Consider the following 72,089-nt stretch of genomic DNA (forward strand, 5'->3'; position numbering starts at 1 on the left):
TAATATTAGAGTGAAAATAAAATGTTCTTTTGAACCAGTAAATTCTTTAGCTATTATTGTATATTCTTCAAGTTTCTGAGGTTTATTGCAACATGTTCCCACATACTCCTGTTCTCTGCCATTCGTCCTAAACAAGTCGACTTGCCGAATTAAAACAACTCGTCAGCTCATCCCCTCGTCCTAATTAACTCGGGTTACAGGATTAAAACAAGTCGTCATCTTATTTGTGTACGAAACAAGTCGACTTGCCGAGTTCAAACTACTGGTCTTCTCGTCCTTCACCTTGTCTCCTCATCTTAGTCCTCTTATTTCGTAATCTCGTCGGCACTTTTAAGCTACCTTAGATATAATCAAATCCGTATGAACTAAAATCTGTTTGTATTGCAGCTTCGTCAACTCCATCACCGGTTAGGAGCATGTCGTGGATTATCCCTGTAACGTCTGCTCTTGTTGTCTTCTTCGTTGTCATTCTGGTTGTTCTAATTGTGCTGTATTGCTATCGGCGAAGGTATGATCACGTATAAATAGATATACTGATGGTTATTGTCACAGAAGGTCATAGCACCTTGCATGTAATATAAATCGTAAATTTCAATTAGTTTGAGGCGTATTTTTGAGTTTTGGACATTTGGTTGAGAATATACAAACGCAATGTAAACATTTTTAATCGAAAAATAATCGAACATGTAAATATTATCTTAAAATTTAAATTCGAAAATAATGGACGAGACAATATTTATATGCACCTCTAACTGTGAAGCAACAAAAAACCCTTTAAATTGTTTGAAGAAACTTTTAAGATGGTATCTGAATTACATGCTTGAATTCATAAGCAGTACTTAAATATAGTTAGCCGAATCGTAATAGTGACGACAATAGTAATGAGAAGGATAAAGATTGTTCTTATACCGATGCGGATAACATGATGTAATAAAAACATATTTCTTATTTATATTTCATCTTCCATTTTTGCCTGTTGTTTTTCAATTCAGGAACCAAGCAACCAAACCAGAAGAGAAGGTGGTCCCACGAAAAGGAGCTTCGAAATCTCTTGCAGGCGATTCTGAAGTTCAATATTCATACCCGAAGCTACCTGCAGACTCGGAGTGCTACTCTGAAATTAGTAACGGCCAACAGCCCCTAAAGGTTGTTACCATAGGTGGTAATGGAAAAACCAAAAGGAACGTTGGTCTACACGACAATCAAGGCCCTAATTTGTCGGCGGCTGCTGGTTTCAAGGTAAATAACTCGAACAGTGCCGTGTGTTCTAATCTTGTCAAGAACTCAGTATACGAAGGCCGCGATCTGATTCCTACACGAGGCACAGGTGATGCCATCGATTCTGTCATCAGCAGTCCTCTGTATGAGGAAGCTCTCGACAATCAATCACAGTCGGCGCCACCAGATGATCTGATAGACAATCCTTTATATGGAGGCAAGATGGACGAACCCGATGGACAGGTGCACAATGGGCTCCCAGGACCACCACCTACAGGTGACCTTATAGATAATCCTTTGTATGGAGGACAGAATGAAAGACCTACTGGGCAGGGATTTAGCACTCGATCAGAAGCTGATACACCAGATGATCTTGTAGACAATCCTTTGTATGGAGATCAGAGCGGCAATCTTGGTGATGACGGATTTAGTACTCAACAGGGATCAGCAGCCACAGACGAGCTCATAGACAATCCGTTGTATGGAGGCCAAAGTGGCAAACCCGATGGACAGGAGTCCAGTGAGCTACCCGGATTCCCGCCTAATGATGACCTTATAGATAATCCCCTGTACGGAGATGGATGTGACGGACCCGTGGGGCAGGCACTCAACAATCAAACAGAATCGGTGCCAACGGATGAACTTATAGACAATCCTTTGTATGGAGACCAGAGTGGCAAGCTTGGTGATGACGGATTTAGTACTCAACAAGGATCAGCAGCCACAGATGAGCTCATAGACAATCCGTTGTATGAAGGCCAAAGTGGTAAACCCGATGGACAGGCGTCCAGTGAGCTACCCGGATTCCCACCTTCTAATAATGACCTCATAGATAATCCTCTGTACGGAGATGGATGTGACAGACCTGTGGGGCAGGGACTCAACAATCAAACAGAATCGGTGCCAACGGATGAACTTATAGACAATCCCTTGTATGGAGGCCAAAGTGGGAAATTCCATGGATATTGATTCAACCGACATCTATGATGGGTGTCAACAGGTCTCGTACAAAATCCGCTCCTGGCGTCTCCTTGATTCTACTGGGATCGGTCCGAAAGAGTTCAATGGGGACTAGGATTCAAGGGAGCACCGAGTTCGGTGCCATCACCTAACCTCAAACCTTAGGCAACCAACTGCATATACGGACTGATACCCCACTTTGTAAGGATTGAGACGGAACCACATCCATTGCTCTAATAAAAAGGTGGAGCATATAAGGACGTCAATTATCATATTTAGACAGTAGACAGCATTAATCAAAGTCAAGCATGGACAACAGCAAAATGTTTTAAATATTTTGCATTTTGCTAAGATCTTTCTTTCTTGTTCCTTTTTGTTTTGTTTTGTTACACTATTACTTTGAGACTCTTCGGCTTTTACCGTCTATACTATTCATTATTTGTGATCATAACTTTCTAGCGTGTTTTTTGTCAATGTTGTACATGTCTATATATATATATTTTGCACAATGATTTAGAACGCTATTGATAATTTGTTATACGGATGTTAAACTTTAATCTGTGCGTCCGTTGTACATATTTAGATTAGGTCATTTAAGAAATATATGTATATACACATACAGATTCCCTGTGGATAATTAATAGTTTTGAAAGAGACAAAGTACATTGTAAGTAATTGCAACAACAAAAACAAAATCTATTTTTATCCTGGTCTCTACTTCTCCTGGGATTGTACATAAGCTTACAATTATATATATATGTGTGTATGTTTTGTTTAACTTAGTATGTATATCATGTTAATCGTTAATGTATGTTTCTTTGTAAAAATTTTGATTGCCTTTTATACGCACGGCCATGCTGAAGAACAGCCATTGGCTGAAGTATGCCACCGTGCTAAAATAAAATAAACAAACAAACAAACAAACAAACTATGCACTCATACATTCATGCGCAATTATGTCTATGTACATACTTCTTTCATTGCATATCGTAACTGATAGCGATTATTTATGATTATGCGCATTGATTCATGAAATATGCTAATTGTAGGCGGTAAATAAAATACAGTTAAAGGGAAACAGTAATTCATATTCTTCCTACGTTTGATGTCTTTTTTTAAGTATGGGGAAAATTGATTTGTCCGGATTTATGTTTCCTGAGAAAGTCACATATTAAAGCTTGCATCTAAAAGTATTCAACGAAAATTATAATCAAACCAGTCCACCTTTCATTCTTGACTTACCAAAAAGACAAACACATCAAATTTACAACGCTTATGAATAGTTTAGTAGTTGGCTTTATATGAATATATGAATTTCTGTTTTTGTTATTGACGTTAAAACGTATTAACAAAGACCAGCAGTACATACTGATATAGGGCTAATATTCTTCAGCGTCTTGCATTGTACACTGTTGGTCATAATGGTGGAATAATTATTTTTACCCCAATTTATTGATGAATTTGACAATGATTTATTTCTAATAGATCTAGATAATAGAATAGATAATAACATGCAATAAATTATTGAAAAATGATTGCATTTTCTTTGTTTCTTTTTTGGTTTTTGTGGGTGCGTCGACGTACCCTAGCGCCCGCTGCGTACAGTCATGATTCGTTGGCTAAGCAATGGCCTCGTTACTGTGAGCCCCCAGGATCAAAACCGTGTCGATGTGCTATATTAGTGCCCTTTTATGAGGCATCAATCCCCATTACTGTCAGTTATGACTTAAGGACGTAGGTCCCCTAGTTGATTAGAATAGTAGCACACACATGCTTTAGCAGTCACGCAAAACAAACACTCCCCAGTTGTCATTCAATAAAATCTGAGAATGTATACTATTATCTAGATCTATTAGGAATAAATCATTGTCAAAATCATTCAATAAATTGGGGTAAAAAATAATTATTCCACCATTATGACCAACAGTGTATTTGCATAGGTCACAGCAACAGCTTACTTATTCCATGATTATAAATGTATTTTGAGAAGCATACTTATTTTTAATTACCTATCATTGTAGTTTCCGCATTATATTTCCTTGTCAGAAACCGAAACAAAGTTTCAAGAAATTAAAGCACAAAAATGAATATCTTATATTTATATCGTCATTTCCGGTTTCAAAATGTCTTCCCTAGAACGTCCACACACGCATTCTCCGTAATGCATTGTGTTATTATTAAAACTAGTATATATCAGCAGCTGAAAACAAACAGGATCAGAGAGAAATATGGAGTTGAGCGGAGTGTGGAGATAAGGAGGGCAGCAAATAAATATATAAATATATATATATATAGAGAGAGAGAGACAGAGAGACAGAGATATAGAAAGAGAGAGAAAGAAAGTGAGAGAGAGAGAGAGAGGAAGAGAATAAATGAATGAATGGATATTTAATGTTATATAATATATTTTAAAAACTATGATAACGATACAAACAGCAGAAGTAAGAGTACAATAGTAAGCCCAGTTGTAACAATGACGATAATAGTAATGAAAAGGAAAAACATTGTTCTCATACCAATGGGGATAATAATTCGTTTTTATTCTAAACAAAACAAATATTGAAAGTTTGGTTAGACCAAGGCTTGTCCTTCATGGTATTGGGCAAAAGATTTGAAAGCGTCATGTAGTTCAAATGACATTGAGAAAGACACAGTTCCAAGGTGAGTCGCCCATGATGCAGACATTGGGGGTGAAGAAAGAGAAATAGATAGAGAGAGAGAGAGAGAAAGATAGAGCAAGTGAGAGAGAGAGAGAGAGAGAGAGAGAGAGAAAGAGAGAGAGAGAGAGAGAGTGAGAGAGAGAATTCACAATAATAATAATAATAAATTGTTTCTTTTATAGCGCTATATCCAGTTTACAACTGATCAAAGCGCTTTACAAAACAAATACATCAATGAATTAAAACTCAACAAAAATATGCTAGAAAATATAATGCAGTTAATTACAATGTAAATAGGTGTGTTTTTAGATGTTTCTTAAATACTTCAATTGACATAATACATCGTAATTCACAAGGTAACCTATTAAATGTAACCGGACCACTGCAGTGAAAACTTCGCTCACCTATCTTCGATTTTAATCTAGGCACATGGAGAGCCGTTGTGTCTGTAGTTGAGCGAAGATTATATGAGGAGTGACGAGAAGATTGTAACAAGGAAGACAAATATTCAAGTGCAACATTATGTGTTCATTTGTAAACAAACAGTGCGGTTTTGTATATTATTCTTTTTTCGACCGGTAGCCAATGAAGTTGTCTAAGGAGGGGTGATGCATGATCCTGTCTCCTAGCTCGAAGAACAACACGAGCAGCACGGTTTTGAATACGCTGAAGTCTTTGAACTTCAGTTACTGGGGCACTAATGAGAAGGGAATTGGAATAATTCAGCCGACTAAGGACTAGCGAACGGACAGCGTGATGACACACTTCTTCTGTCAAAAATCTCCTCACTCTTGAAATGTTGTAAAGGTGAAAATTCAGAGATTGGCTCAAAGCAGTAACTTGTTTGCTAGTGGACAACGAAGAATCAAATATCACCCCTAAGTTACGAACATGATCGGATGTCTCAACTTGAGAATTACATACAGATAGAGAAATATTATCTGAAAGATGATGTCTGAGTTTAGGAGATACAAGAACCATCATCTCTGTCTTATTTTCATTAACTTTTAATCTATTGTGAGACATCCATCAACTTAGTTAAGCAATACAATCATGAAGAACACCCATGACTACTAGGTCTTTTTGGATCGAAACTACAATACAACGCACAAACAACAACAGCAACAAAAAAATCAAAACAATTTTTACTTTTACTTGTATTACTTTGCTCGTACGGACACCGAAGCCAATTTCGTGTTTTTTTGTTTTTTTTAAATATTTTTTTAGTAATGCCCCTCACATCATCAATATCCACGCCGTCATATAGGATTTCTCGGCGAATTTGCGATCGAGTTTGTTATTCAAATTCCATTACCTTGCATTTATGTTAGCGCAGATCGGCTTTGCCATGCCAATTATCATTCGATTTTCCCGTTTTTGTGTTTAATTTAGGATTTTGGTCGAAGGGTTTCATAGATATGTCATTTAATTTAGAAACTGCTCAACTCGCATTCAAATTAATCGTCACTTGTCGAGGCCTCATTTTCATTATTTAAACTAACACCTGTCATTCGTATTCGAATTGTGTTTTTTCAAGTTAGGAATTTTAGTGGAAAGAAATGCAAGACACGTTTACAGTTTTAAAATAAAGTAATTAAATGCATGATTTGCCATTGGGATCTTTGCTGTTATTCCATTTTATTCCAAATGCATATGGGGGTAGTCAGAAATTAGGTAAAGAGGGGGCGAAATCAAGGAATGTGGGATTTCTGTACGGGCATGTTTATATATCCCGGAAAGGTGGGATACAAAAATATATATTCCAGTCATTATATTGTACCCTTCCTCCATAATTGTGATACATGTATGATGAAACACAAGACAAACACATTCCTTACATTAAAAATTATAAACATATTGAGCCCATCAAGGCCGTAGGTACAAGTCGTTATTTTCTCCTCAACAATCCGCCCGGCTGTTTTGCGGTAGCTCTCGGTTTAATGGATTTTTGTATTTTGTACTATGCCATTTACAATGTTTCATCAATGAGATATATATTTAATCACATCAGACTGAATGATGTTATCGAATAGCTTTACAAAATAGTTTCGTATTTTCCTAAATACAGAAAGAAAACCTTGGTCTAAGGATACACAATAGAAGATTAACAAACATGGTGACTCGCCGGGTGGAAGCGGCACTCGGTTTAATTGTGTAGGTTTTTTTAAAAGACTATATAGCCTTTACAAGTGTTTCATTGATGAGAAATATTTTTAATCAAATCAGCCTGATTGATGTAATCGAATAACATAACAATATTAGCTTTGCATTTTCCTAAATAAACCAAGGAAACATCGGTCTATAGATACACAGAATGATATTACTTAGCATATGGTGCCCGGCTGGATTGGAGTAGGCACATTGATCTTCTAGGTGTACATGTGTTCTTTGTTATTTTTATATCCACAAATCCTTTTTTGTAAAGTTTCTTAACGAAGCCGCGAAAAAATAAAGCATTCGTGCAAAATCAAATCATATTTGAAGAAACATGGATGTAACCTTTACTGTACTGCTTTTTTTTTCAATTCTCTGTTTGTACTTGGCTTCATTGAGTACTTCGTCTCTATATTATTTCTCTTCATTCCGGAGCAACGCACGTACGAGCTTATGAGTAAATAATATACGAGTATAATACACCCGCACGTACGTCTGTAGAGTTGCCAACATATGCTACCGTGATGGAAGCATGATCTATTGGTGCAAAATTGTATGAGCGTCATACATCTTTCTCATTCTGTTTTTCGTATCATATAACTTTACTCGGTGTATCAACAGGCCTCTACATTTCTTAATTTGTTATAACCGGTTAATACCGTAAGGCGATTTAAGCTGGGAACTATTTTGTTCAAATAGCCATGGAAAATGTCAGCCTCCCATCAGCTAGCAAACCATTACCCGATGAAAACAGCTATGACCATCGCTACTCAACATTTCAATTGGCAATGCTATCGCTCATCTTCTCAGTCATCATAACTGTGACTGTCATCGGGAACATCTTGGTGATCGTTGCCTACATTCGAGATTCACGCATACGAGCGACCGTGTCGAATCTGTTCATCCTGAACCTCTCCATCACCGATGTCCTCGTGGGTGTGTTCAGTCTGACCTTTAACCTCTCAAGGTTCATCAAAGGCTTCTGGCCGCACGGTGAGATCATATGTAAGCTGTGGTCAGTCTTGGACTATTCGGTGGTCAATATCTCATGGCTCTCTATTATCCTTATCAGCCGGGACCGCTATCTTCTGGTGAGCATGGGTCTGAAGTACCAGAACTATCAGACTAAGAAGCGAGTTGGACTGACCCTAGTTGTCATTTGGACCATCGTGGTTACTTTCTGGGTTTTGGTAGCGTTTGCCTGGAGTCCTATAACTGGGTCATACAGCGTGAATTACAAAACTACCTGCTTCATGGAATATCTAACCAATCCTATAGCGCCGATTTTCATAAACCTGGTCTATTTCTGTATTAGTTTCGTCCTCGTTTTTGTCATTAACATTGCTGTCTACTTGAAAGTTCGTCAAAGGTCTAAAGGAACTGTAGGACAGGGTCCGCCAACAAACCAATCAGCAGAATCTATGTCTCGCAGGAACAGTGCCTGTCGAGCAGTACTAGTTGGAGAAAGTCACCTTGGCGATCCCGGGACAGCTAATCCAGGACAAAGTGGCCCAGGTAGTTCAGCCGATATCACTATACATACCACTGCCGGACCTACCACATCCCATTTGGAGCGAGCCGTCCCCGGTAACAGTGAAAGGGCCCAGAAGGTGAGGAATGATCGGAAGGCACTTGTCAAGCATCAGAAGGCTGCCGTAGTCTTGGGCATTCTTACAGGATGTTTTCTACTCTGTTGGTTGCCCTACATAGCAACAAGCGTTATGTTCTCATTCTGCGGAGACGCATGCATACCTACTATTTTGTGGGAGATAACCGAGGTTATAGCGTGGTGTAACTCCACGATCAATCCATTCATATATGCCGCCACCAATGTACACTTTCGTAAAAACTTTAAACGCTTTTTGTTCCTTGATCGATGGACCTGTAATGGGATTGGGCAGAGAGATAATTGATATTTAGATCAAAGGCAGTTGTTCGGCAGTTATAAGGTCTATGGATCGAGGATGTTATGGCGTAGGTTTAGAAATATAATCCAATTTGCAGCATGTAAGTCGCATTGAGGTTTATCATGCCCTATTACGCAGGTGACGATATTCATGATAATAGCTCCTCTTGAATCCACGTACATTCTTTAAAGTAACACCAAACAAATTTAAGAGCTGGAGTCTCAACTGGGATTTGTTTTTTTCAAGCAGCTGCCGATTTCTAAGGATGCACAATAGAAGCTACATTTGTGTTGTTACCTTTGATGTCCGAGGTTCGATGCCGCCAAAATCATGATTGGAATGCTTGAGTAGTATTTTTTTTCTCACAAAGAATTATATTTCACTTTGTATTTTAACTACCAAGGGAAAAATCGAACAGATGATGAAATATGAACATAAAAGCCTAATTGTGTCAGGAAATTTGGTTATATTGTATAATAGCAGTATTAATTTATGAAAAAAAGTAAACTGTTACAATCCTAAAAGCTGCAAATCGACACTTTTCCGATTACTTCCGGAACACGAAAACAAAATAAAATGAATTTGTTCAAGTACAGTTCTTTATTATGTTATATGTCAGATTAGTGCCCACACATGCCCAGTCGAGCCATTTTGATTAATATTTCAGGAAATTTGGCTCAATTTCCTTTTGCTTGCCTCCTGTACAGTTAAACAGGATTATTATCAGATAGGTGAAGTTACATATCAACAAAATCCTCCTTTTTGCACCGAAAACTCAAGCTTTGCTATTTAATATTTTGTTAAATGAGGGGAACCACACGTTTTATGGTATTTTTCATTTTAGAAGGTCTGACAGGCAAACGAAAAATATGAATGAGTATGCATACAAGTAAAGTTGCCTCTGCTCTAAGTTGATGTTCATGCACAAAATAGATTTGGGAAAATGTTAGCAATTAACTGGAAAAGTTTAAGTTTTATGGTATTCGGCCAATTGTATTTTTGCAAACATTTTCGAAAGAGAGCCATTTTCGATTTATTGTCTTTTACCATGTTTAGATAGCGTTACCAATGGCAAATAATATCTGTTGAACTGTTTTGTGTGATCTGCTTATATATTTTGTCGCGCCTTGATCGGAAGTTTCGGACACGTGCGCATTATAAATTCATATTATTATTATTATTATTATAGCCTGATTTTATCCCGTTTAGGGGTATCGTTGTTATAAGTAGGAACGACGAGCTTAGGAGCTGAATTAAAACTGTGGTATAAAAACACTAATTAATAATATTTTGAACTTTTTAAACAGCGCTTTTTACAAAATACCTTATTTATAAATGCTTTAAGCATGTTGTTATTATTATACTATTTCTATTAAATATTAGTATTATTATAGGTATTATTATTATCATTTTTTCTTACGATTGTGATTATGAGTAAGATTATTAATATTATCATTATTATTATTATTATTATTATTATTATTATTATTATTATTATAAACAAAAATAAAATGTGCAATGTTTTTCAGCAAATGATTAAAATGTCAGCAGTTAATCTTGGATGTAAAGTATTTTGATTCATATCTGAAACTGGATCCACCTGCTATTCATATCAACAGTTGACTGATAGGGAATCAGACAATACCAAAAAAAATGTGTTTTCTTCTAGATCAAAACCCTGTTTCCATTTGGTAAGGCTTTTACATTCGTTCACATTATGTTTCAACAACGACTGGTAAATATGAAAACATCCTTTTTTTTCATTTTCAATATTAGAAGTAATTCTTCAGATATAATACATATAGAGGGTTCCATCAATTTGTGTATAACATTATGTTTAAAACCCGCCCGAATAGCATTGCTTAAAGGACATACAAAGTGTTGGTATGGGGGTTATCAATTTAGTTCAAATGAACATGTTGGATGCATAAGCGATCCTACAATATTCAGTGATCGTTGTCGTGGTTGAAATCGGGTCTAAAGTTATGGATTTGTAAATAATTAACTCTTTGTGTTGTATAGCTCCCTCTCAAAGTCAAAATATCAATTAAGCTATAAAACAATGTTTCTTGACTAAAATCGACCTATTAGCTATTCCCGTTTAGAAATTATATATCACAACTACATAGCCTAAGATTTTCATGTGTGCAGCTACCTTTAACCCATTGTAATGATTACAATTTATTTGTATATCGAATTTATGTCGACATTCAAATTACGACAGAAACGAACCATCCGATTTCAAAATGTCATTCAGCGTGTTTCTATTAGTTATGCTGAATTTGATCCGGTATATATATATTTATATGTTTTCCAGAAAATAGTGAATAATGCAAGGGAAGGGCAATTTTTATCTACGCGTATTATCCGGGAAAATACACTGCTCCGATTTGGGGTTTTGTAGTGCTACATGATCTTGAAATTTTCTACATGACATTTTGAAAGCAAGCCCTTTCTGTGAGCAAAAACAACTGCAAATTGTATGGTACTTGGTGAATTGGGGAGGCTTAAACTTGAGAAATATATCGTAAGTAGAATGGTCAACTTCTGGTGTAGGATTATATAGTGGGCATTATATAGTGGACAATATACATTTTCTGGTAAGGTGTATATATTATCTTAAAATTACTCTTTGAGCAGAATATCTTTCAGGCACCTTGGTTAAAACAAAATCAAGCTGACTCTGGATAATATGGGGATGTCTATTTTATGGGAAATTAGTGAAAATACTAGCTGTGAGTGGGTCAAACAAACTTTGGAACGTCGATTGAAAGATTATCATGCTCAGTATTGGTATGCTTGTGTGTACGACAATTTACATTGTAATAAATATCGAATTTTCAAACATTCTTTATGTTTAGAAAGAAACTTAATCGATGTCATTAAAAAAGATCGGACAATATTAAGTTGTTTTCGCTGTGGAAATCATTACCTGCCGATTGTAGCTGGTAGATATTCAAATACTTCCAGGGAAATGAGGCTTTGCACGCTCTGCACTTTGCGATCGCTTAGGGATGAGTTTCATTACTTGTTTACATGCCCTGTCTTTCGTTCAGACAGAAAATTGTTCATCGATAAATATTTTATTGAAAAACCAAATACACTGAAAATGGATCAGCTTTTTAACTCCAATAATGTATAAACACGTTTAAAGACAAGAAACAGTTATGGTCATGCGATTGCATTGTGAAAGAAACGTTGTGGAATCTATCAGAAAAGGTCGATCATCTAGCTTATAAGTAATGGTGCACTGTTCTGGAATCATCGTAATGATAAGAAATTTGGACCAGTTTTGATAAAGTTACAAGCACTGTACACAGAAATATGTATATGGGACTACGTGACACGTGCGCGATATCTATCAGGTCCAAATAGATATAGCAATTTACCAAATATATCAATAAGTAGGCGGCTTCTCGGCAAAGTTTTGTACCATCATGTATCAGTAAAAACATATTCTTTCACCTGATTGGTAATAAGAGCTTTCATTTCATTTTTTTTTTGAGAAGGAGGTGTTTCCAAAACTGGTATTTACCTTTAAACATATTAAAATTCTGTCGAAAAAAATGCTTCGTTTTCATTTATTGAAGTATGTGCACAAAATTCAATATTAACTTCATGTTTCTCTTTTTTGTCTTATATGAAATTATTAAATTGATCGGCCTATCAAGAATAAGTTCAGTATTTCATTAATTCAAACATCAATTTACGGGTGCCAGGAATTGTAGTTATTATCATCGTTTTTATTTTTAATAATTATAACTATTATTATTAATATTGTTATTATCATTACAATTATTATTATCGTCATAATTTTTCTCATTATTGTCGATAGTGAGGCTTTGTATTGATTAATATTGATTCGATTTTAATTGCTTATTTTACAGTGTTAAATTGACATACTCAAACTGATTGTAAACTTCTCCAATACGCCCAATGTGGGTGGTATGAAAATAAATTGTCATTCTCACTGTCATTGTCATTGTCATTGCAGGTTAAAAGGCCAGGAATACAAGTTCATCGAACTTAAAGGTCACCGCAAAGTATTGTGGGACTGCTAGGTCAACATGGGATTTTAGTGTCGGATAAAATATTCTGATCACGTGATCACTCCGATTTCCGGTCAATCGGAACGACGTGAGTTTCTAGTTACGTTATCCGATTAGCTTCCCCTGCATTATCATTCTAAAAAGAAGGATAATTTTGCCCGTGAACGCATCACAGCTCTTACGGCCATTATCCGGATAATGGCGGAGAAAGTCAGATTCTATTAGGCAAAATGTATCCCTTAATGGCCATTAACCGGATATAATGGCTTCTAATAGAAACACGCTGAATGTCAAACTATCTGAAAGAAGTGCTTTTTGCCTTTTATGATCAGGTTGGAATAACTGTAGATAACTACTGCATGTCAACCTCTTTGGAGTTCTCTTAAGATGAAAATGAAAAGATTATACAATATATTTCACAATTTCGTATGAAGGGAGTTCTCTTTACCAATCAGTGTGTTTATATTAGAAGGCATTATCCAGTTAATGGTAGCCTATAATCTAGGCGGAGTGCCGAGCTTTTTTCTTTGCTGCTAGACTAACCTTAAGCAGAACGTCTGATACGGCGAGACTACGAACCGTGAGCCGCGAAGCGGCTCACCTCCTATAATCACTGGTCTAGCTTTAGTCGTTTTTTTTTTATTTTTTATTATCGACCATGAATCCGTGGCAGTTTTTCGTACGAAAAAACCTCATGAATACGAAATGAACTCAACCAATCAGAAACACGTATGGAGAAGAGTCTATGCATATGCATATTATAAATCACGTGACATTACGTCATTTTCTTCATCCAAGATGGCGGGTAGTTCATGCGACGACGATCTTCTGCGAGAAAGTTTATCATATGCGGCCAACAAACTAGGCATTCCTAATGGAAAATTCAGAGAACTGCAGGAATCCGCTATTCGTAGCGTTATTGAAGCCGGCAGGGATATTTTTGGTTTTTGATTTTTGATTTTTTTTTGGTCGAACGTAACATAGGTGTACCTTATTTGGTAGGGCTGTTGAATGATTGATAGATCCGCCATTTTGAATATATATGAATATTGATTAGCTAGACCAGTGATTATAGGCGGTGAGCCGCTTCGCGACTCACGGTTCGTAGTCTCGCCGTATCAGACGTTCTGCTTAGGGTTAGTCTAGCAGCAAAGAAAAAAGCTCGGCACTCCGCCTAGATTATAGGCTAAGTTAATGGCCGTTAGGGATAATGTTTTCCTAATAGAAACTGACTTTCTCCGCCATTATCCGGTTAATGGCCGTGAGAGCTGTGACGCGTTCACGGGCAAAATTACCCTTCTTTTAGAAGGATAATGCAGGGGGGGGGGGGGGCTAACCGGATAACGTAAGTAGAAACTTACCCGTTCCGATTGAGTGAACATAACGGAGATAAACCGGAAATCGGAGTGATCACGTGATCAGAATATTTTACCCCACAACTAAACTCCCAGGTTGACCTAGCAGGCCCACAATACTTTGCAGTGACCTTAACCAAAGGCCGATGAATTTTTATTCACGGCCTTTAAACCCGCTTAATTGGAGCAGTGTAGTTATCCGGAAAATACGCGTAGATATAAACTGCCCTTCCCTGGCATTATACACAATTTTCTGGAAAACATATTAACCGGATCAAATTCAGGATCCGACAGAGGCAAACACGGTGGAAGGAAAAATATGACAAGTAAGGTTTGCATCTAATTAGTCATTAATAAATCTTCTGATCCATGATATCTTAAGAGATTTCATACGTATGAAAATATCTGTCATTTTTACTTCACCATCCTTACACAAATAACACATTTTTGCAGGTTTATCACCTATATAAACGAGTAAAAACATAGATTTATCTCTCTAATAATTTGTGAGTTTAGTACTGGAAGTGATAAAAACACTTAGTTTTATTTCGGTATAAATAACGGATTAACAATGGTTACTCGTCCCAAGGGAGTCAATGAGTTTTTTCGACCATGTGTCATGTGACTCTTATTTCCTTTGATCTTTTGATAAGTGTGTTAACCATCTGTATATAGGTACCTAAAATAAACTTCAGATATCCAGTTCAATTTGTGTTTGTGTAAATTTCTGTTTTAAGAGACCTATGCTTCCCGATCCATATACCTTGCGCTTTTGCTATGTTGATTTTGAAACTGGACATATTTTCCAAGTCAACAAGTATTTTAAGGGCACATTAAGCGGGTGTCATCTGCATATTGCGACAGTTTGAGTATTTTCTCATCATTGAAACTAACTTGAAACTAACCCTAAGGTAAAATTCAAAGAAAATCACAAATATGTCAACTAATGAATCACTAGATACTGGTAAGCTAACAGATGGCCATCGTACAAGTTTTAGGTCAACTACATATCGGGTGATTTATACAAATACAAATACAACCACCTCCATAGCAGCTGGGATATACGAGAGATTCGCCAGAAAAATAACGATGTTTCAATGACGTCACAATTTGGACCAATACTGCCCAAGCAGACGACATCCCATAAAGAATGTACATAATTTCAAAGCTATTAATTGTCAAATTATAATGAGTTTAGTGTATATAAATCTAATAGTATTTCAAACCATTCAAAAGGGAAAATGACACGATTCTGATAACTAAAATACTTTGCTTGTAAATACACAGGATAGCAGTTAATTAACAATATAAAAAACAAGACTTTCAAATTGAACCCCCCCCCCGGAATGATATTAAGGACAAAAACAAAAACATGCACGGGGTTTAGACTGAGGCAATAGCTTATACATTTAGCCTGACGGTAGTGAAGTAAGAGAAGGAACTCAAGAGAAAATGAAAACACAGCGACTAAAAATGTGTGCGATGTAAAGGGACATCGTCTGCTTGTGCAAATCCTGTCCATACTGTGATCTCACACATCTCAGCAGCGTTCGGAGAGCTCTTCAGGTGCTATGTCGGGGCTGTATTTAAGCGTTTTGTAATTTACAATAATCATTACTTCGAATGTTTCCAAGCATTGAATGTTGTTAACCTTGTCGAATCAAAGTTTCAACTTTGCAATAATGACAATAAAGTTAGTTTTTTAAAATCAATGAATATCTACTTTAAGAATCGAATGACGCATCAGGATTCCAAGTATTTCACTCAAAAAAAATGGTACGAAGGCAATTGATCTCCCTGACGACGCCCTCGCCCAAACAAATATCTATCTATACAGTCTCCGATAAGTAGGACATACTTCAAAGAAGCATTTTCATCAAACAATTTAATCCTTTTCTGAAATGTTGAGCCAAATTTAAAGAAATCCAAACCTTTATAGAGGAATTTATGAGACACACAGTCGAATGCCTATGAAATCCGAGAGAAGGAGTGGAATGGAGAGGCCCAGAGATATAAAAATGAAGAAAATAGTATCAGTAAACTAAATGATGTATACAATTGTATGAAAACATTCCATTTTTGATGGAAATTTCCTTTTCCTCTCTCAATAGTTCCTATAATTGTCATACAGGCAATTGGCACTTAGCAGGAAAAAGATAGTGATAAAGAAATGCTAATAAAATCGATTCAGAACAGTGCTTGTAAAGAATTCAAGCATACGGCTGCATTTTCAGTCATTCCCATTTCTATAGGCAATCATTTAAAAGAAGAAATGTGTGACAATTACCTTGGAAGATCTTCGTCTCGAATATAAACACAGTTTTTTTTTCTTCATCTACCATATCCATCTATACATTTTCGAAATCTTTCTCCAATTAACATGTACACAAATGTAGGAAAGAAAATAGCCATAATGTTAAGTCTCATAAACAAGGATACAGTTTCAGTCAAATGTACTGTGTACACCCTCGCCAATGATGGTTCCAATTTATTCTCACTCTTGCTCTCTTCGTATAGAACAGATGATTTCAAGCACCATTGTAAAAGTTACTGTTTCTATTTGTGTAGAATTTTGTTCTCTAGTGTCTGTCCTTTTCAATGAAATCATTATAAAAAATGAATGTTGATCTATCCTTCTACATGTATCTCCTTAGCATCATGGTTATTGAGACTATGCAGTATAAACATATGTTTTTTTTAAACTGACATATCATCTGTATGAACACCGAATAATACTTGTTAGTGCATAATATTGAAGTGTCTCATAATAAATAAATGCATCCTGACATTCAATTTCTTACAACAGTCATTAGATTCAGTGCTGTCTCATATGACTGGTAATTAGGTCCCAAGATTATTCTCAGAGTTCTTTTTTGCACCGTTTCTAGTCGATCTACTTGTTTTTTAGTTAGGCCTCCATTCCACACCGGCGAGGCATACTCTACGAGGGGTAAAGGAAACCAGTGTAGATGGTACAGAGATCTTCGATCGGCAGTCCGTGACCTTTCAAGATCCTACTGAGGTGTATTCTTCCATTTGCACGTTTTATCATGAAATCAACATGATCACTCCATTTTAAATCACAGCGGATATGGACTCCTAACAATTTGACAGACGTGGATTGCTTTAGAGGTTGTTGATCAATTTCCAGTGACAGTGGTGTCGGAGGACTTTTTCCTAAAACACACCTGCATACTTTCACTGCATACTTTCATTGTTTGGGTTGTTCTAGTTACACACACTTCACAATTGTTTCTCCCAATCAAAAATGAAAAATGAGAAGAAAAAAAGGGGTTTCCTCCTAGTATATTAGTTTGCTTTCTCTCTGATTACTTTGAGAAAACCTTTCAGGGTTTATTCATTTTTGCTTCACATAAAGGTCAAGAGTAAACTGCTTTCAAGAAGTACTTGCCAATCTCACTGTCATGATCTTAAAGGTAAAAACCAGTTATGGTCATGCGATTGCATTGTGAAAGAAACGTTGTGGAATCGATCAGAAAAGGTTGATCATCTAGCATCTAGCATCTGCAAGGTTCTGGAATCATCAAAATGATAAGAAATTTGGCCCATTCTTCGTAAAGTTACAAGCACTATACACAGAAAGATGTATATGGGACTACCCTATATCTCTCACAGACCATGAGAGAAACAAATTTACCAAATATATGAATTAGTAGGCGGTTTCCCGGCAAATTTTTTTATCATCATGTATTAGTCAAAATATTTTCTTTCACATGATTGGTAATGAGAGCTTCCATTTCATTTTTTGAAATTAGGGCGTTTCCAATACTGGTCTTTACCTTTAATTTTGTATATTTGTGAATATACATGTATATAAATTAAAACCACATTATGTCCACAATTTCGATCATACAGTATAAGGCATTTGTTCACAAGTAACTTCTCTTTCATTACACAAAATTCAAAATAATCTCTTCTCATCTGATATCTGACATGGGATGACAGTATTAATATCACCCTTCTTTGTCATATTACACTGTGATTGCTATCTTCTTGGCAACAATGTACTGTGCTTTGTTACTCATTCCACAATTACTTAAGAAACGTAATGCTGCAATACTATATGAATTGGCATGACAACGCGGTATTTTTCAAATTTTAAGGCTTGTCGTGTCGCCTTTCGGCTTAGGCCAAATAAAATCATTGTTGCGCGAATATTGGCATTTTGATCAGGTATTTTACTTATATTTCGACTTATATCATATTTCCTACTCATTTGATAAAATAGTACGAATGATTCATGTTTCGAAAGTCGTGCATCATTGCACTGTTGAGTTCTGGTCATGCGATTGCATTGTGGAAAAACTGTGTGGAATAGATCAGAACAGGTTAATCATCTAGCATAATTATAAGTACTGGTGTGTACTGCAAGGTTCTGGAATCATCAACATGATAAGAAGTTTGGCCCAGTCTTAGTAAAGTTACATGTATATGGGACTACACGAACATGTAGCATACAAATCTGTCCCGATTTGTATGATGTTACGTGCCATATATTGAATATTAAGGCATTTGAAGAGCCATGCTTTTCAGGGAACATTTGTTATCTGATGTTCTTCCACACTGGCATAATAACAATGATAACGCTCACAAATGATTTTCCACGTCGTCCCAGAACTCAACCTTCTCTTTAAGTCACGATTATCCGGAAAATGAGCCCGACAAGACAGTCTCGTTCATTTTCTGGTTGTGACCGAAGGTGCGTGCTAGGCAGATTCTCCAATGCACTCGCAAATATGAATTATTTGTATACTATTCGTTTTCATCTTACTTAAACTTTGTTGACATAATATGCATTACGGTTATCATTACATTTCTAATCAATCTCAGCCGTTTTTTTCTTAGATGACATGATTTTATTGCACTAGCATTACCTTCTTTTTTTTCTCCATTCATTTGACTGATTACTCTCTCAAATTTGATTTCTCTGTTTGAAGTTCATCGTATGTAACTAATATATGTTCAACAAAATTACTCCTCAAGTAGGTGAACCCGAACGATACAAATGTAATTGCTGATTAAACATCACGGCCGATATTTCCTGTCCTAATTATGATTACACAAGCCATTGGTGGTTTAGACTAACCTAACAATGCCGCTTTCTATACCAATATTTTGACGAACGGTGACATACGAATGCTAACAAAAGCTCTTCAATATAACATGAAGCGACTACGTTTCCAACCAATCTTCATGTCTAATCTTCGATAATTGAGCCTTTTTTTGTAATGCTCTTTTAGAGCCGCTTGACACGCGGTTGCTCGATCTCTTCGCTTCTCCGTGAGGTTTCTTCGTTTGCCTCACGTTTGCACACGCACTTAATGACGGAAGGATTGCTTTGTGCTTCACAATAGCTTTGAAAATTCTCGTCTTGATTAAATCCTTAATAATCCTTTTAAAGGGATAGATGAGTTTTGGTAAAGAGGGCGCTTCGCAAAAAAGATGTTGTGAGATAAAGAAAACAAAAGTGCGTATTATATTAAACCAAAACGAAAAGCCAACAAAAAACCAACATTGGCATTGGCTGGAATAACACGTATCAGGCGCTATCTCGTTTTTTCAAAGACTGGTTCAAATTTATTGAATATTTGTGGGGCCCTATAAATATTAACCCATCGCTTACTGGAACCTGGTGGTCCATGTGTAAAGCCTATGGGAATTAGATAATTCAGTAGTCAACGGGTTAAAAATGGTTATATTTACATTACCCCCTCTCTGAGCCGATTTTGATCAAACAAAGATAATTTTGTCATTAAAATTGTATGTTCTCTCAAATTTGACACTCAGTTTTTCATTATCTCACAACAAAATTATTGTGTGTAGCGCCCTCTGAAACTAAACTCAACTATCATGTAAATGTTTGGACAGTTACCCCTTATAGTAGGACAAAATACAAAATCTACTTATGATAAAATATAGGCAACCTTGCTTACTTTGCGGTCCACACTCAAGCTATGTTGGGGATTTAGATTCTAATCGGCCAATGATGATGATTACAATGAATCATTTACATGATGTATTTATGTATTTCTTTCATTTTCGAAATCATGACGTTTCGTGTTATTACTTCATTTAAAATGTGAACTAATATCTAACGAAGAGTTTGGCCAACCCGGTTCGAGTTGGACACAATATGGCGACTACTGCTTTGTTGGGCAAGCACAGAACAAAAGAATATACGCCATGTTATGATCCAGTGAAACCAAGTTGGCCAAACTCTGTGTGTATTTTTTTTGTAATGATATTTTTTTCCTTCCTCATAAATTCACTTATAACAAGAAATTCACATATGAACAAATTATCACAATAAGTAATATAAAACAAGATTTTTGATACAAGACACTTCGTGAATTACATCAATCAATCAATGAACAACATAGAACAAATATCAGATTATACATGATTCTACATTTGTTCTTGCATATAACAATTTATAATCAAAATAACAATAGAGGAAAGCTCCGGGCGACTAGGTGATACATGTATTGAGCGCCCTCTACAATATACACAAGGGTGATCTTTTCGATTATTACCACAAATCTCCTAAGTCAACAAGCGATAGAACGAAAAGGGGGTGGGGTGTTTCGGGAGCGCCAGGAGGGTCAAATCTGACTGACATGAGGGCTATACAAGAACCCATTATTTTTATTATTATTATTTTGTCTGCTTTGAGAATCCACTTTTTTCGAGTTGTATTCCTGATACACGCTGGAATTTTAGCAACGTACCATTGGTTACCTACATACTTAAATGAGAGAGAGAGGTAGAGAGAGGAAGGAACGAGAGAGAAAGAAAGAAAGAAAGAAAGAAACGGGAAGGGGACGATAGATAGAGAGCGCATGGGAAGGGGGGATAGAGCACATACAAAAACGTTAAAAACACATAACTAGATGTTACGGGGGTAGAAAAGAAAGAAAAGAGGGAAGAGAGAGAAAGAGAGAGAGAGAGAGAGAAAGAGAAAGAGAGACACAGAGAGAGAGAGAGAGAGAGAGAGAGAGAGAGAGAGAGAGAGAGAGAAAATGGGATCGCGATAGAAAGGGAAATGAATATGACCTGAAAATGGAATGTGGATTGTAATTATTTTGAGGTATGAGAAAAAGAGAGGTTTAGGGTGAGGAATTAGGGATAGTGCGAGAGACGTGGGTAAGAGAAGAAGAGTGGTTGACAAAGAAGAGGAAAGAGAAAGAGAGAAAGAGAGATAGATAGAGAGGGAGAGAGAGAGAAAGAGAGATAGATAGAGAGGGAGAGAGAGAGAAAGAGATAGAGAGTGAAATATAAGGGGTTAAGTCAGGAGTGATAAGTGATGAGGCATGGAAGGGGGGGGGTGGCGGAACCACTTTTATTGAAATGCTAACATTTCGAAGGTAGACCTGAAGCATCCTGCCAATATCCTCTTCAAATTAACATTCTATCTCTTCTTAAGGGAGCAGACTTCCTGACTCGAATGACGTGTCCTGTAAGTTACGTACCGACTAGGGCTAGGTGCCGACAACTACCTAGTAGTACCCGGTACATTACAAACATTGCATATCGTGGTCTGCCGATTTCGGCAAAAAATAAAAAATAAACAAATATTTCGAAGAATATGTAGTGACGAGTAAATCCGCCAAAGTTTAACACAAAGGAAAATATAATACAATTTAGGACGGGATTATATTATTATTATTACTGAGGAGGCAACTATTGGTTAAAAGGCATATCAAGAATGGAGTGGTAATGTTGATGATAATAATAATGATGATGATGATGATAATAATAACGTTTAACTAGAGAGAATTCAATACCACAATAATGTAATATTACAATGATAATAATAATTATATTAATAATAATAACAACAAATACTATTAATGATGTTAATATTCCGGATTGATATAGCGTCTAACATATTTGTACGAGTAATTCTTTGTCTTATTATAACTATCGGCAATAATCAAAAATCATAGAAAGCAAGAACCACGTTGACCGAGAATTTGTGTGCTTGTACATGAAGACTGAAACCATTCCGAGCGCCTTGCAGCAAGGCTGATGTTGAATGGGCGTATAATTATCTGTCCTAACTACAAGGGGAGCTTTCCTAGGCAAGTCTTACTGTCGAGCACCCGGATGTAATTATTCCTTCTCTCCTTAACATTGTGAGGACAAGGAGTTACTCTTCAGTTAGGCTAGCGGCAGTGCTGGAGTAGGCTCTCAAACAGGTCAACTCTCTCTTTCATTTTCTTTAGAAAGGTAAGAATATTTGAAATCATTCATACACATGTTCATTTGATTAAATGTTCTAATTGATGTGGCGGTGAAAGTATGAGAACTGTTTGGCAAAGTATGTTAGGTCAACAGCGCAATCCATGCGCAATACTCATTATTATGTTATTATGTCTGTGTAATTATTGTATTCATTTGGACGCCTGAATCAACAAGCTAAAACAAGCTTTCTAAAGGTGCTCCATTTTCCTGCTTCTCATTTTCACAGTTTGGTTAAATTAAATTAACATAATGCTCATGATTTGTATATTTTGAACTGTTTGTACTATTACACATGTATATATTTTTTAGTTTTTAATGGACATAAAGTCTTTTGAATTGGAATTAAATAGCGATTCGGTGTGGAACTGGGAAACATTTCGAAATCATTTCTTCTTAACCTAGGGCCTTCCTTTATACAATTTGTTGATGGAAAATTGTTAAGTGGCAATCACGGAGTGGTGTCAGAAATGTTTGCAAGAAGGACATAAGACTTTAACATTATTCATGGCAGTAGCGGTCTTCTTACAGACAGCTGATGATAGGTCAATTATTGTCATATCCGCAAATCAAGAAAACGGAGTGCAATAAACGGAAAATAGTAAAGTAACATTTCTCGGTGTCCCTTACTACGTTCGCCTAATGTCGAATCACCCTAATTGAGCTACCAATTACTAATGTAGCAGCTTGGAAACTGATACAAAATGTTCACCAAATACATAATATTCTTTGGTAGGGTTCAAACCCTTTTTAAGATTAAACTATAAACAAACGGCATCAAAGCAAACTCTTAATACACAAAAGTCAGCCATCCTCCTCCGGTAATAAACCACTTTCCGGTTTGGAAAAAACAGGTTTCCTTCTCCTCTCTATATCCGTCCTGTTTTTTCAAATGAGGAATTAATCATTTCTTATTATTTCCGTTAATGTATTGAGGATTATATTTTGGTGTATCTACATGAAGACTTTAATACAGGGACTGCCAAAGATAATTATCTGTGTGTTACACTGTTTAGTGTGTTTAACAATAAAGTGATACCTTCCCTCACTCAGTGAGTGGTGGTGTGATAATGAAATCTTGCTGATTACATTGATGGTTAATCTTGGAATGAGACAGTTTATAGATAAATAGATCTGCTATGCTTTCCCTCATTAAACTGGGGCACAACAAATTTAACATGATAATTAAACGTTTTAAAGACGATGGGCTTCTGGTGATTTCTGTCACGGAATCATTCATTGACTACCACGATGATTATGTGTTACCACTAAAACTTGCATTTTCTTCTATGAATAAAGAATATATATTTAAGAGCATGGTACGTTTACTTAAAATGTTATATGCATGGACTACTAAACTTATTGTGTCAACGTGAGAACTCGTTTGCCATTTGAAACATTTCAATTTGTCTCACTTTTACCAGAGCGTTGCATAATATCTCACAATATATTTGGTCAAACAATAGAGCCCTTCAACAAAAAGGTTCAGAAAGTCTTATCACCTCTCATATAATCATAATTGACCTATTCATTTTAACTTATTAATATTGGGCTGCATTCAGTTCTGATAATTGGTAAATTTTGTAGGTCATGCAAAATCACGAATTTTGATATTAATCAGACTAGTCGGTTCCTATACCCTTTTCTAACTGCACCGATTTTCATCGGATGCATCCGGACGCATCCGATGAAAGTGCCAGTTAGAAAGCAACAGAGGAGAAAAAGGCGATTAAATAGCCGATGAAAAGAAGAGAAATAGGCGATTAAATTCTCCTGCTCTAGAGCAGGAGAAATTTTCATTCTATCGGTGTGACACCGATGAAACTTGCAGTTAGAAAACGTTCGGGAGAAAAGGGCGATTAAAAAAGCGATTAAAATGGTCAAAGGTCGCAGTATACGCGCGCTTTACCGTAACCAGCTGTGTTTGTTGACTTATGGTTAAACAAGCTGCATGCTAGCTAGATGGAGCGCGGGCTTAATAATTACGTAATAATTCTTCACTTCCGGCGAGGGCTCGCCACAGCGAGTGAATTTCACCAGCAGTTAGAAACCGACAGGGGGAAAACTGCGGTTTCAACTTTGTTTACATAAGGAAAATTCAATCGGTATTTTCATCGGTGTGACTCCGATAGAGTGCAGTTAGACGTGTACGCAGGAGTAGTTCTTTTGGAATATCTCCTATTTTGAGGGGGTCTGTTTTTCGCGGGCTAAGCGGCTCTTTCATACGGCTTTCATCGAAAGGGTGCGGTGCGGTGCGGCGCGGTGTGGTGTGCTCAACGCACCCATTCGATAAAAGGCCCCCCGCTTTTCTCGAAAGGGTGCGTTGAGAGCGGAGCACCGTTTTAACACACCCTTTCGATAAAAGCGGGGGTCTTTTCTCGAAAGGGTGCGTCGACTAGTCTTTCGCATCAGTCGTTTAAAATGAGGATCTGGGACAGAAGGTAATAGTTGCCAATTTAAGTATATCGAAAATGTATTAAATAAAATGGTATGGTCTTGATTACAGAGCATGGTCTCTTTCGTTATTACTATGTTGATGGGGGAGACAGAGAGAAGGAAAAAGGGGAAAGGAAAAGGGAAGATAAAAGGAAAGAAAGAAGAATAAGAAGAAAAGAGGGAAACGGGGGGGGGGCGCGCAGGGCTCTTGCCTTCTCCTCACCCCCCTCCCCCGCTAAAAAATAAATAAGAGAGAGAGAGAAGGGAAAGGGAAAGAAAATATAAAAGGAAAGAAAGAAGAGGAAGAAGGAAAGAGGGAAACGGGGGAAAAGCGAAAGGCTCTTACCTCCCCCCCCCCCCCCGCCAATAAAATAAATAGGAGAGAGAGAGAGAGAGAGAAGGGAAAGGGAAAGAAAATATAAAAGGAAAGAAAGAAAAGAAGAAGGAAAGAGGGAAACGGAGGAAGGGCGAAAGGCTCTTACCTACCCCCCCCCCCCGCCCCCTCCCGCCAAAAAAAATAAATAAGAGAGAGAAGGGAGAGGGAAAGAAAATCTAAAAGGAAAGAAAAGAAGAGGAAAAAGAATAAGAAGAAAAGAGGGAAACGGGGGCGAAGGGCTCTTGCCCTCCCCCCTCCCGCCAAAAAAAATAAATAAGAGAGAGAAGGGAAAGGGAAAGAAAGAAGAGGATTAAGAAGGAAAGAGGGAAACGGGGGAAGGACGAAGGGCTCTTGCCTCCTCCCTCCCCACCCCCGCCAAAAATAAATAAGAGAGAGAGAAGGGAAAGAGAAAGGGAAAGAAAATATAAAAGGAAAGAAAGAAGAGGAAGAAGGAAAGAGGGAAACGTGGAAAGGGCGAAAGGCTCTTACCACCCCCCCCCCGCCAAAAAAAATAAATAAGAGAGAGAGAAGGGAAAGGGAAAGAAAGAAGAGGAATAAGAAGGAAAGAGGGAAACGGGGGAAGGGTGAAGGGCTCTTGCCTTTCCCCTCCCCCCCCCCCACCCCCGCCAAAAATAAATAATAGAGAGAGAGAGAGAGAAGGGAAAGGGAAAGAAAATATAAAAGAAAAGAAAGAAGAGGAATAAGAAGGAAAGAGGGAAACGTTGGAAGGGCGAAGGGCTCTTACCCCCCCCCCCCCCCCCGCCAAAAAAATAAATAAGAGAGAGAGAGAGAGAGAAGGGAAAGGGAAAGAAAATATAAAAGGAAAGAAAGAAGAGGAATAAGAAGGAAAGAGGGAAACGTGGGAAGGGCGAAAGGCTCTTGCCTCCTCCCTCCCCACCCGCGCCAAAAATAAATAAGAGAGAGAGAAGGGAAAGAGAAAGGGAAAGAAAATATAAAAGGAAAGAAAGAAGAGGAAGAAGGAAAGAGGGAAACGTGGAAAGGGCGAAAGGCTCTTACCACCCCCCCCCCGCCAAAAAAATAAATAAGAGAGAGAGAAGGGAAAGGGAAAGAAAGAAGAGGAATAAGAAGGAAAGAGGGAAACGGGGGAAGGGCGAAGGGCTCTTGCCTTTCCCCTCCCCCCCCCCCCCCAACCCCCGCCAAAAATAAATAATAGAGAGAGAGAGAGAGAGAAGGGAAAGGGAAAGAAAATATAAAAGAAAAGAAAGAAGAGGAATAAGAAGGAAAGAGGGAAACGTTGGAAGGGCGAAGGGCTCTTACCCCCCCCCCCCCGCCAAAAAAATAAATAAGAGAGAGAGAGAGAGAAGGGAAAGGGAAAGAAAATATAAAAGGAAAGAAAGAAGAGGAATAAGAAGGAAAGAGGGAAACGTGGGAAGGGCGAAAGGCTCTTGCCTCCTCCCTCCCCACCGCCCGCCAAAAAATAAATAAGAGATAGAGAGAGAAGGGAAAGGGAAAGAGAAGATAAAAGGAAAGAAAGAAGAGGAAGAAGAATAAGAAGAAAAGAGGGAAACGGGGGCGAAGGGCTCTTGCCTCCCCCGCCTTGCCAAAAAATAAATAAGAGAGAGAGAGAGAAGGAAAGGGAAAGAGAAGATAAAAGGAAAGAAAGAAGAGGAAGAAGAAGAAACGAAGGAAACGGGGGCAAAGGGCTCTTGCCTCCTTTCTTTTCTTTTTTTCCTTTCTTTCCTATTCTCCCTCTTTTTCGTTTTTCTCTTTCTTTCTTTTCTTTTTCTTTTTTTTCTTTTCTTTCCCTTTCCCTCTCTTTTTTCCTCTCCCCCTTTTCTTTTTTTTCCCGACGGCAGCGCAATTTTACCGACAATATCCTGACAGGTGGGGGGGGGGGGTGTCGCACCTGTTTTTAGTGTGTCTGGTGTCAGTCGTGTAGGTGTGAATGGGGCAAAATAATTCCGCAATGGGGAAGCTCCGGTCAATCCGCCATACCGTCACCGATCCGACCTTAAAATTACCGGTTATGTGCCTCTCTTAGTTATTGAATTGCTTGATTTAGTTTTTTTGTCGGTCTGGTGTCGGTATCATTGGTGTTACTATGAATACAAGGCATTGTCGAAGCTTCGTTATTAATGAGTCATACATCAGTTACAACGGCAAACATTTCACCCTGTATAACTTACTATTCAAGACAATTAATTTCGACGTCTTTACAAAGAACTGATTATATAATGTGATACTTTTAGTATATTTCATAGTATGTTCTAATTTTGTCAATTATGTGAATTCTTTTTTTGCGAAATGTGAAACAAAATAAACATGAAACTTGAACTTGAATAAGGGCAAACCGACTATAAACCGATTCTTGGCCATGAAATGTAGTATTTTGTTCGGTCTGTCATCGGTCGTTTGTTAGGTTTGTTCGGTTTTGTTGTCGGTCTCGTTTGTCTGACCGGGGTATTAGTTCCTGATGTGCAGGTGAAGAGGATGTGTGTGGGCGATGTGTATGATGAGAGGACAACGGTCCATGGAGCTGAGGATGTTTTCGCAAATTGCCATCCTGGTTACCTATATCTTTAAAAACAAGCATTCAGTTTCCTGGAAAAGGTGTTTTCTCAAAGTCCATAAGAATTAAATTGAAATTGAAATAACCTAGGGCCTTCCTTTATACAAGTTGTTAAAGGAAAATTGTTAAGTGGCAATTACGAAGTGTTGTCAGAAATATTTGCAAGAAGGACATAAGACCTTGTTCATGGCAGTAGCCGTCTTCTTACAGGCCACCGATCCGATGATTGGTCAATTATTGTCATATCCGCAAAACAGGAAAACGGAGTGGAATAAACGTAAAATCCTACTCCGGTAATAAACCACTTTTCGGGTATGGGAAAAAACAGGTTTCCTTCTCCTGACTAAATCCGTCCTGTTTTTCTAATAAGGAATATATTATTACTTTAGTTAATTTATTGAGGATTACATTTTGTTGTATCTACATGAAGACTTTAATACAGGGACTGCCAAATATAATATTCTGTGTGTTACACTGTTTAGTGTGTTTAACAATGAAGTGATGCCTTCCCTCACTCAGTGAGTGGTGGTGTGATAATGACATCTTGCTGATTACATTGGTGGTTAATCTTGGAATGAGACAGTTTATAGATAGATATATCTGCTATGCTTTCCCTCATTATAAACTGGGGCACAACAAATATAAAATGGTAAGTAAACGTTTTAAAGACGATGGGCTTCTGGTGATGTCTGTCACGGAATCATTCATTAACTACCACGATGATTATGTGTTACCACTAAAAATTGCATTTTCTTCTATGAATAAAGAATATATATTTAAGAGCATGGTACGTTTACTTAAAATGTTATATGCATGGACTACTAAACTTATTGTGTCAACGTGAGAACTCGTTTGCCATTCGAAACATTTCAATATGTCTCCTTTTCTTAATGGGTACCGGTAGGAAGGAATTCCTTAAAATGCTGTGAGCGTCGAAATCGGCAGCCTAGCATAGCCGGGTAATGTTGGAGCGCCTTGAGGACCTTGCAAGGTCGATATCTGCGCTCGAAGCCAATATTATTATTATTATTATTAAAGCGTTGCATCGAATCGTCTCACCTTGCATTTGGTCAAACAATAGAGCCTGGAACAAAAAGGTTCAGAAAGTCTCATAATCTCTCACTATCAATAATATAATTGACCTATTTATTCCCAACTTGCTAATTTGGGCTGCATCCAGTTCTGATCATTTGTCAATGGTGGCGATAGTCTCATATCCTGTGGGTACGTGCTGATACAAGGTAGACTTAAACATTTGGAAACGTTTGCTTGTATTTGTCTCATAAAAGAATTTGATCACGAACTGACTCCCACACGGTGTTGAGTGCTCAGGGGTCATAGGCCACTGGCTTCATCGGGCAGGTAGTTCCATTATGTGAATATGTAAATTAACTATTACAAAATGAGGGGACACATTACATTGTACAATAGGGATACACATTGTTTTTATTGTGCAGAACATACTCTTTTATTGACTTACTTATTGCATGGAACTATAAAACCAAAATGCATTTTGTATTCTAACAATTGGAGTACAAAGAATAATAACAGGTGAATGAAATGCATAAACACCACAAACACCTGGGGAGGAAGCATTCATAAATTTGAATACGATGAAACTATAAAACCAAAATGAAATTTGCGTTCTAGCAATTGGAGTACAAAGCATGATAGTAGGTGAATGAAATGCTTCAACAGCAACACAAACACCTGGGAAGCTAGGAAGCATCCATAAATTTGAATAATTTAGTTGATAAACGACTCCGCATGTGGACGTTTGTTGGAGCAGAAAGCAGTGGATTCTTAACAACACGAACCCATTTAACAGAATGTATGTAAAACCAAAATGAAATTTGCGTTCTAGCAATTGGAGTACAAAGCATGATAGTAGGTGAATGAAATGCTTCAACAGCAACACAAACACCTGGGAAGCTAGGAAGCATCCATACATTTGAATAATTTAGTTGATAAACGACTCCGCATGTGGACGTTTGTTGGAGCAGAAAGCAGTGGATTCTTAACAACACGAACCCATTTAACAGAATGTCGGAACGTTAATTAAATTTGGCGCGGTTGGAAAATGCATCTTTCTACCCTGCGACTTTAATGGTACGATCCAGTAAATTAAAACAGTAAAATGGGTCTTATTTCAAAATTACTCATTAAACAAAACCCAAAACTTCAGTGATATCAGAACAAATATGTTATATCTTACTAATAATTAAAAAAAGATGTATAAACATTGTGAAAGTGTCGCATTTTACGATAAAAGACACCGATTTAGCGAAGATGCCGTCATTAGTGCGCTTGCATCAGGGAATTCAAGGTCAAAAGGTCAATTCAGACGCTGATAAGTTATTGGTCGAGCCTTTTTGTTTCCTTTATTCCGACAAAATTATACAATCAATCAAAATAAGTTTGATACCAGAAGAAAGCTAACGATTAGTATTTTTATTAACCGCTTGCCCCAAAGTCTCTTGACCACAGTGAAACGAGTGAGAGCTTGCGAGAGCGGCCAAAGTGTGATTGAAACTCGCTATTTGCTCTTCTCCAACGCAAAAAGAGACGACATTGTGCTGGATAAATGTATTTTTTCCGACAAAAGTACAGCAAATTTGCATATGGTCTTTTTATATTATACTTTATGAAATGTTACCCGAGTGACATCCGGGCGTCCTAATGCTGGAAAGAAACGCACATTTTAGAAAACTTCACTTTTTCATGGAAAAATGCTTATTTGCTCTATGCACGCAAGTCAGATTGAGCGGATGATAAAACGTTTCCATTTGCAAAGTTCTTAGTATTGAAAACCTCAATTCCGGTAGAAAGGATTCAAATTCAAGTCGCTACCTGCATTTCTCTCAATGTTTCGCAATCCAATTAAAAAAACCTATTTGTTCAATTGAGAGATCTTTTTCTTTTGTAGAATTTAGTAAAAAAAATAGCTCTTAACCAGCAGAGCTGAATATATTTTGTATAAAAGCTGCGCCATATAAATTTATTATTAGTATTATTATTATTATTAAGATGTTCTATTTGCTCCATTAATCTATTTTTTTAAAAGATGATACATAGTTCAATCGGATATTAAAGTCGTCTTACTTTACAATGGGCCTAAATTAAGGCTTTATAAACATGCAAATAACAAATCAAGCGATTATTTTTTATTGTGGTGGGGGGGGGGGGCATGGATGGACAAGAACTTTAAACAAAATCTCCTTGCTAGAAAACTAACTGATTGACATAAATATTACCCATGGTTTATGTTTGCTCAACCTTAATTCTTATGGACTTTGAGAAAAAACCTTTTCCAAGAAACTGAATGCTTATGTTTAAAGATATAGGTAACCAGGATGTCATTAACAATCATGGACATTTGCGAAAACATCCTCAGCACCATAGACCGTTGTCCTCTCATCATACACAAGGCCCGCACTATAATAATTATCATACCCCCCCCCCGCCCCCCCCCCCCCGGTCTAAAGGTCAATGTGTCCTATTACTGATTGGCACATCCTTTTCAGCCGCACATCAGGATCTTAATGATGAAGATTGTACACTAATTCCCCGGTCAGAAAAACGAGACCGACGACCAAACCGAACAAACCTAACAAAAAACCGATGACAGACCGAACAAAATACTACATTTCATGGCCAAGAATCGGTTTGTAGTCGGTTTGCCCTTGTTCAAGTTCTAGTTTCAAGTTTATTTTGTTTCACATTTCACAAAAAATAATTCACATATTTCACAAAATTAGAACATATTATTATATATACTAAAAATATCACATAATTATAATCAATTCTTTGTAAAGACGTCGAAATTAATTGTATTGAATATTAGGTTAACCAGGGTGAAATTTTTGCCGTTGAATTTTATATGAGTCATTCATAACGAGCTTCGACAGTGCCTTGTATTCATAGTCACACCAATGACTCCGACACTAGACCGAAAAAAGACTAAATCAAGCAATAAAATAACCAGGAGGGGCAGATAATGTTAAGGTCGGATCGGAGTCGGTATGGCAGACTGACCGGAGCTTCCCCACTGCGAAATTATTGTGCTCCAGTCACACTTACAAGACTGACACCAGACACACTCAAAACAGAGCGATGTCAATAATTACATAACCCTGAATGACAAGAACCAGTCGGTTCGAGAGTCAGTCGGTGCTGGGGAGTTGGTTGTTGTGTATGACTGAGGCGTTAAGAACAATTATAATAATCCAATTACAGAAGCACTCCGAGTAGATCCCTGTTGTTGCATCACCCCTGATTTAAACTCTTTATCGAAAGTTAAAGTTGGACTTTATCTGTGATGTCGTATTTTAGTACATGTCCTCGGTCAATATCTATCCCAACGATCACAAGTCAAACTTGTATTTATGTTTTGTTTCTATTCTGCTTTATGTCGCTTTTATGTTAATATTGTAGTGTAAGGACCCAAAGGAAGAACAGTAGTGTTCTATAAACATTGCTGAATTAGGCTTTCCACCGGATTTTGTCTATGTACATGGATTAATATTACATTTTGTATATTCTACTATGTATAACATTTTTGTATGATTTCGGAAAATAAAAACAACAACAAAACAATAACAACAATTCCTCTCATTGTTCTTTCTTTTTAAATGTTGACCAAGGGGCATTGTAAAGACTCACAATGCTAAACGATCTATATGCAAGCCTACTGAAAATCTATATGCACTATCACATATAGGAGGATGCAGAAGTGAGAGGATCGTATTGCAGATCCGTCTCCTGAAGTCAAGAGCAGCGATAACTTTTATGAGATCTTATCTGACGATGTAACATAATGCTTCTTTATTATCACGTTCTAATCTACTTACTACCAGCGTTAATGACGAGTTAAACACTTCATAAGAGTATCAGATTTTGGTCTTGAAATCTTGACTATATACCTATAAAAGCTTGTGTAGATATGGCGCGTTAAACCGCCACAAAAAAGTTGCCACGTTGTTGTTTTTGTTTTGGTGTAAATTAATGGCAATTGCGAGCAACAAAGGACTTGCGTGTATTTTCTGAGCTCTGTTTTACAATGGTGCATACATGCGAAGCGTGTTACACTTTACGTCATCATAAAACATATGCCATTATATACTACCATGCTTTATTTGTTAAATTCAATGCGAAAGCAAAACTTCTTAACAGTCTCCTTTGTCACTAGGGTATTAATCATTTTCTTATGTGGAAGTCAGTGGCGGATCCATAGTGCTCGCTACCCCCCCCCCCCCCCCAGTGGCGTACCTGGGGTACTCCGTCAGGGGGGGGGGGGCAAGCGACCGAAACAAACAAAAAAGGCGATGCTAATTTTAACTTCTGGCGAGCGAGCGAGCAAAAAAAAATCTTTAAGTAACGTTTGGTATATAAACTGGTATTGTTGCAAGTTGGGGGTGGAAACATTCACTTGTTAGCGACGTTAATTTTATTTTTTTGAGTGTAGCGAGCAAGAAAAAAAATCACTTCTTTTTTAATAATTGCCACTCAAACTTGGTTCAATTGTCCCATGCAGGGCGCGGGAAAAATATTGTGTTTAGGGTGATTTTATACCCATTTTAGCTAGCGAGCGAAAATACATCTTTCTCTCAATGAATTGCTATATAAAATTTGTTTCATTGTTGCAGGTAGGGGGCGGGCACAATCGTGTTTAAGGCAATGTCAATCCCATTTTGGCGGGCAGGCAACCCCCTACATTTCTCTTTTTAATGATATTGTAGCAGGTTAGTGGTGGGCACATAATTCCACGAGCTAGCGAGCGTAGCGAGCGAAAAAAAAAATCACTTCTCTTTTATAGGGAAAATATGGTACATAAAACTTAGGTTCATTGTTCCATGTCATGGACGTGATTATTAAAAGCGGTGTTATTTCTATTTTGGCGAGCGAGCAAAAAAAAATTACTTTTCTTTTATAGGGAAAATATGGTATATAAGGGTTCATTGTTCCATGTCAGGGACGTGATTATTAAAAGCGATGTTATTTCTATTTTGGCGAGCGAGCGTAGCGAGCGAGCAAAATTTTTGTAATGATAATTGGTTCATAAATTTCAGATTTTTTTGTTGCAGGGCAGGGCTTACACAATCATGTCTTAGGTGATGTAAATTCCTTTTTGGCGAGCACGAGCACACCAAAACTTCTTTGAATAACGTTTGGTACATAATTATTAACTGGTTGTTGCAGGTTGGGGCGGGCATGTTAGCGGTGTCAATTCCATTTTGGCGAGCGAGCATAGCGAGCAAGCAAAAAAAATAAATTCTCTTTTAATAGAAATTAATAAATAAACTTGTTTTTATTGGTGCAGGTCAGGATGGACGCAATCGCGTTTAACGCGATTCAATTCCTTTTTGGCGAGAGGGCGAAAAAACTCTTCCATTTGTAATGATATTGTTGCAGGTCAAGGGTGGGCACAATAATGTTTCCAAAGCAATGTCTATTCATTTTATTCGCGAGCGAGTGTAGCGAGCGAGAAAAATGAATTAGTCTCTTTTAGTAACATTTGGTACATAAATTGTGTGTTATTGTTGCCATGGTTGCAGGTCGGGGCCCGTCGGGCAGGCACAATTGTATTCTAGGCAATACTAATCCTTTTCTTTTTTTCAGGGGGACGAGCAAGTGAAAACATTTAATACAAAATAGGTTAGCAAGCAGTTCGCGCCAGCGAAGAGTTTCGAATTTGTTATATCACTTATATTTTCCTATTTTCATTTGTTTTAATTTTTCAGGGCCGTATGCGGAATATTTTTCTGGTGGGGGAGGGGGAAAGATGCGTTAAAAGATTTCGAAGAATCTCAAAAGCAAAAGGAGTGAAGGGAGTTCGAGCGACCGAACTGGTCATTAGGGTACTTTTGCATTTTCAAAAGTAGAATTGAAGGATTTGGTATAGGCCTACACTACATTTTCAGGAAAAAAACTGTACGTTTTCAAAATATCTGGGGTCAACTGCCCCCCCCCCCTGGTGCGTACGGCCATGGTCTGTTTTTTTTTTAATTTCCCCATTTTTATTCCTTTCCTTTTCTTTTCCCTTTTTCTTCCTTTTCTCTTCTTCTTCCCTTTTCCTTTTTTCTTTTTCTTTCCTTTCCTTTCTTTTCTTTTCTTTCCCCTTTTTCTTTTTTTCCCTGGAGCCCGTCAGGGGGGCACTCTGCCCCCCCCCTGCCCCCCCATAGGTACGCCAGTGCCCCCCCCCCCCCCCACTGAGCGACTTTTCGGCCGGCGCGATTTTTAAACTTTCGGGAGCAAAAAAAAAAAAAAAAGTTGGGCCCCCTTCCCTAAGAAATCCTGGATCCGCGCCGGGTGCAAGTTCCCTATAAGAAAGAACCTATATTAATCAATCTGTGTAATGTAGGAAATTGGGTCCGGAATTTCTGATCAAATAAAGAGCGGGAACATGGCGAGAGAGGGAAAGACAGAAAAATAAGTTCTTAATAACAGGATGAACATTCGCAGTATTTGAATGAATATTCTATATAAACTGAGTAATGATTTTTAGTTGCTGCACACGTTCATTGTCAGCTCTAATTAGCACTGATGCCCATAACATTGAAATCAACTTTTGTTTAATACCTTGTTTACACGAATTCACAGGTCAGTTCCTGTGAATATTATTTTAGATTTACAATTCAAATTCTGAGAACATAAAATATAAACTTTGTCTATCAAGAATAAATCACAATCATTTCATGGAAATAAATGTCCAACTTGATGGGCAACAGTGGAGTATATTTAGGTTCTCTCCATTTTCATATACTGCTAGTAGTTTTCGAGTCTCATTATTGTATTCTTTGATATGGGTGATATCCTGAAATGAGCAGCGTGGTTTTTCTTTGCTTTTGTTTTGTACAAGACTTTATTTTGCTTTTCACACAAATTGTATGTATGAATGTTCTGTTAAAGTTTTCAGTTGTAATATCCGATTTTATTTTTGTTAACTAACTATATTTTTTATTTTTCTGAATACAGGGGTAAACTAGTTCATCATGGCGCCACGTGTTGTGTGCATCATCGCAACGTTGGCTCTGATTGGCTGCATGTTTCAAGGAGCATGCGCAGTAGACCGTGTCTATTACATCGCAGCGGTGGAGGAGGAGTGGGACTATGCGCCCAGTGGGATGAATAACATAACAGGAGCTGCATTCCAGCCAAATACGTAAGTAAACCCCCCAAAATGGTGGTAAATGGTTTTGCGTTCAGTTATTAAAGAGAAATTAATATCAAACGTAAAGCATACATTTTCAACCAATACTGCTTATAAAAGTTTCTTTAATTTTCCAAACTATTTAGATAATTTATATAAAACCTGTACCTTATTTGAATACTAAACAACGATAGACCGTCGCATAGAAAATCTAGCTTTTAGCCACGCCTTGACACAGTGTCTCAAATTCAAATGAGATTTCTCAGTGATGATTGTGATTCTAGGCATGTTTATTTTGATATTCATATAGGTCAACACGGCACTTCTTCTGTGTAATCAAAAATACATTCGATAATCCTTTTTTTTCTGGAATGATCAGTTTCATTATCCGATTGTCTTTTACCATGGATATATCGTTAGTATATCCAGGCTTTCATTGCTTTCACGTATACTTCCAAAATCAAAACTTAGAATGATAGTTTTTTTAAAGCCTTCTGCTAATTGGGCATGTTGTTTAGGACTAAATTAACTGTTAACTTTGCATAATTATATTAATTCATGGAAAATATAACGAGGTATTTTTTAATTTGATTATCGAAACTCTAGACATTAAAAGTAGTCCTGGGCAAGAAAATACAAAACTAAAGATACGTCATTATCTGTCCCCAAGTAACTGCAAACTTTCTATATACAAACAAATGAAAATCCGTTCTTTACTTTGAGATCGTCAAAACTGTGCTAGACCTTTAAAGGAGTCCCGGTCAAAAAGAAGGAAAATAAAACCACAGGGGCGATTATATTGTCAGATGAATCATGCTTCCTCGAAGCAGGCTGATCGCAGCTTTCAGATGTTAACAGGTGTATGTGAATCATAAGAGATGAGAGATAATGAAGGTCTAATCTTCAGAGCTTGCCCTGTCATTTACACGATGGATTAGATGCAGCACATGCGATTAAAGGATTAGGTCAACTATATAATGTATCCTAGCCGTAGCATGTGGCAGGAGAGTTGTGAGGCCTTGCTTTACCAAAGTGAAATGGAACTTAGATGATAAACGTGTAATATCAATTAAAGTACGAATGCTAATGAATATCATGAGACCAACATAACGCTTTAAGCCCCATTCAATTAGTATGCAGATATAACAAATATATGTCTACATTGAGTCGTTTTCTTTTTGGGATAATTGGTGTAAATTGTTTGACGATGTAAAGTGTTATTTATTTTTGAACAAAAAGAACTGTAAACACGTCAATGTCTTCAATATGAGGGTAGATCCATATACATATTTTTTCTTCCTAAGATGAGAATAAATATATGTTACAAGATTTTCCTACCCAAAGTAGATTAATGTATTATGTTGTGGGGTTCACGACAACACACGACGCATACAATTCTAGACAAATTATTTATATCATACAGGGCTAAGTACCTTTCGGCCATTTTCACAATTTCAAGTAAAATGCAAACTAGCTTATCCTCTTATAATTATGTGCGATCTTAAAAACTATATTACTAAAGCATTTTAATGCCATAACATAATTATGAGGTCATACTATTGGGGTGTTGGCCAGTGTCATATATTTTCTTAGTTCTAAAACTTATGGACTCATCCCTCTCTTGAAAATTTGATATAGACGTGGAACTTTCGCTAAAAACAAACAAACAAACAATCAAGCAAACAACAGAGTTGTTGTGAAAATGTGTTCATCTTGTGACCTCTTTAAAACCCATGTACAGTTGTGATAGCAATACAAAAAGAAATCGGAAAACAAATGTTACTTGTCTCATGTTGTAATCCTTGAATCAACACATAAATGTACGAATAGATGTAATAGTCTATCCATGATTTCCGGTGAATTGCAGTTTAAATACACTGTTGGTCATTATGGAGTGATTTTGACAATGATTTATTCCTAATAGATCTAGATCATAGTATACATTCTCAATTTTTGTTGAATAATAATTGTGAGTGTTTGTTTTGCGTGACTTATAAAGCATGTCTATGCTACTTTGCTAATCAAGTAGAGGACCTACGTCCTTAATTCATAACTAACCGTGATGAGGATTAATGCCTCATAAACTTGAACTCATATAGCACATCGACACGGTTTTGATTATGTGGGCTCACATTAATGAGGCCATTGCTTAGCCACTGTACGCCACCACCCCCACAAATACAAAAAAACAAAGAAAAAGCAATGAAATATTGATAATTTATTGCATTTTTTAATTTTGTTGGGTGTATTTGTGGAGGCGGTGACGTACCCTAGCCCCTGTTGCGTACAGTCATGATTCAGTGGCTAAGCAATGGCCTCGTTACTGTGAGGCCCCCAAATTAAAACCGTGTCGATTAGCTATATTAGTGCCCTTTTGTGAGGCATTAACCCATTGCTTACGGGAACCTGGTGGTCCCTGTGTTAAGCCTATGGGAATAAGATAATTCAGTAGTCAAAGGGTTAATCCTCATTACTGTCAGTTATTACTTAAGGACGTAGGTCTCCTAGTTGATTTAAATAGCATAGTAGCACACACATGTTTAAGCAGTCACGCAAAACAAACACTCGCAAATTATTATTCAATAAAATCTACTATCATTTAGATCTATTAGAAATAAATCATTGTCAAAATCATTTCATAGATTGGGGTAAAATAATTATTCCTCCTTTATGACCAACAGTGAATTTGCAAAGAGTCCAAGGATAGTGTTTAGATTAGTTTCTACCTCTCATTTCATTACTATTTCACTTGAGAAGGAAAAAACTTCAAACCGTCTTCGTATCTCTAGTTTTTGCCCATGTTTTATCTACACTGAAATAAATTTGAGGGCTTAACACAAATGTAGATGACCTGTAAGCCCGATAGCCCCTCGGATAGGACTCAGATTATAGAAATGTATTTTCTTTCCTTCTCTTATAGTGAAGAAACGGACAAGATGGTCCGTAGCGCAACACGCATCGGTCGCGTTTACAAGAAGGCTCTGTTTCGTGAATACACCGATGCTACCTTTACCGAGCGGTCACCTCGACCGGTCTGGCTAGGCATGATGGGACCGGTCATTAAGGCAGAGGTTGGAGACAAGGTCATCGTTCACTTCCGGAATATGGCTTCTCGTCCATACTCTATTAATCCCGGAGGTCTGGGGTATACTAAATCTGCAGAAGGTATGTAATTTATTTTGTACTTTGCTCGGGTATTACTACCCCTTCACCTCCCTCCTCCCTCTCAAAAAGGGGGGGGGAATATAAAAAATAGTAATCATAAAGAGTTGATAAGAAATAATTAATCTGAATGTATGTAGCATTAATGTGAAATGTTTTTTCTTGGCGCATTATCGGTATTATTGTTATTATCCCTGTCATCAGCTAATCTCGTAATGAATGTGTGCACCATATACACTCCCTGTCAAGTTTTCTCTACCAAGACCCGGTCGTATGCAGCTCTCACCGTGACCATTGACTCTCACGGTGAACATATAGTCACGGCAAGACCAAATGGTCACCATGAGAGCAAACGACAGAGCCATCACCAGAACATTTTTTGTTGTCCCATTCCATTTGGTGAATACGCTTCGTTTACGCAAGAGATACTACTACGCTTCGGCGAGTGGGGGGGGGGGGACAACTTGGATTGCATGAAGCTGTGTAGACCCAGCCGTCTTTATTACAGTATGTCTCTCCAACTAAGCGATCTTTCCCTACCTGCTGCCATCTTCGGCCGTTATTGGAGAGATAGTTAAAAATCCTACTTTAAATTGAAAAAACTATAGTACATGTAGAATTGTATTGTTACAAGGCTTATTTCTTTTAATAAGCCTTCTTCGACAAATGACTTTTTTAAAGGAAAATCTGATTGATTTGTTGGTGTTGTTTTTTTGTTTTGCTTTTTTTTAATGATTATATTCAAATTGAAAATTGACCAAAGCATTCATCATGGTACTGACCCTTATCCCAAACAGGTGCACTGTACAATGATGGTACCTCTGGGAACCAGAAAGCAGATGACACCGTGCAGCCGAATACCACATTCATCTATCGCTGGAACACCGGGAAAGCAGGGCCTAAGCAGCAGCAAACTGAGAATTGTATTGGATGGCAATACACCTCACATCGCTTCCCATCTCAAGACCAGAACGCTGGGCTGGTTGGTGTCACGATCATTTGCAAACAAGGTGTGGATTTGTTTCATATTCGTCAGGGTAGTTAATTTCAACTCTTCAGGACAATTAACAAAACTTTCGAAAATCAAAATATACAATTTGTCCTCTTTTTGTTCCTCCTAAATGCCTTAACTTGAGCCTAGACTTAAATTAAAACCATGCTAACTAATGCTCATCGAGACCTGGCATAAATATTACAATGTTAGTTAATTGATTGTAGTATATAACTTCACAACATATTAGTTCATACTCTGACGGCAGCCTGTCTCTCTTAATTTCGTTTGACATGCAGACATGACTGACAGACATGAGCGCTACAAAGGAACTCATTAATAGTATCATTAACTTCATTATACGAGGGAAACTTCTTTTTTCAGGGATACTCATATAGGAGTGTATATTTGAGCGCTATACAAGAATCCAATATCATTATCATTATTATTAGTAGTAGAATATCTTTTGCAAGTTACTCATCCTGCTCAAATTATGTGTTGTTTTTGTTCCTTTTATTTTTTAAGGATTCTTGGCTAGTACTGACAAAGATATAGTTCTGAACTACGGTCATATCGATGAAAACCAGAGCTGGTATATTGATGAGAACATCAGGACATATGCATCAGGAGTTACACCAGCTATGAAAGGTATCATATCAGGGGTGTTTCACAAAGATCCTAAGTTGAATTTATCTTTAAGTTGGACTTAAAAATTATGGAAAGCTGTAAGCATCTTTGAAAAAATTATTTTAAAAGGCATAATTGTGAATCCAAATCATTCATATTTGTTTATTATAAAGGAGATTTCATGTTCTTCATTTGGAATTCATGAAAAATCTAAAATACTTGAAATGTTGCTTTTGTTTATATTTTATTTTAAGGCTACAAAATAATGGCTCTCCATAATGTTTTAGTCCAACTTAGAGTTAAATTCGACTTAGGATCTTTTTGAAACACCCCCCATATCTCTTCTAGTGACTTCCCATAAAGATATGAAGATGACAGAATGAGACATGAGGTGTGAATAAGTTCAACGCATGTTGACATGATCAAAGCAACGATGATCTTCCATTATCCATACTCATTAATAAAACACAACAGTTTCTTCTTTGCATCATTTCAAAATGATCAGTTATAATAGTAGTTTATTCTGTTCAGACCCAGAATGACGTTAACTTCGTGTTTGTATTTGAATAACGCCCTTTTGGCTCATAACACATGTTTCACGAAGTTGGTAGTCGTTAGAAATGTTACATGTAGGTTAACTTTTGTATACCGAGAATATCTGAGTATTATGTCGCTCCAATTGTCACACATTTTGTGTGGTGACGCAGAGGGCTATTGCCCTATGCTGATTTTTTTTAAAATTAAGTCTTTGTGTTCTTGTTGATGATTCTTTTATCTTCCATTTCTTTGTTTTAGACTCCAAAGAATTCATAGGAAGCAATTTGATGTACGCCGTCAACGGATATGCGTACGGTAACCTGCCTGGTCTGGAGGTGTGCCAAGGCGATCAGATCAGATGGTTCATATTCAACTTCGGAGGAGAGACGGGTATCCATAGCGTGTTCTTCAATGGGAATCCGCTGGTATGTAAGATAGTAGTACTTTATGATATTTAATTTGTTAGTATAATATTTTCTTTACTATTGTTGGATTTATCACCAGTAAGTCAACACAATAACATTGATGATGAATGATGATAATTAATGGGTTGATACTACATCAGTACTATTATGACATTCTTTTTTGAAAGTCTTTCTGATCGTAATCTTGAGTGACTCCAAGCGTTGATTATAATTCCATGATTGGTCAATATATTTGCTCGTTTAGGAACTTGATGGAAAGAGAGCAGACAACATCCCCATCATCCCTGGCCCAGTGAATGTGGTAACCATGGAAGCCATGAACCCTGGGGTGTGGCTTCTATCATCTCTTTCTACAACTGATGCTTTAAGTGAGTATATCGATACCATATGAGGAGAGAAAGAGGGTGAAAGAGAGACGGGAGAGAGAGAGACGGATGAGAGTTAGGCGGGAGAGAGTGGAGAGGGGCGGTAGAGACAGACAAGATGGATGGGAGAAAGTGAGACGGGAGAGGGAGGGAGAGACAGAAAAGATGGAGGACGGAAGAAAGAATGATGGGAACAGGGAGTGATACAGGGGGAAGAGCGAGAGATAGAGAGAGAGGGGGGCGGGGCGGAGGGGGATTGTGGCACTTTACCGACCGAGAAGGTTTAAATTCACAACCTAACATCCTTAGACGAAGATTCTGTATTGAAATATGTAAAAATAGAAATCAGGAAAGGGGTAAAGAACGGAAAGCAAACGCCAAACAAAACGAAAAGATAACTTAACAAAGAAACTGTTGAGGTTCATTAGAACATTTTACTGAATTCTATCGATTTGTAAGTTTTGAATTTGAAATAAATCGACGAATTAGGCCAAAAAAGGAATCATCGCGCAAAGGTTAAAAACTTGATATTTAGTGACTTGTGATGCACGTTTTCAATTTTATTTCAGCACTTGTGGAATATAACAAAACAGGATAGAACCCAAATATAATATAGGTATGCCACTGATCGTCGCAGACTCGAAGCTGTGTTTATCATTGATCTTTACCTAGAGACGACTGGTGTGCGTTAATTTTCACGTAATCTTAATAAAACTATCTAAGTTATATAATTTCAAGTTGACCATTTATTATTCCAATGTTCTCTAATTACTCCTGTCCAACCTTGTCAACCCTGTGTATTATTCAGATGGTGGCAGTGCCTTGTACAATGTTCGATCAGACTGTGGTACGACTGGAGGATCCGGTGGTGGTACGACCGGAGGATCCGGTGGTGGTACGACCGGAGGATCCGGCGGTGGTACTGCCTCTGGGAAGGTGGTAGAGCACTTCATCGCCATTCAAGAAGTGGACTGGAACTACGCCCCCTTTGCCAGGTAACACAGGCTCTTACCTTATATGATAACACAATGTTCGAGATGAGAATAACAATCAGGAATATGACCCTTTGACCTACGGATAATATGATGATGTTGAAGCCAAGAACATAAAAAGGTTGGCCATTGTCATGATTGTTTAAAATTCTGGTTAGAGAACTTCACCATGTCTCTATCACCTAGCTGTATGAATTATTCAATAGAGCATATAAATTGATGAAATCCCTTTTTCTTTCACCTCCCTTTAATACAAAAACCATTGGTCAGTTATTCCTTCGTTTTCTAGGATTTTGGGCGGAACGACAATGCAGATTTTACATTTGTTTATCAATGTCATTTCCTAAGCACTATGATTGCCCCACCAATATCATTGAGGAATAAATTGGGTTGGTGGCTCACGTTTGTGTTCTGACTCATAACGAGGCAACTGCCTCTTCCCGTTTGTTCACCTTTATAAATGTGTTATGATCCTAAAGGATACCAACATCAGTAGTTCCTACAAGAAAGTATTAAGCACATTTTCGTTTCTACTTTTTGACCTCACCAGTAAATCACCCACTGGATCTGGGCCCATCTTCCGTAAGGCCATGTTCGTCGGATACACGGATGCCACATACCAGAGGTTTAATGTGCGTAGCCAAGACGAACAGTACATGGGGTTGATAGGTCCAATTATCAGAGCGGAAGTAGGGGATAACATCCGGGTCACGCTCATGAATGGTGCCACCAGGGCTTACAACATACATCCGAATAACGTCATGTACACCAAGGCGAACGAAGGCTATCCTTATGCAGATGGGATCCCAGGTATGAATCTATCGACAATATTTCAATACTTAGATGATCCTTGTATGTCGGCTTGCATGGTGATGTAGATATACAGTAGGCTTGCGGGTGCAAGAGTCATCCTCTCCAAGCACTATAGTTCTCCTTAGAACTATAAGCTAAGAAAGATAACAAACAGTCCTTTTCAGGACTATACACCCCCAATAAAGATTACCGAGTCAGAGTCCTTTTCAGGACTCCTCAACCCTCTCTCTCTCTCTCTCTCTCTCTCACATGGTGCACCCGCAAGCCTACTGTATATTTCAATACTTATAATTATGATTGTTACCAGTTTGGTGAGACATTGAAGTGACAAATGGTTTATGTATTAAACACAGCATTACACCTATAATAACAACATTACACCGTTCTGTTACACATTTTCATCCAAAGTTGTATACTGCTCAGGTAAAGAAGGCAAAGAGGGTCTACTCATAATTATATTAATTAAAGTTCACCAGATTATCGATGGATATCATTATGTATTCCTCGTGTAGCTTTAGAAGGAAAACTAATAATGAAAATAGCAACACAAGAAAAGTTATGTTTGTTATATAAGTGTTCATGTTTTAATCCAGGCTGTTGATGTTATCGTAGGCGTAGTTGCCTACAAATCAAGGTAAACTTAGCAGCTGCATTAGAGTGACATCAAAAATTATCTTTAATACAAATACTTCATTTAAATTGACTAAGAAATCGGTTTTCATCCATTCTAATGACTATAACAACGAAATTGTGCCACAATCTCTGCTTATCAATCTAATATTTTAAGCGAATCAAGTATCCGGTGACTCTGTTGCCCCTGGGGGAACATACACCTACAATTGGACTATTCCATCTTCCTACGGTCCTACTGCAAGTGATCCAGACTGTATCACTGGAATCTACTACTCTACGGCGGGGGGTGATCGCGACCTCCACGCTGGGTTGGTGGGACCACTCATCGTCTGTAAACCAGGCAAATTGAGCAGTAATGGAACACAGGTGAGTTTTCTTCCCCTAACTTTAATAAAGATATAAACCGGTAATGGTTAAATTGCGGTTCAAGGGTTTTGGGTGCAAAATATCCATTCAATATGGTTTAAATATTGCCTTCAGAAGTTTAGATTGCAATTACTCTGCCTAAATTCGAAAAAAAAAGCAGAAATATATATGCCCAAATGTTCGATGTTGAAGTGCATTCGCGATATCTATCCATGCCGGATCGATATGATAATTTACCAAATATATCAATAAGGCGGTTTTCCCGGCAAAGTTTGTATCATCACGTATTATTCAAAACATATTCTTTCAAATGATTGATATATATGAGCTCCCATATCAATTATTGAGAGGGAGGCGTTTCCAAAACTGGTCTATACCTTTAAGTAGTTGTCTCATCTCATCTGACACGATCATGATAATGTAGCAGGATATATCATCATTTCCCTGAAAGACTTCTAATAACTGTTATATAAATCCGCACTTTACAACTGTAAATATTAATGACGATAATATGATTCCTGTATTATATCACCGACAGGAGAATGCTAATCATGAACACAAAATCTGAATACTACTTTTGTATACCCATATTTTTTGTCTTTCTAAATTGTATGTAATGATGATGTAATAAAGTATATCTTCCTCCCCGCCGGAATCTCGCTCTCTCTCTCTCTCTCTCTCTCTCTCTCGCTAAATCTCTCTCTCTCTCTCTCTCTCTCTCTCTCTTAGCCTCTGTCTTTCCAATTCTGTTTCTCTCTCACTTTCTATGTTTCTCCTCTTTTTCGTTCTTTCTTTCTTTCTCCAACTCTGCACATGTTTTTTTTTTCTCTCTCTTTCTATTCTCTCAACTTCTACTTTTCATCTACGCCCTCTCTCTCTCTCTCTCTCTCTCTCTCTCACTCTCTCTCTCTCTCTCTCTCTCTTCTCCCCCTCTCTCTCTCTCCCTTTCATTTTCTCAATTGTCTCTCTTACTCTCTCTCCCCTCTCTCTCTCTCTCTCTCTCTCTCTCTCTTTTTCCATTTCTCAATTGTCTATTTAACTCTCCCCCTCTCTCTCTCTTCCTCCATCTCTCTCTCTCTCTCTCTCTCTCTCTATCTATCTATCTCTCTTCCATCTCTATTCATTTACGTTTAAATAAACCATTACTTATCTTCATTCTCTCGTTAACAGGCTGGTGTAGACCAGGAGGTCGTAACACTCATTCTGTCCATGAACGAGGAGAGAAGCTGGTACTGGCCTCGTAATCGAAATGTCCGCTACAACTCAGACTTTCCTGTCGAGGAATTGAGAAGTAAGCAATTAGATAATGTGCTCATAATGACCCTCTTCCGATGAATATCAATTGTTGTAATGAGCACTTAATGCAAACAGAATATGAAGAAAAACTTTTCCGTTTTCACTTTTGTTTCGTGTGTTTGCTTGTAGACCACAACATTTAAGGGAAAACAAATAATTTTCAAAATTATGAGAAGACTCACTACTCAGAAGGTTTCTAAACTGTATATAACTGGTTCCACGATTATATTCATGAATAACGCTGAATGTTGATTCTAAGCATTTTTCATGATTGTATCCAGAATTAAAACAACGATAATGTTAAATGACGGTCCCTAGATGTATCTTAATCTATCGTTTTTGGTAGACGTTTGAAACAAATACAAAAGTTCTCTTAAATAAAAGTAAAGAAAATGTTTATTTGATAATAATCAGAAACCATCACATTCAACCAATGTATGTCTGTGCGTTATTGCTAATTTCTAACCCCCTTCCTCTACGGGACAGCTATCAACGGTTACGTGAGCGAGAACCTCCCAACCCTTGGTCTATGCGTGGGTGATCATGTCCGATGGCATGCACCTTGTATAGGAAACGAGGAGACATACATGGGTCTTCACATCCCCTACCAGACCTTCGAGTACAAAGGTCGACGGGCCAACACGTTGCCATTGGTTCCGGGTCAAACGGAAGAAGTTGATTTCACAGTTGGAAGTCCAGGTGAGACATGATTAGTATGTTTGATACGTGGTGAACTCTTGAGAGGTTTTGTCCGAGCCTTCTCCATCCCACACCTATACACCACCAGCAACACGACAACCACCATCATCATCACTCCAACACACAATCAGATCAGCACCGTGACCACCACCACCACATCTCTCTCTCTCTCTCTTTCTCTCTCCGTCCATTTGCAATAGACCAGTTCACGGTTAGCACATGGCTGCAATGACCCCGAATATCCACAGATCTTCAAAACATGAAAAAGCCCCACTTTGTACATTTTGAAATAATCACTCCTACAGCGATGGAGATGCTACATACTTAGCCTTTGTTTCCCCTTTTCAAACAATACTTCCACCTGTGTATAATGGAGTGCTCTGCTTGTGCATAAATGAATAATGATAACATAACTTTTATGAGCACGTATCCAGTATTCCATCTCCGTGTATTTCACAATTTGTTCTGCAATGACCTTTATATGTTTATGGTCAGACGACTGCAACAGTGAACTGGCTTATAATCATGATATTTGCAATCTAGCATAGGAGAAATCTTGATTGTGATTCAATGATGTCCGAGTCATTGGATGTACCGTGTTTTTCAGTATAATATGTAAGATGTCTCTGGTATAATGCATCTACACTGTGAAAAGGTTGGGCAATATTTTTCCAACACTTTGCCCAACGTTGTTCCAATAGTCAATTTATTGGTAAACGTAAGTTGTGTGTTTATTATAAGTTTTGGTAAATAATTGTTTAGTCAGAATATGGTGCGCTTAGAGACACCAGTATTGAGCGCCTTATAAATATTGTGTATTATCATTATTATTAAGTACCCTATTTCACACGTGCATAAATGCTTCGTATTTTGTCCAAAATGTGGGCAAAGATATGACATTTCAACTGCCCGACTACGGTAGCCCACTTGTTGGGAAAATATTGACCAGCTGTTGGGCAAAATACGAAACAATTATGTACCTACTTACGTTTACCAAACCACTGAGCAAAATATTGCCCAATAGATGGTAGGGTTGACTATTGGCACACCGTTGGGCGAAGTGTTGGAAATTATTGCAAACCTTTTCACAGTATACATGAAACGTAACTTTTCCGTGTACTATTACGTAGAAGAAAATATCATGAAGTTTTTCCTAGCCCAATTCATCGATTGATAAAACACTTCAATGATGGCTGATATCTAACTATGATCGAATCCCTTGGTATAGGCACCTGGATCATCAACGGTAACGTCTACAACTATGACCTTGAGGTGAACTACACTGTATCAGATTGCTACAGGACTCTGGACTCTCAGAAAGCCATGAAGAAGGAGAGGACTATCTTCCTAGCTGCCGAGGAGGTCATCTGGGACTTCTCACCCACGGAGTACGACTACATCAGGAATCAGAGCCTGTCTGATCCCAATAGGTATGCTGCTATTTAACTCGTTAAACGAAGTTGTACAAGGAGCGTATCGTTTGTCGATCCTCGAGGATGAACTTTAACTCCCAAATTGAGAAAATGATATTAATGTGTATTCTTTTTTTCTTCCCATCCTGTTTAAATGTGTATCCTTATCTTAAAGCTTCATTGCCATTAGTATTTCGTTTTAATTTTGATTATATTCAGATTGCCACAGTTGTTCGCCTGATAAGCTTTTTAATTAATGTGTACACTTTTGTACTTTAAAGTGTTATGGAAATTACAATTAACTAATGAACCTTTAAACAAATATGGCAGGTAAAGGCAGATAATAAAACACAAATTATCCCTTCTGTGTTAGTATTTAAAAATATTCAAAAAACGTGAACTTTAAGAAAACTATGGACGAATTATTTATTGATAGACACATTAAACAAGTTTCACAACATGATTACAGCATGAATGCCAACTCGAGCCTGGTATACCTTTAAACAAGGGAAATCAATATCTGCCTAAATAATCAAATGCATTTATAAATGTAGCATACATTAAAGCTAAAGCAACATTTGATACAGGTCAAACTTTTCCATGTTAACGTCTTTATGGTTTCAAACATATTACTACTTGTCAACATCATAGTCAATGATGAGCATTCAAGTCATTACATTTTCATTCATTAGTATTTCTTGTGTGAATACTTTTTGGGTGAATTTAGTGAAGGATATTACTTCGTGAAAGAAGGCCCCACCTACATCGGCAGACAATACAAGAAGGTTCGTTTCGTACAGTACACCGACGAGACATTTACGACTCCTAAGAAGCGTAGTTACTGGGACCAACATCTTGGTATCATGGGTCCATTCATACGTGCTGAGGTGGACGAGACTGTGAAGATTGTCTTCAGGAATAACGCAACCAGGCAATACTCCGTCAATGCACATAACCTTCCGGGTCAGGTCACGGAGTACATGGGTCAGACCTTCAATGAACCACTTCCTGTTCAACCTGGCGAAACTGCTATTTACAGGTACTAAACACGAATCACACGTCATATACAAACAAAATAATGACAAGAAAAGGTTTTTGGTAAAATTATTAAGTAAACTAGTTTTGTTCAAATAATATTTGTAATGTCCATGAAAGTGTAAAAGACAACAAGAAACCGTGAAAAATTACCCAGGTCAACCGCTGCTACTCTCAATTTATAATCGATTTTTACATTAAAAAAAAACACAATGTTATATATCACATTTGAGCTTTAAGGATTGATGACGGCTTTCCGCAGTAAAAGACGCATTAGTACTAGACAGATTTACCATAATTGTATCATAACACCGTCATTCCCCAATCCAAATAACATAAAACAAAATACCAAACTCTTGCAGATGGACTATGCTAGAAAAAGCTGGCCCGACTGACAGCCAATCAAACTGTGTGGTGTGGCCGTACTACTCCAGCATCGTTACCAAGAAAGACACGAACTCCGGCCTGATCGCACCGTTCATCGTCTGCCGGAAAGGTACCCTCAACAGCCAGGGACAGCGTACGGATGTCGACCACGACTTCGCTCTACTCTACACCATCTTCGACGAGAACGACAACTGGTACTTGGACGATAACATCCGGATGTTTACAACCCAACCCAACCAGGTTGATAAGGAATCAGAAGACTTTGAAGGCAGCAACGATGCATTCAGTGAGTTCAACTGTATACAGGGGCGTAGCGGGCGTACATGTGTCTTCTATCTTGTCCCTCTTTCCCTTTACTCTTTCTCTATTTTCTCGCAATTTCTGTATAAATATTTACTTTTCAACACTCTAGAAGTAGGGGCAGGCTCCTTTCCGAGAGCTCATTTCGCATCAAGGAGAAGGTGGAAAAACAGAGGCATTATAGCGTACCCCAGGGCTTAGTGCCTTTTATTTAGTAATGATACTTCTTTTGATGCCTGACTATATTGAATGCCAATGATGTATTAAAGAAACTACAGTAATAAAACGTGTTTCTATACAGACCATGAAAAAAGAATGCATGCTAAATATGACAAAACAAAATAGAAAAACGTGACTACATGCAATGGAATCAGTGTTGTATCGATCGAAGATGATAACAATCGTTTTACATGTTTAATACAATTTCTGTCCGGTAAAGGATATACGTTTAAAAAAGCTAATCTAATTGATTTATTAATACGAAATTCCCGACTTATCTATTTTCCAGCCATCAACGGTTACATCTTTGGCCATCCGCTCAACATAAGCATGGCGGTTGGTGACAACATCGCATTTTACATCATCGTCGTAGGGGGCGGTGCTGATGTCCATTCGATCAATTTCCATGGCCACACGGTCACAGAGAAGACGCGAGTGATCAAGAATCTTGACAGTGTGGCTACTCTGCCAGGTGAGCTCTTGCATACATTTTCCCGGGGATTCTTGAGATCATTTGTGCTCTGTATAGAAACACGTTTTATTACTGTAGTTTCACGAGGTGTCATTTGCCTGAGTGACGTAGGGCTGTTCAGCGCGGCATCTGACGCACCATATGAGAGAGTAGTCCTATAACAAGTGTGTACAAAATAAACAATGCGAACATTTAGCTGAGCATTCCTATTGTTTAGACTATTGCCTCGACAGATCTGATTTGCGCAGGTGATTACGTAATCGAAATAACGCCTCATGTGCAACGGGTTTCAATGAATGCCATCATTTTACCAAATAATTTCTAAACTTTAACTACTTGTGCAACACATTATGATCTCTCTTTGCTAAATTGTATTTATCATGGGTTTGATAAAGCAAAGGCTTTAAGATTATGTATTTGTTCCTAGTGCAAGATTAATCGATGTTAGAAGGGTTGTCATCAGGACCGGAAATGGTAAATTTTGCCAAGCAATTCAGTTGCAAAAACAGTCCCCTTGTCTAGTGGTGTTTATTGTTTTGTGGCAATCTACCAGTGTGGTACATGAGCGGCCGTGCCAATTGGCACTGATGGCTGATGAAAGATTAAGCCTATAACAAATGATTGAAACGAGGTGGTGTTCATTTTGCAGGAGATTTTATAACGGTTGAGCTGGAGGCGACTAGTCGAGGGACCTGGCTTCTGCACGATGCTGTCAACAAACACTCCGACTTAGGGGCAGAGACTCGATACACTGTGTACGCCAAGAAATCGGGTAAGAATGAAACCTTTTCTTGAAATATCGCATAAAAGAATAAATACTAACTACAAAAGCTAAAAAGAAAAATGGATGAATGAATAAACAACTAACATACAAATGAACCAATGAACAAGTCAATGAAACGGATAAATAAACCAACACACGAACATGTAAATGAAGAAAAAAATAATGTATACAATAATAAAGGACTAAAAACATAATAAATGACTATTGTGACGAAGTAAAACGGTGCATTAATAATCAACCATAACCAATGACCATAACCCATACCAAGAAAAACAGTAATGAAAACAAATATCGACAACAAATAAACATTGCTTTAAGAATACGCTTCGAACTGTTTTACATGCAGCGACTTTTCTGGATTTTCCTCTACAATACTATTCATGGCAATGATTTTGAAGAAAACTAGGTCATGGGTTTCCCTTACCTATATCCTTCATTGTCTTTTGCATTTAAAATTAGTTAATCCGATTATATACATCAATTGTAGGCCTGTTTTAAATGTTGATTCTGATTATACAATTTGTAAGAAATCTGCAGATTTCTGATGCGGACATGATATTTATAACAAATTAGGGCCATAATATGCAAATAAAATAGGTAATATAGCAAAGTGCTTTGACGGCCATTCAGCTTGTAATTTGAAAACCTTATGAAGATGGCGTTATTATTTATGTCCCTGGTGCAGATATCCCATGTGGACCCGAGTGTGCGACAGCGGCAAGGCCTCCGACCGGAGCTGCGGGGAGATTGGAGTCTACAATCTGCTCTTTGGTCGCTGCTCTCATCATAGGGGCGTTGATGTCTTTTGAATGAGTAAAAACTACCTTTTTAATCTGAAAATTTTACCCTGGTGCATAATGCGCTTTACAATAACGATTTTTTTTTTTTTTCAATAATTTTTTTTAAAACCTATTGTTTTTAGTGTAATCTCAAACGTGGAAATGTACGCAGGAAAAACTCTTGCATAAAGAGCGTTAGACAGGGGTGAGATATCAATTAATTTTTTATTAATAAATTTTTCCCTGTCCATTCTTTCTTTCGTTTTATTTTTGTTATTTGATATACTACATGAAAGTCAACGTCAAATTCGATGCAGTTAAAACCGTCATAATATGAACGTATGTTAGATCAAAATAAATCATCCCTATCTGTTGGTCTAATTGGCGTTGAATTCATACATAAAGTCGTTTAAGAAATGCAATGATGGGGTCTTTGAGACTGTGAATTCTTGTAAATTTTAGAAATCCCATTTTGTGTAGGGGTGTACTCCATAATTAGAGTGTTATTGTGTCTATCAATAAATGGGTGTGTGTTCATATATTATAGAGAAGTATCATCCTTTTTAGACTGACTTCATTTTATATACTAGTATAGAGTCCAGATAGACAGTCAAGAAAAAATAGACTAATGTACATTTCAAATGTAATCTCTCTTTGAAGAGTTGAATTATTCGGTAGACTATAAACTCACTTACTTTTATATGGTGTATAGTCATAGTTTATGTCTTCTGAGATTTTTCTGCTGTCATAGAATTTGTATATTTTTGGTGATTTTTATATAGCTTGTAGATTACAAGTTTAAAACCATATTAGACTAGTTTGACCATAATTTATTATGTTATAAGAATATTTGTATACGTTAAGAGCAATCTTAGTTGTAGCTTAAATATCAATTCATGAATTTTATTTCCATTGTGTCGAATTATGCCTTTCGAAACATGAAACCTAAGACCGTAAGCTTCAAATCAAATGCTTTTACTGTTTCAGTTGTCATTAACTGTATTAAATCCAACAAATACAGTGTACATCAAAATATTGAAAACAAAGAAAGTTAATATTCCATGATCTTTATCAAAATTTACCCGATGGAGCTTAGAAATAAAAGGAAAGTTCTTGTCTGAACATGGATACCTTGTACTTGCATCAGTCACTAATGTCACGCATGACTGAATAAACTTATATTCAAGGTGTCAGATACAATCTCATTATCACAAGTGTTTATCAAGAAAAAGGGGGTGACAAGTTTAGAAGATTCTTAGAGAAGCTTGATAATGTTGGTAGTGTAAATATGGTCCATGTTTGCGGTTTTATTTTCAATAAACAGATGCATCTTTTTCCTGGTACCGTATCCACTTCTTCAGATTCATTTGTCATATTCATGGACAGCCTTAAGCTATATTCACATAATGATGCGGTAAGCCAGCGCGGTAATTTTTGTAACGCGTAAATGGATGGCAAATGCTGAAATGCGCGCAATAAGGGCCTATGCGTATGCAATATTAGATATGTTATAAGATAGGAAATGTGACGCGCATTACACCCTAACGCATCACACACAAAAATCGCCGCGGTTTACCGCTTCATCTGAGCTAGGTTTTAGAGTGAGAACTTGAAATGCGTTACAAAACACGACGCAAGGACTTTCAAGAATTCAAATAATGGGCATGATCAAGTACCTTGTTCTATTCAGGTATAGAAATCGCTTTCTGATTACGTAATGTGCGAACTGCAGCGCACCTGTCAAAGAAGTAATAAACAAGGCTAATTAATTCTAAGTCTTTGCGAACGTTTCTATAAAAAAAATGCGAGAAAGACGGAAACACAAGCTTGATAATAGGATGAATGAATATATTAGGGAGGATCATATAATAGTTAGAGAATGAGATTGAGAAAGAGAAAGAAAGGAGAAAGAGACAGACCGAAAAAAGGGGGAGAGAGAAAGGAAGAGAGTGGCGAGAGAAAGAGAGAGAGAGAGAGAGAGATGGAGAAATAAAAAGAGAAACTCAAGAGCAAGAAACAAAAACACACATTCAAATTTGTGGAGGCAGATATAAAGACAAATTGGGAAAGCATGAGAGGGAGTGAGATAAAAAAAAAAGAGGGAGTAAAAATAAAGATTGATTTCAGAATTTTGAAATTTATTACACAATTTCGTCAAATATTCTATAACTTTCTGCATCTATTCTCCAACCACTCCGTGTATCTGCCAACTATTCTGCAATTATTCTTCCAATACACTTTATGATGTTCTGCTCATTATCATTTTACTAATGTTTTGGTTGCAAGTGGATGTCAGGATCCAGGATTATGTATATACGGGCTCTAGGCGCGTTCGCAGGGGGGGGGGGGGGGGGGGGTTGCACTCCCCGTCCCCCTTCAACTGTTGTTATGTGTGTGTTTTGGAGGAAACCCTCCCCCCCCCCCCTCAATTTAATTTTTTTTTAAATACAAAAAAAAAAATTGTGTTAATGGGTGATCCCAAAAAGCTGACCTCACCGCCCCCCCCCCCCCCCCCTCCCCAACGAAACAAAATATTGATCGGCGAAATTTTCAAATTTTGGGACACAATTTAAAAAAAAAAAATTGCTCTTACTGTCCCCCCCCCCCCCCCCCCCCCCCCCCCCCCCCCCCCCCCCCCCCCCCCCTCCACCGCTTATCCAGCGACTGACTGAGTCGTTGCAAAATTTTTGGGATAAATGTCCTCTCCCCCCCCCCCCGCGCTTATTCAGCGGCTAGCTGAGTCGTTGCGAAATTTTGGGGACCAAAAAAAAAAAAGTATGTCCTCTTACCCCCCCCCCCCCCCCCCCGCCCCTTCCCCGCTTTTTCAGCGGCTGGCAGAGTCGTTGCGAAATTATCTGCCCGATTTAAAAATGTTGACCCTCCCCCCCCCCCCCCCCCCCCCCCCCCCCTTGAAAAAAATCCTCCGTACGCCATTGACGGGCTCACAATTGTAGACCGGTTTACAAACATATTTAAAGGTATGGATATTTCTTTCCTATGGACCTAGGGACTATTTATTACATTAACCTGTTTTATACAACACCTACGTGGATCCCTGTCATTTGATTGGAGGATTGTTGGTCACATGATATTCAATAGATGGTATATTGCACGGTCATGCATTTTTGGTTATATGCGCCGTGCATTTTTGGTTATATGCAGACTGCGTACCTCTCTGCCGTGCGCGCGCGTATCCCTGCGTGTATCTGACGCGAAGGCAATCTGAATGTAATCGAGAAGGCTTGAATCCAACTTGAATTTATCTTTAATATAAGGAGTAAAGCATAATTTGTTGATTAACGTTCTATTAGATCTTCTTCGATGTTGTATAAAACAAATAATGAATGTTTTTCATTCGTTCAATGGTGCGAATATTTTCATTCGTTGAAAGATTAACATTAATTCTATTCAACTCGGCTGACGCCTCGTTGAATAGAATGTTAATCTTTCAACTCATGAAAATATTCGCACTATTGAACTCATAACCATTCATTATTTGTATAATAAATGAACTACAATCCTAGGAATTCAGAATGCATACATTTCTTGTTTATAGGTCGGGCTTGCCTCGGGCAAGCGCACAGGTTGTCAATCTTTGTTTAAAAAGTGTGCATACAATTTGAATATGTTTAAACCTGTCTATTGGTGTGTAATAATTTGACCGTAAAGCAATCATCTCATATTCATGCAATACCACCAGACGAAAGCCTCTTAATTAATGAAATGTTAGGAATGTCATACTCGGTGATTAAATCATTCAACTTACAATAGTCGCTAAATAGCGATGTGATGGCGAAATAATCAACTAACAATGTTTATTGTAACATATTTGTCTCTTATTCATCGCATCGGTGTTGTGACTATGAACACCCCAGTATCTACGTAACACAAACGTTTTTGAAATCCGTCTTACACTTTAATACAAGAACTTTATACAGAACTATTTATAATTTTCAACCTTTTCTAAATTCATAGAATATGACGTTCTCTATTGTAGGTTTATGTGAAACCTGGTTAACATTCTCACTCTTGTGTCTTGTCTAAATTAATGGTTATCTTGTTTCAAACAACAGACCAGGTAAAAATGGTTGTGGTGCGGCCTTTTTACGAACTATAACAAAAGTTTTAAAACATTTTACCTATGTAACGGAGGTTTCGGACAAACATATTTATTTGAGTTGAGGGTACCAGGTGGAAATATATTTGTGTGTGGATACATTGATATTCATTTTTTCATTCCACGTATTACAAAATGCTTGTCGATAATGTATTTACCAACTATGAAAAAGAAAAAAAAACGTTCACCACAGTTTAGACGAAGGTATTATCGTGTCTGATACACTGTTGGTCATAATGGTGGAATATTTATTTTTACCCCAGTTTACGGAAGGATTTTTAAAAATTTATTTATTTCTAATAGATCTAGATAATGGCATACATTCTCAGATTTTATTGAATATTAATTTGCGAGTGTTTGTTTTGCGTGACTGCTAAATCATATGTGTGCTACTATGCTAATTAGCTAGGGAACCTACGTCCTTAAATCATAATTGACAGTTATGAGGATTAATGCCTCACAAAAGGGCACTAATATAGCTGATCGACACGATTTTTATACTGGGGCCTCACAGAACCGAGGCCATTGCTTAGCCCCTGAATCATGACTGTACGCAGTGTTTGCTAGGGTACGCGGCCCCTTCGACATATCCCCCAAAACGATGAAAATGCAATAAATTGTCAAATAATCATTGGATTTTTCCCCGGCCCCCAACATAAAAATTCCTCTGTAGGGCCACGCATTATGGTTCAAGGCATGGCCACACAGAGAATTTTTTCCTGTTGGGGGCCGGGGAAAATGCAATGAATTTTTGACAATTTATTGCATTTTCTTCGTTTTGGAGGATTTGTGGGGGCGGCCGCGTACCCTAGCAAACACTGCGTACAGTCATGATTCAGGGGCTAAGCAATGGCCTCGTTACTGTGAGGCCCCAGTATAAAAATCGTGTCGATCAGCTATATTAGTGCCCTTTTGTGAGCATTAATCCTCATTACTGTCAATTATGATTTAAGGACGTAGGTTCCCTAGCTGATTAGCATAGTAGCACACATATGATTTAACAGTCACGCAAAACAAACACTCGCAAATTAATATTCAATAAAATCTGAGAATGTATGCCATTATCTAGATCTATTAGAAATAAATTAATTTTTAAAATCTTTCCCTAAACTGGGGTAAAAAAAATATTCCACCATTATGACCAACAGTGTATATCAGATCATTTCCCATGTTTGTCTCCACCCCTCATATAATTAAAAGTTTTAAACCACGTAAACATAGTTTTTGGGGTTACGTATAGTGCCTGAATAAACACACATCGAAAGATCTAAAGAAATATCTTGTTGACTGGTGTGTATGTCTCAATGATACTGAATCAAATCACGCATAATTATAATACCTTTATACGAATTTTATCATCAAGATCAAAATATCAAATAATCACAAAGGTATCTTAGATCACGAGATCCTTACTTAAATCAATAAATATATAATGACATACTACCTATATACGAATTTTATTGCCACTGCAAACACCATCAAGATTTAAAAAATAAAATATTACAAAGGTTCGTTGGATCGCGAGATCCTTGCTTAAAATTCAATAAATAGGATAACATACTACCTATAATCGAATTCTCTTTCCACTGCAAAAACCATCAATATCAAATATTAAATAATTAAAAATGTTTCTTGGATCGCGAGATCCCTACTTAAATCAATAAATATGATTACATAAAACCTATATACGAATTTTTTTGCCACTGCAAACATCATCAAGATTTAAAAAAATCAAATAATTACAAAGGTTCCTTGGATCGCGAGATCCTTGCTTAAATCAATAAATAGGATAACATACTACTTTTATACGAATTCTATTTTCACTGCAAACACCATCAATATCAACATATTTCAAATAATCACAAAGGTTCCTTGGATCGCGGGATCCTTACTTAATTCAATACATAGGATAACATACTACCTTTATACGAATTCTATTTCCACTGCAAACAGCATCAAGATCAAAATATCAAATAATTTAAAATGTTCCTTGGATCGCGAGATCCCTACTTAATTCAATAAATAGGATAACATACTACCTTTATACGAATTTATAGCCACTGCAAACATCATCAAGATCAAAATATCAAATAATTATCAACGTCCCTTGGATCGCGAGATCCTTAAAGGGATAGTTTTGTTCTGTTGCAGAGGACGCTACAACAAACAAATTTGTTGTAAGATAATGAAAAACTGAGTGTCAAATTTGAAAGAACATACTATTTAAATCACAAAACCGTCTTTGATTGATCAAAATCGGTTCAGAGACGGCTAAAATATCAATAGATATAACCATTTATAATAATTGTGTATACCATCACAAATATAAGATAATTTGAAATAGCTGTTGACATACTGTGTATGATCGAATTTCTTTGGTTGAAAAAAGGGCGCCTTATACGTTTTATTCCAGCCAATGCCGATGTTGGATTTTTCGTGATGGTTATAATACGCATATCCAAAATGTATTGTTATTTTCAATTAATTAATTAATTAACGGTCACCGTAATTTTTAGAAAGTAGAGCTGAATTGGTATGATCGTATTGGCCAAATTTCACACATTTCGGGGTCTAAAATTACCTTCATAGCAGTTTTAGGTTCTAAAAGGGCACTAGAAATGTCATAGATAAGAATGAGAGCAATAACCATGCACTTTGAAGGCAATTGCGGCCTGAAACAAGAACTCAACTATCCCTTTGACTATTATACTATTTTTATTTATTTACTATTATACGAAATGTATTTCCGCTGCAAACACCATCAATATCAAAATATCAAACAATACCAAAGGTTACTTGGATCGCGAGATCCTTACTCAAATCAATACATATGATAACATACTACCTTTATACGAATTTGATTGCCAATGCAAGCATCATCAAGATCAAAATATATTACGATTCCAAAGGCTCCTTAGATCATAATATCGTCATTCAAATCAATTATAGGATTAAATATTACCTTTATAAGAATTTTATTTCCACTGCTAACATCAAGATCAGCTTTGAATGACTGGTTGTGAATTTAAATACATATATTCTCCAAAATGTATTGGTCTTCATATTGATTGTAAATTATGACAGAAAGGCCATTCCTATTTCTTGTATATTAAATTATGAATTACTTTCAAGAAATGTAGGTGTTATCATTAGAGTTAACCATTACTGCCCCCAAAAAGTAAATATAGGCTATATGTATTAAAACGTTACTGCTACCATAATTGACTTATGTAACATTATAGGGGGATTCGTTCTAAAGCGAAATTTAAATCCAACTGGATAATACAACAAATCAAAACATGAAGAAATATCTTATGCACAATTGTGTGCAAATACAAAGCCTTATTTCATACAAACAACAATTTGTAAATTACAATAGTTCGGAATAGTTTGGACAAAGAAATAACCGAACAACCTTTACTTTATTCCTTTATACGTAACCTCAAAGATTCCTTTTAAAATGCATAAATAAGTGTAACGAAAAAGTGTGCCTTTCATTCCTCACTCTATCTCTCTCTCCCTCTCTCTCTCTCTCTCTCTCTCTTACTATCGGACTTCCAAGTTTCACCTTTCATTGCCTAGAGCGGGTGACCATGGCTAACTGCACGTTCTACCTCTTTGTGTAGGTCTACATATAATTATAAATGCTAATGTGCGGTAATTTAAACTTGATCACGTCTTTCTTTATTACTACTCCCAAATATTGCAAATTGCACGACGGGCGCTTTTAAATTCAAAGCAAAAACATCAAGACCACCACCTCCTACGAAAACAACATCAACAACAACAACATCTAAACCCCCCCCCCAAAAAAAAAAAAAAAAAAAAAATCCTCTAGAATCGTTCCTGACTATGGAATGAATGCGACACCCGAAGGAGATTCCACCTCATCATTCAGCTCCTGATATATTATCTCTTGAGAGCTTCCCCTCAAGGCGATGCGACCAACCCGTCGGTTGGTAGGTTCCACCCACACCAGCCAACCCGATGCAAACAGCATGCTCGATGGCGTTTCACTGATGTCCAAAGGGACTACCTGCAAGTTCCCGCCATCAATAGGCGCCATTTTCACGACACCAGGATTATGCACGTAGTACATCATACCACCTAGAGGAAAAAGGGTCAATAGCACTTAGACACTTCGGTGGTAAGCACTTTATACCCACCGTTTTTATTATTATTATTATTTGTGCTTAATAATAATTATTAGGCCTATTACTATTACTGTTATTATAATTATTATTATTAGTAGTAGTAGTAGTAGTAGTAGTAGTAGCAGTAGTATTATTATTATTATTATTATTATTATTATTATTATTACTATTATTATTATTATTATTATTATTATTATTATTATTATTATTATTATTATTACTATTATTATTATTATTATTATTACTACTATTATTATTATTAATATTATCATTGTTATTATTATTCTTATTCTTATTATCATTATCACTATTTATTCATTATTATTATAGATGCCAATAGCCACCAAAGTTTAAATTTAGTGTAAAAGATTGCATTGACTTTCAAAAAAATCATCTCAAGGGTACTATCGACACCCTGTTTTATATCCTATAAAACCATGATTACATAATACGCCATTGAAATGTTCTCAAAATTCAAAAAATGACGTCCAAGGCTTTGAAATTGCCCTATGATTATTTTTCGACTGTCATCGCGTCCGTGTTAACAATGTTATTTGTCTTCTCTTTGTGTAATGTGTCTACTCCTTGTTTTATTTTTCTACTCCTTGATAGCGATATTGTTTTGTATATTTTGACCTTGAAAAATGAAAAGTCCATTAAATATCAACAATTACATTCTTTTTCACGAGGGCGAACGGTCATTTTATATGAATAAAGTAACATTAAGCTACTTGAAATCATAGTTGTTATCCATGTCCCCGATTGTAGTATCAAAGAAAATTATTTTCTTATGCAAATTATATGGAAGTCTTTTGGCAATTTGGCAGACTGAGAATGTATATACAATTCAAAGCCATTATTTCGTAATTTTAAAGGGACTGGTCATATTTTTTTACTAAACTTTCAAGAAAGGTATGCATGTATGTACATAGATACACAAAACATATACATCCGTACATGCATACATACACACATTATCACACCATATTAAGAAGAACATAGTTCAGGCGAGATGCAATGTTAAAATAGGTAATAACATATGTTCGTATTATTTGTTTGCCAAGAGTGAACGTACAGTGCACTGAAATATAAAACCTTGCATGAAATCTTTCGGTGAATGGTGGCAAAATATATACAAAAAACATAATAACATCGTGGAACTCTCCTTTAACATGGCTTCTTATTTCTATACCACGTTTGCCTTATCCTATTCACATGCCCGAAATCAAGTAAATGAAAACCTGAACCACACCAGAGCCTGGCATACTAAGACCAACGGGACGCTTATAGCAGAGTCTTTTATATTCAGAATATGGTCAACATGATTTCAGTCAGTCACGACATGGAGCATTTTGCTTGTTGTTGTTGTGTTTTTTAGTTTGCCCAACAAAGCAGAGTTTACCATATTGTGCACAACTCAAACCGGGTTCGCCAAAATTCCTATATCAATAGCACTTGCTCAACGGTGTCGATTTGTATCCGTTGTTTGGGGGGGGGGATTATAGGTGCCAACAAATTTTCGACAATGGATCAAAGCAACCAAGAGGTAGAAGCAGGTGCGGATCCAGGATTTCTTAGGAGGGGGGGGGGGTCCAAATTTGAAATTATGCGAGCCAAATATTGGTACCTAATGGTGACACCGGCAGTGGCAAAAAGTTTTTTCGTTTTTTTGTTGGGGAAGGGGAGGGGGTAGACCAAAAAATCCCCATCACCCCACTCTTACATGCAGGCTCCGCTGAAACTTTCTCGGCGGGGTCCAGGAGCGGAGCCCCCGGAAGCTCCGGGGTTTTGGGCAATACATTACGGTCAGATGAGCATATTTTTATACCTTTTTGTGACACTGGCAGGTCACGAATTGGCGTGGGTTCCAGGGGGCGGAGAAGCTCAAGGGTTTTGGGCAATAAATTACGGTCAGATGAGCATATCTTGATACCTTATTTGTGACACTGGCAAGACACAAATTGGTGTTGGGCCAAGGGTGCGGAGCCCCCAGAAGCTCAGAGGTTTCACACGTTAAATTATTGTCAGATGAGCATATTTTTATAGCTTATTTGTGACACTGGCAGGTCACGAGTTGGCATGGGGTCCAGGGGGCGACGCCCTCGGAGCTCAGGAGTTTTGGGCAATAAATAACGGTCAGATGAGCATATTTTTATAACTTTTTTGTGACACTGGCCGGACACTTGGCGTGAGGTCCTGGGGGCCGAGACTACAGAAGCTCAGGGTTTTTAAGCATTGAATTACCGTCAGATGAACATCCAACCGTCCGTCTTAGGGTCAGATGAGAAGGAAAAAAAAATTGGGCCCCGGAAATAGGAAAATGTCGTCGTCAGATATTTCGTTCAGGGGCTTGGGGGGGGGGGGGGGGGGGGGGGAGGAACACTTTTTTGTTGCTTTCTTTTCAAGAGGCACTAGATCCATGTGTGTAACTTAAAAAAGAACTATTTGTTTACCCGATTTTGTTCAGGTGTCTATGAAAAATTGTTATTTAAAAGATGCATGTGTTCATAATTTCTCTCGTAATTTAGGTTAATAATTTTGTTCAAGGTAAATAGAGGAAAATGTATATCATTATCTCCATTTGCTATCTAAAGATTTTGCTCCTTTCGGGAAATAGCACTTCAAATGATTTACATGTAGAGATATAAATAAACAAAGAAATGGATAAAATCAATAAAACAAAATCAGAATCAGGGAACAAACTGAAAGTTTCGTCTCCTACATGCTGCCATTTGGACAAAACCGTCTTTCTCTTCAATGATACAATATTTTATTACTTAACTTGCATTATGAAAAAAAAACATCATCAACCCCACATAGTCATAGCTTTAAAAATCACTTCAGATTGAACTGGCCAAAAGTCATGAGATATTATAGTATTAATGACTGCTTTGAGAGAAATAGTTGTTTTTATACGCTCAAGGGAAGTTTAGAATTGTGCTATTGCCCCGAGGCGTGCCGAGGGCAATAGCCCAATTGTAACCTTCCCGAGAGCGTATTTCTCGTATTTCTTGAATATTAAACCAGTCATTAATACTTTTATATGCCGAAAACAAAAGAGGCAACTAATGACACCACCTTGGCCTTTCTCTAGTTTATCTGCACGGTTGTTTTTTATGAGTGTTTCTTTGAGAGTAGACTAGATCTAGATTCTAGTCTAAGCAAGATATTTTTACAATTTGGGGGTTGGACCGGCCCTGTGGGGAATAGAGAGAAGAAACTGCGCTTTCATATGACACCTCACTTATTGAGTATCACCTTCAGGATCACAACAGATAAAGGTTTGAATCTCGAATTGAAAAAAAAAAAAAACTTGACTTTTTTTGCATGGTCGCGCAATGCACGTACATGTAGACTGCATAGAGACTGCATTGCGTGTAATCTCTATGGGGAGAATATAGCACACAACATCGGGTGCGCGATCAGACACCCTGACAACTAGATCTATTTTCGTCTACGTCTATGCTGGTACTCCATTTTCAGTAACTAAACTAACATGTTTATGGATAATTTCACGTACCCTTTTTGTTGTTCTTGCTGTCAGCGAGTCTTGCATTTGATAAGTTGAAATCTTGGGACAGTTTCTTTAGCCATTTTTGTCTTGTTTGGAATTGTCTTGTCTTGTATGAAAATACCGACCAATTCTTCGCACACGTACGGTATCCTCGATCGCTCAAACCATTTTTTAACATGTAAACCTATGGGGTAACCATGGAGACTGAACTATTTTCCCGGTAACCATGGTTACTGGGATTTTAGAACTGTTTTAACCATGGTTACTGGGAATTTTACAGAAATAGTTAAAGTTTATGAATGCAATTTCGACCAATCAGATGGCTGGATTTCTTAAGTGAGGTATATAATCTTGTCTCATATACGGTTGTCTTATTTACTTCGTTTTCTATTTATATATGTATGTATTATGAAAATGAGATAGAAAAATGTGATGTTTATATTGATGGTCATCTTGCGAGTAATAACCATTAACTACTCTCATCGGGCTCTCGTCATTAATTTTTCTCTTCATTTTTGTTTTAATGGTGAATTACTTGGGGGATGATTGTACAGGCCATCCCCTCACCTGAAATATTGGGGGTATATCCCCCCTCCCCCCCCCCTCTGGGATCGACACCCATGCACTTGCTTCTAAGAAAACGAAAGACCACTCACCTGGTTCGTCTAAGGTCAGACAGTTGGCAGTAGGGATGTGTGAGAACTCGAGTACGTTAACACTATTTGTATAATCCAAGTTGCTTTGTGTTATCCGTCTATCCCCTAGGACGTACAGTTGTCTTTGATAAGGAAACAAAAATAAAAAAATACAAGTACAGATTATAATGTTGTACAAGCTTCTGTCAGCTTTGGTCAGGTTTGATTAATTCCTGTGGTAGTTGATCAAGTTTTTTCTATTTTGATCATTTAATTTTCGTTCAATTAGAATTGTTTTATATGTGACCATTTATTTTACACAAACAAATAAAGATCGATTTAAACTAAAGGCATGTCACTTAGGTTTCAAAGATGGGGGTGGGGGACCGAGAATGCCGCTACCCTGCCTGTCCCTCAAATCCGCCAGTCGATGACTTGTCGTGCTATTGCGTTACCTTGTGGCCTTGCGGATAGCAACAGTTCTTGTGGTTATGCCTGGTGGCAGTGTAACAGCCTGGTTAGATCCAATGATAGCTTTCTTCCTGACTCTACGAGAGGGTGCTTGCTCACCCCAAAATACAAACCCACTGATATCATCTACCGTCACTGGTGAATATTCTGCAAAAGAAATAGATACAGTGTGTGTAAACCTATAGAAGATAGATGTTTGCTAACGGTCTAAATGAATCAGCTTTTCTTCCTCTCATTAACAAAAAATATTTGTATTTTCCACTCTTCCATAGTTCAAGAAAAATTAAAAAGTAAATGCATGAAAGATTGGTGGAATCGGTTTTTAAAATTGTTGATAATTACATGAGAGAATTTTCTGTAAATCAATAAATAAAATTGGAAAGTGAACCTAGTTAAAAGCTTGGCTTGTTGCATGTAGATTCACCAAATAAAACTAATGATTAAGTATACCCCAAAAAAGTGAAACAGACACAAAAGACAAATAAAAAGTTTAAACAAAATACAAATGGTACTGCTAAAATTGAAAAGAGAGAGAGATAGAATTTGTATTCGGCTGTTATGATTCAAATGATTTCATTTCCCATAAAAAACATAACACAATGAATAAGTATATTACAAAAATATGCAATGAAACGACAAATATAATGAAAAAAAAACACGAGAAAAGAGGAACTAACTGGAAGCTGAGCTTGTTGAAGCGTTAGTTCCTCAGATGCTGTTTTACAATATATCTTGAAAAAATTATACTTAGATAATTATGTACTATTATTCCAGATGAATGCCAAAATACAAACCGTTGCACACAGTGACCGATGCAAACGTTTCCCATTGGTTACGTCCATTCATTACCATCCGCCTCAGTTCACACGAAGAAGAGCCCTCTACGTCTTGGATCCAGTACAAAGTGTTTTCCTCTTTATGGTAGTGCATAGTAATCGCAGGGATGTTAACCGGGGCTCCTTCATAGAATCCAGATGAATCTGAAGTGTTGAAATATAAGAGCGTCCCATTTTCTCCGCCAGTGGCGCTAACTATTAATTGACCTGCAGAAATATCGAGAACACTAATTCCGTCTTGCATCATTAATAAATGCTTAACGGCTAAGTCATTATATAAATTGGAAAAATCGGTGGACATCCAATGGGTATGTTTCAAAGGTTTGTCTCAAAGGGACATATATGTGTTTGTGTTTCTATATGTATATATATATATATATATATATATATATATATTTATATATATATATATATAGGCCTAGATAGACAAGTGTGAGGAAACATATATCAAAATGTGCAAAAGGAACACATTCAGGATTTCATATCTCTATATAAAATGAGGACAGAAAATGAAATTGAAGTGAGGATTACAAATAAAAAATATTTCATGAATATATTTTAGTCAGAGTTGAACAAGCCTTAGTTCAACAAAGAGAATATTGCGGTTTTCATATTAATCTGCATGCATAATGCATTAATGTAATAAATGATTTTGCTACGATAACAAAAACCCACTACATGTAGAATGAAGTTCAAGTAAAGACAGAAATTAACGTGACATTATTATAACTATGATGTTAAACATATTAACATACTAATGATAATTCCGTTGCCAAATGACGCGCCATTTTAGCGCAATGCGCTTATACGTATTGTTTGTATAAAAGTTTGTTGCTCGTGTTTGTAATTCGTCAGTTTGATTTGTTGATCTATGATGTAACAAAATAGCAATATAATATGATTATTATGTTACCAAGTAACGGGCAATTTTAGCGCAATGTACTCGTACGCATTATTTGTATACATTTTGTTGCATTTGTTTGTAACGTTTTATTTTTAATTCACTATCTAAAGAAATTCAAGTGAAACCGGTAATTATGAAGAAGAAAACTCTCTCAAGGATTGTTATTTAAATTGTTTTAATTATATATATATATATATATGTATACGGAGGTATTGAGTTCTGCTTATTTTACAAATGACTCATTTTTGGCACAGCATTAAACAGAATACACCTCGGAGAAAAGTACTTCGCACATGAAAGACAAACAAATATGTTACAAAGTCGTTCAGGTGTCATGTGTTTGCTTGTTTATTCGTTTTTTGTCTCGCCTGCGTAGCAAAAGGCGAGGCATAGGCGCCGCTTTTCCGGTGACGACAACGGCGACGGCGGCGGCGTCAACATTAAAAACTTAACCTTAGGTTAAGTTTTTGAATTTTTGATATAATTTTGAAAGTATAAGTTCTTAGTCAATAACACTTTGACCATAGGGTAATCAAGTATTCCCAATCATGTGAGTAGAATTTCAGGTCACTAAAGTTAAGGTCAAAGGTCATTTAAGGTCAACAAACTTTGTTGTGGCATCAACATCAGGATTTTGAATTTTTAGCATATTTTCGAAATTGTTTGTTCAAATTCCATGAAACTTGTACCCAAGGTTTATCAAGTATCATATTTCATTCAAGTTATCGATCATGGTACAATAAATAGTAAATATTTTTCTGATGATTCTTGGTCAATATTCTCTTCAAAATGCTGATTATATTCAGAGGATTTCATTTTCGGGCGCCTGCTAAAAAATGAGCCACCCTGCCTATAAATAATGTTCCAACCTCAATTTTTCATCATATCGAATTGCGTAATGCAGGCGAGACCGCCGAGAGCGTTTCCCTTGTTTTAATGTATAAATACTTTTGGTGGATGAGTGTGCGCGCGTGATGGTGTACATGTGTCTGTCATAAACCTTACTATGCATGTTCATTCCATACAGACCTAGAAGAATAGTGTCTCGCACCTGTAAGATCACATATGACGGCAGCGTCTGTTTCATGCTTGCATCGGTTCTGCCCTACTTGATCCTTTCTGCACCTGTACAGTGAATCCTCGTCCCCGGAACATTCGGTTCTGTCAAGCCACACTGGCCCTGCAGTAGATCCAAAGACGACAACGTCCACTGAGGCGTAGGCCCTCCAGAAACCAAGCTGTCTGCAAACCACGTTGGCAGCCTAGATACACGGAGGGGTTTCCAATTATTTATAATTCTAAAAAACGAAGGTTTGATATTTTCTGAAATTATGTTTCCTATGTCAATTCCTAATATAATTCCTAATATAATTCCTAATATTGGAAGGGTGAAGAAGAGACAATCAAAGTGAGTATTGACGAATCTTTAAATAAAATCAGAACAAATTATAAAACTTTTGCCCATCATATAAACCACGTGACGCCAGGAGCGTCACAACGTGGCGGACATGTGCGCTATAAAAGAAGCCACCAATATTATTACTATTATTATTCCTAGGTTTCAATACCTGGCTTTACGTCATTGCAATGCCATATTACCACTTAACTTTAATTGGTTGTTTAATTAATTGTATCACCAATAGAGGAGCATAACACGAGACAACAATCTCATTAATCATCCCGAGACATTTTCATGAGGCCCCAAACTCATTTATTAAAGGGGGATAAAAACAGACACCAATCTCTTGAATAATTCAAGAGATGTTCATCAAACGAGGCCGAGTAATGTAAGAGTTGAGTGAATTTAGGACGACATGTACAGCTCACCGTCATGTCCCATGTGGTATCACACACTGTGCCCCATTGGTTGGAATAGAAGATCTCAACTCGTCCCTCACCGTTAGAATTCTCGTTCCATTCCAACCGAACTTCTGTTGAATAATGACGAGACAATTTATATTTACCACTATCCAGGGAGGTGAAAGAAAGGAGGCGAAACTCTTGTAATTTATTCAAACGCATTCGTGAATTATAAAGCGTGGCAATGGGATGTGTTATATTCCATATGGCTTTGAAGTTACACGCTCCGAACCGCGCTTCCGCTGCGGGTACTTCGGAAGCCAGGCACCAGTTTTACATTTATTACAAAATATTAAATTACCGGCAAAATTTCGGTGTAAATCAAAAAAAGGTATTGGGAATAGTGCATCAAACAAACTTTTAAATTTAGTACTCCGTCCTTCCAATGTCAAATGTAGATTGGCACCTTGCCGAAGGGCATTATTGCTATGTCGGGAATAGACCTAACGACCTTTGCATTTTAATTTAAGTGCTTAAAGAGTAGGTTGAGTTCTGCGAAGAGGTGAACAATAATTTGTGAGCGTTCTCGTAGTATTATGCAAGTGTGGAAGAACATCGAAGAAAAAAATGTTCCATCAAATACATGGCTCTTCAAATGCCTTAATATTCTAAATATGGCATGTAAAATCATATCAATCGGGGTGTATTTTTATGCCACATGTTCGTGTAGTCCCATATGCATCTTTTTGTGTACATTGCTTAAACTTTACAAAGAATGGGCTGAATTTTCTATCATTTTGATGATTCCAGAACCTTGCAGTACACACCAATACTTTAATATGCTAGATGACCAACCTTTTCTGATCGATTACACGTTTCTATCCGGTCAAAATAGATATGATAATTTACTAAATAGGCCTTTACAAATTACTAGGCGGATTCTCGGTGAAATCTGTATCATCACGTATTAGTCAAAACATATTCTTTTACATGATTGGTAATAAGAGGTTCCATTTCATTTTTCGAGAGGGGGTGTTTCCAAAACTGGTCTTTAAACTTACCTTCTAGGGGTCTTTCACATGCCCAGTGAGTAATATCTGAACTGATACCGTATTTCTGCAGATCAACGATTGGTGGACGAGGTATTTGCACAGCCTCTAACTGGATCTCATCATCCGCGATATCATCGTGAACAGTTGGACAGACGAATTTGGGACAGTCCCCAGATGCTCTTACTTGAGTAACAATAACTTGATGAGAACAAAATTGTACGAGTTATACACTGTAACACATATTGGGAGAGATCTCCCCCTAATGAGCACGGTGATGATCATAGTAGTGACAATGATGTTTGAATTCATTTTGATCAAAGCGCGACACCAATGAATATGCAAGTTACATTAAAAGGTAAGTCCACTCTGATATTAGTTAGTTTTAATTAAAGCAGAAAAATGAGAGATAAAAAAAAAAGCGAATGTTTGAGAAAAATATGATCAGAAATAGGAAATTTATGAATTTGTGAAGATGTCATCAATGGAACACAAATATGCAACACTTTTAATTATTGTGTAATCTCATCTCCAACTTGCTTTGTACAGAAAATGTCATAAACTTTCATTTTCTTTAATAATATTGACGCAATAGATTTGTTTCATACATTGATTGTATAAAACGTATTTGCGATAATTATATCCAAGATTAAAGTATTCATTGTAATCCAAATTTTAAGTCAAATGGAACAAAAACAATTAAAGAGATTGAAAAGAGGGGAGTGTAGATACTGACAAATATCATGGCAAAGACGTTAATAACTCTGAATTGAAAGGGGAATAAAGGAGAGAATGCATAATTTCTACACTAATTGAGGCGAGCGATGAACATTGTGTTTTGTTCTTCATTCTACTCAGCTCCGAGACTTTTGAAACATTAAACTTATGATTTCCTTCAAATGGACTCACGCACGAATGACGTTTTTTTGGACCTATATTGATTAAATATCCGAAACTCGATTGAAGAAATGTTTTTAAAAATAGCTTCATCGGAGAAGATTGGAGAGCTTACACAAACGAAACGGTTGACATTGTAAAGGGAAAATGTAATGTCACGTATGAATAGTATTGATCGAATAAAGATAAATCAATTTGTGCTGATAGATCTTCCGTTATCGATTCCACTGGTCAATTATTTTGCTCATTATGTTATCAGACACGCCCATCTACAGTATTATGATTAAATGTATGCATGGTTGCCTGGTTATGGACATATTTTGTCTATTAATCGCTAACGAGATGAGGACAAACAGCATCTAATTGCCCATTAAGGTGAGCTGCGACATTAGGGACTGTAATAGGATGTATATGGCGTTGTGTGTGCGGGCGTCCGTGTGTGCGAGTGCGTGTGCGTGCGCGGGTTTGTATGAGTTTGGGGTGCAAGCTTCTGTCCTTCGTGGAGCTGTTTTCACACAGGGGTAATATTCTAAGGCTGATAATTTTAAAGAACTTTAAACTAATCAGCTTTAGATACAACATCATTCACACACAGATAATTTCGGTGTGGTCGTTCGAGATTCACTGCTCTTTAAACGCTCAGTATGGCCATCGCGCATTTACGAGCAGCTCGGAAATGCGCCATGGCCCTACTTAGCGTTTAAAGATTAGTTTCCGGTCTAGTTAAGGACGTATATCCGTATATCATACGAAATGAGGCTCGCTTTTCATAAAATGAGCAGAGGGTCGCTATTTATAATACGAAAATAGGGTTGCTATCCTCAATTAAATCTCAAGTACCTGCAAAAACGCATTCCAATTCATTTGGTTACTGTGAGTGTAAAGATAGATATATAAATGAATAAAATAATAAATATAATAATATAGCAAATATGAGGCATACCCTGTCATAAAACCATCGTTTATTTTAATAACGTGTTAATGAAGTTTAAATGAATCTACATCCTAAGAAAAAATTAGTTATTCTGCGAGGTTTATTGTATTTTTGTCATTAATCTACAAGAATTTCCATTTTGGTAATGTAATCAAATATTGTGCCTTGTCACAAAATGTGTGTTTACCTCTTACATATAGTTGTATTTAAATGGTCAGAATGCGAACTGCATGACGAATACGTGTTTTTATACTGTCTGTACTACCTACAACAATTATTGTTTGCAATTCACATTCTGACTATTGAAATAAAATTATTCATAATAGGTGAACATGCAATTAATTCGATTAGATTACGAAAATTATCAATTGTCAAAACGCAAATTAGAGTACTATTACTGGGATTAAGGTTTCGCATGTCTGAAATAG

At 37.2% G+C, this 72,089-nt stretch overlaps 3 protein-coding genes and 1 long non-coding RNA gene across 4 annotated transcripts; 3 read left to right on the forward strand and 1 right to left on the reverse strand.

Annotated features, from left to right (window-relative positions):
* Positions 1 to 173: 173 nt before the first annotated feature.
* On the forward strand, positions 174 to 3,107 carry LOC105442088. The gene is made up of 2 exons (XM_030982669.1): positions 174 to 508; positions 993 to 3,107. The coding sequence occupies exons 1-2, from the start codon at positions 417 to 419 to the stop codon at positions 2,185 to 2,187; spliced, it is 1,287 nt and encodes a 428-aa protein (XP_030838529.1). The 5' UTR covers positions 174 to 416; the 3' UTR covers positions 2,188 to 3,107.
* A 4,586-nt stretch (positions 3,108 to 7,693) lies between these two features.
* On the forward strand, positions 7,694 to 12,960 carry LOC100890316 (histamine H3 receptor-like). Its single transcript, XM_030983805.1, has 2 exons — positions 7,694 to 8,754; positions 12,894 to 12,960. Exons 1-2 carry the CDS (start codon positions 7,694 to 7,696, stop codon positions 12,958 to 12,960), a joined length of 1,128 nt encoding a protein of 375 aa, XP_030839665.1.
* Positions 12,961 to 22,417: 9,457 nt separating this feature from the next.
* Positions 22,418 to 53,698, forward strand: LOC586705 (hephaestin-like protein). The gene is made up of 18 exons (XM_030982670.1): positions 22,418 to 22,553; positions 35,882 to 36,068; positions 38,977 to 39,221; positions 40,016 to 40,228; positions 40,735 to 40,857; positions 41,632 to 41,798; positions 42,043 to 42,166; positions 42,972 to 43,158; positions 43,706 to 43,965; positions 44,756 to 44,967; positions 46,138 to 46,258; positions 46,750 to 46,962; positions 48,191 to 48,392; positions 49,102 to 49,413; positions 49,772 to 50,082; positions 50,605 to 50,787; positions 51,437 to 51,559; positions 52,257 to 53,698. Exons 2-18 carry the CDS (start codon positions 35,899 to 35,901, stop codon positions 52,382 to 52,384), a joined length of 3,294 nt encoding a protein of 1,097 aa, XP_030838530.1. The 5' UTR covers positions 22,418 to 22,553; positions 35,882 to 35,898; the 3' UTR covers positions 52,385 to 53,698.
* Positions 53,699 to 53,928: 230 nt separating this feature from the next.
* Positions 53,929 to 54,257, reverse strand: LOC115922925. Its single transcript, XR_004063680.1, has 2 exons — positions 54,138 to 54,257; positions 53,929 to 54,087 (listed from the first exon to the last, which is right to left on the reverse strand). It is a non-coding gene; the product is annotated as an uncharacterized LOC115922925 (long non-coding RNA).
* Positions 54,258 to 72,089: the final 17,832 nt, after the last annotated feature.

This window comes from Strongylocentrotus purpuratus, unplaced genomic scaffold (genome assembly GCF_000002235.5).
Source record: "Strongylocentrotus purpuratus isolate Spur 01 unplaced genomic scaffold, Spur_5.0 spur5_scaffold_13, whole genome shotgun sequence".
NCBI classification, from domain to species: domain Eukaryota; kingdom Metazoa; phylum Echinodermata; class Echinoidea; order Camarodonta; family Strongylocentrotidae; genus Strongylocentrotus; species Strongylocentrotus purpuratus.

Coding starts and splice junctions, on each gene's coding strand:
- LOC586705 (XM_030982670.1), top strand. CDS start 35,899: ATGGCGCCACGTGTTGTGTGCATCATCGCAACGTTGGCTCTGATTGGC. Junction 39,222..40,015: donor GTATACTAAATCTGCAGAAG/GTATGTAATTTA, acceptor TATCCCAAACAG/GTGCACTGTACAATGATGGT. Junction 43,966..44,755: donor TTATGCAGATGGGATCCCAG/GTATGAATCTAT, acceptor TAATATTTTAAG/CGAATCAAGTATCCGGTGAC.
- LOC105442088 (XM_030982669.1), top strand. CDS start 417: ATGTCGTGGATTATCCCTGTAACGTCTGCTCTTGTTGTCTTCTTCGTT. Junction 509..992: donor CTGTATTGCTATCGGCGAAG/GTATGATCACGT, acceptor TTTTCAATTCAG/GAACCAAGCAACCAAACCAG.
- LOC100890316 (XM_030983805.1), top strand. CDS start 7,694: ATGGAAAATGTCAGCCTCCCATCAGCTAGCAAACCATTACCCGATGAA. Junction 8,755..12,893: donor GCATGCATACCTACTATTTT/GTGGGAGATAAC, acceptor TTGTCATTGCAG/GTTAAAAGGCCAGGAATACA.